The sequence below is a fragment of the Chiloscyllium punctatum genome, chromosome 17, assembly GCF_047496795.1.
Source record: "Chiloscyllium punctatum isolate Juve2018m chromosome 17, sChiPun1.3, whole genome shotgun sequence".
Taxonomy (NCBI): Eukaryota; Metazoa; Chordata; class Chondrichthyes; order Orectolobiformes; family Hemiscylliidae; genus Chiloscyllium; species Chiloscyllium punctatum.
Genome location: NC_092755.1, coordinates 68,422,358 through 68,494,446, shown reverse-complemented (window position 1 = coordinate 68,494,446; position 72,089 = coordinate 68,422,358). Strand labels below are relative to the sequence as shown.

At 42.0% G+C, this 72,089-nt stretch overlaps 1 protein-coding gene across 1 annotated transcript; it reads left to right on the top strand.

The window, feature by feature from the left end:
• The first annotated feature begins 30,197 nt into the window (after positions 1-30,197).
• Positions 30,198-69,854, top strand: nipsnap1 (nipsnap homolog 1 (C. elegans)). The gene is made up of 10 exons (XM_072587367.1): positions 30,198-30,444; positions 42,908-43,041; positions 43,139-43,184; positions 46,093-46,187; positions 51,266-51,336; positions 53,518-53,658; positions 54,658-54,689; positions 65,151-65,245; positions 65,990-66,073; positions 68,768-69,854. The coding sequence occupies exons 1-10, from the start codon at positions 30,365-30,367 to the stop codon at positions 68,830-68,832; spliced, it is 843 nt and encodes a 280-aa protein (XP_072443468.1). The 5' UTR covers positions 30,198-30,364; the 3' UTR covers positions 68,833-69,854.
• Positions 69,855-72,089: the final 2,235 nt, after the last annotated feature.

Genomic DNA, 72,089 nt, shown 5'->3' with positions numbered 1-72,089 from the left:
GTATTCACAAACATTAACAGTGCAGTCTTCAATACACAGCAACAATGCAGTCATCACACACAGTAACAGTGCAGTATTCACAAACATTAACAGTGCAGTCCTCACACACAGCAACAGTGCAGTCATCACATACAGCAAAACTGCAGTCTTCACACACTGAAATAGTGCAGTATTCACACACTGCAACAGTGCAGTCTTCACTCACAGCAACAGTGCAGTCTTCACACACAGCAACAGTTCAGTCTTCACTCACAGCAACAGTGCAGTCTTCACTGACAGCAACACTGCAGTCTTCACACACAGCAACAGTGCTGTATTCACACACTGCAACAGTTCAGTCTTCACACACTGCAACACTGAGGTCTTCACTACACAGCAGCAATGCAGCCTTCACACACAGCAACAGTGCAGTCTTCACACACAACAACACTGCAGTCTTCCCACACAGCTACTGTGCAGTCTTCAATACTCAGTAACTTTGCAGTCTTCAATGCACAGCAACAGTGCAGCCATCACACACTGTGAGTGTAGCCTTCACACACAGCAACAGTGCAGTCTTCACACATAGCAACAGTGCAGTCTTCATATACACCAACCATGCAGTCTTCACACACAGCCTCAGTGCATTCTTAAATACACAGCAACAGTGCAGCTGTCACACACAGCAACAGTGTAGCCTTCACAAACAGCAACACTGCAGTCTTCACACACAGCGACACTGCAGTCTTCACATACAGCAGCAGTGCTGTTCTCATACACAGCAACAGTGCAGCCTTCACACACAGCAACTGTGCAGTCGTCACAAACAGCAACACTGAGGTCTTCACACACAGCAACACTGCATTCTTCACACACTGCAACAGTGCTGTTTTCACGCACTGCAACAGTCCAGTCTTCACTCACAGCAACACTGCAGTCTTCACACACAGCAGCAGTGCTGTTCTCACACACAGCAATACTTCAGTCTTCATACATAGCAACACTGCAGCCTTCACAAACTGTAACACTACAGTCTTCATACACAGCAACAGTGCAGTCCTAACACACAGCAACAGTTCAGACTTCACACGCAGCAACACTGTAGTCTTCACACGCAGCAACAATGTAATCTTAATACACTGCAATAGTGCAGTCTTCACTCGCAGCAAAACTGCATTCTTCACAGAGGGCAACTGTGCAATCTTCACACACTGCAACACTGCCGTCTTCACACACAGAAGTCTTCACACACAGCAACAGTTCAGTCATCATACACAGCAGCAGTGCAGTGTTCACACACAACACTGCAGTCTTCACATACAGCAACACTGCAGTCTTCATACACTGCAACAGTGCTGTATTCACACACTGCAACAGTGCTGTATTCACACACTGCAACAGTTCAGTCTTCATAAACAGCAGCAGTGCAGCCTTCACACACAGCAACACTGCCATCTTCACACACAGCAACACTGCAGTCTTCACACAGAGCAACAGTGCAATCTTCACACACTGCAACAGTGCAGTCTTCACACACAGTAATAATGCAGCCTTCACACACAGCAACATTGCAGTCTTCACACACAGCAGCACTGCAGTGTTCACACACAGCAACACTGCAGTCTTCACATACAGCATCACTGCTGTCTTCATACACTGCAACAGTGCTGTATTCACACACTGCAACAGTGCAGTCTTCACACACAGCAACACTGCAGTCTTCACACACAGCAACAGTTCAGTCTTCGTACGCAGCAACAGCTCAGTTTTCATACACAGCAGCAGTGCAGCCTTCACACACAGCAACACTGCTGTCTTCACACACAGCGACACTGCAGTCTTCACACACTGCAACAGTGCTGTTCTCACACACTGCAACACTGAGGTCTTCATACACAGCAGCAGTGCAGCCTTCACACACAGCAGCAGTGCATCCTCACACACAGCAACAGTGCAGTCCTCACACACAGCAACAGTGAAGTCTTCACACACAACACTGCAGACTTCCCACACAGCTACTGTGCAGTCTTCAATACTCAGCAACTGTGCAGTATTCAATGCACAGCAAGAGTGCAGCCATCACACACTGTAAGTGTAGCCTTCACACACAGCAACAGTGCAGTCTTCACACATAGCAACAGTACAGTCTTCATGTACAGCAACACTACAGTCTTCACACACAGAAATAATGCAGTCTTCACATACAGCAACACTGCAGCCTTCACACACTGCAACAGTGCAATCCTCACACACAGCAACAGTGCAGGTTCACACACAGCAACAGTGCAGTCCTCACACACAGCAACAGTACAGTCTTCACATACAGCAACACTGCAGCCTTCACACACTGCAACAGTGCAATCCTCACACACAGCAACAGTGCAGGTTCACACACAGCAACAGTGCAGTCCTCACACACAGCAACAGTACAGTCTTCACACACAGCAACAGTGCAGTCCTCACACACAGCAACAGTGCTGTCTTCACACACATCAGCAGTGCTGTTCTCACACACAGAAACAGTTCAGTCTTCATACACATCAGCAGTTCAGCCTTCACACACAGCAACACTGCAGTCTTCACACACAGCAAAACTGCAGTCTTCACACACAGCAACACTGCCGACATCACACACAGCAACAGTGCAATCTTAACACAGTGCAACAGTGCAGTATTCACACACAACAACAGAGCAGTATTCACACACAGCATCTGCGCAGCCTTCATACACTGCAACACTGCAGTCTTCACACACAGCGATACTGTAGTCTTCATACACAGCAGCAGGGCTGTTCTCACACACAGCTACAGTTCAGTCATCATACACAGCAGCATTGCAGCCTTCACACAGCAGCAGTGCTGTTCTCACACACAGCAACAGTTCAGTCATCATACACAGCAACTGTGCAGCCTTCACACACAGCAACACTGCAGTCTTCACACACAGCAACACTGCTGTATTCACACACTGCAACAGTGCAGTCTTCACACACAGCAACACTGCAGTCTTCACACACAGCGACACTGCAGTCTTCACACACAACAGAAGTGCTGTTCTCACACACTGCAACACTGAGATCTTCATACACAGCAGACGTGCAGCCTTCACACACAGCAGCAATGCATCCTCATACACAGCAACAGTGAAGTCCTCACACGCAGCAACAGTGCAGTCTTCACACACAGTAACACTGTAGTTTTCACACACAGTAACACTGCAGCCTTCACACACAGCAACACTGCAGTCTTCACACACAGCAACACTGCTGTATTCACACACTGCAACAGTGCAGTCTTCATACAAAGCAACACTGCAGTCTTCACACACAGCGATACTGCAGTCTTCACACACAGCAGCAGTGCAGTCCTCACACACAGCAGCAGTGCAGTCCTCACACACAGCAACACTGCAGTCTTCACACACAGCGATACTGCAGTCTTCACACACAGCGATACTGCAGTCCTCACACACAGCAACACTGCAGTCTTCACACACAGCAGCAGTGCTGTTTTCACACACAGAAACAGTTCAGTCTTCATACAAAGCAGCAGTGCAGCCTTCACACACAGCAGCAGTGCATCCTCACACACAGCAACACTGCAGTCCTCATACACAGCGACACTGCAGTCTTCACACACAGACACTGCAACACTGAGGTCTTCATACACAGCAGTAGTGCAGCCAACACACACAGCAGCAGTGCAGTCCTCACACACAGCAACACTGCAGTCTTCACACAAAGCAACAGTGCAGCCTTCACACGCAGCAACAGTGCAGTCCTCACACACAGCTACTGTGCAGTCTTCAATACACAGCAACAGTGCAGCCATCACACACAGCAACAGTGCACCCTTCACACATAGCAACAGTGCAGTGTTCACATACAGCAACACTACAGTCTTCACACACAGCAACAGTGCAGTCTTCACACGCATCAGCAGTGCTGTTCTCACACACAGCAACAGTTCAGTCTTCATACACATCAGCAGTGCAGCCTTCACACACAGCAACAGTGCACCCTTCACACATAGCAACAGTGCAGTGTTCACATACAGCAACACTGCCGTCTTTACACTCTGCAACAATGCAGTCTTCACACACAGCAACACTGCAGTCTTCACACACTGCAACAGTGCTGTATTCACACACTGTAACAGTGCAGTCTTCACTCACAGCAACACTGCAATAGACAATAGACAATAGACAATAGGTGCTGGAGTAGGCCATTCTGCCCTTCGAGCCTGCACCACCATTCAATATGATCATGGCTGATCATCCTTAATCAATATCCTGTTCCTGCCTTATCTCCATAACCCTTGATTCCACTATCCTTGAGAGCTCTATCCAACTCTTTCTTAAATGAATCCAGAGACTGGGCCTCCACTGCCCTCTGGGGCAGAGCATTCCACACAGCCACCACTTTCTGGGTGAAGAAGTTTCTCATCATCTCTGTCCTAAATGGTCTACCCCGTATTTTTAAGCTGTGTCCTCTGGTTCGGCACTCCCCCATCAGCGGAAACATATTTCCTGCCTCCAGAGTGTCCAATCCTTTAATAATCTTATATGTGTCAATCTGATCCCCTCTCAGTCTTCTAAACTTAAGGGTATACAAGCCCAGTCGCTCCAGTCTTTCAGTGTAAGGTAATCCCGCCATTCCAGGAATTGACCTCGTGAACCTACGTTGCACTCCCTCAATAGCCAGAATGTCTTTCCTCAAATTTGGAGACCAGAACTGCACACAATTCTCCAGGTGTGGTCTCACCAGGACCCTGTACAGTTGCAGAAGAACCTCTTTGCTTCTATACTCAATCCCTCTTGTTATGAAGGCCAGCATGCTATTAGCATACTTCACTACCTGCTGTATCTGCATGCTTACCTTCATTGACTGGTGTACAAGAAAACCCAGATCTCTTTGTACTGCCCCTTTATGTAAATTGATTCCGTTTAGGTAGTAATCTGCCTTCCTGTTCTTGCCACATTTATCCACATTAAACTGCATCTGCCATGCATCTGACCACTCACCTAACCTGTCCTGGTCACCCTGTAATCTCCTAACATCCTCCTCACATTTCACCCTGCCACCCAGCTTAGTATCATCAGCAGATTTGCTAATGTTATTACTAATACCATCTTCTATATCATTAACATATATTGTAAAAAGCTGCGGTCCCAATACTGATCCCTGCGGTACACCACTGGTCACTGTCTGCCATTCCGAAATGGAGCTGTTTATCACTACGCTTTGTTTCCTGTCAGCCAACCAACTTTCAATCCAAGTTAGTACTTTGCCCCCAATACCATGCCCCCTAATTTTGCTCACTAACCTCCTATGTGGGACTTTACTAAAAGCTTTCTGAAAGTCCAGGTACACTACATCTACTGGATCTCCCTCGTCCATCTTCAGAGTTACATCCTCAAAAAATTCCAGAAGATTAGCCAAGCATGATTTCCCCTTCATAGATCCATGCTGACTCTGACCTATCCTGTTACTACTATCCAGATGTGTCATAATTTCATCCTTTATAATAGACTCCAGCATCTTTCCCACCACTGAGGTCAGACCAGCTGGTCTATAATTTCCTGCTTTCTCTCTCCCACCTTTCTTAAAAAGTGGTACAACATTAGCCACCCTCCAATCCGCAGGAACTGATCCCGAATCTATCGAACTCTGGAAAATAATCACCAACGCATCCACGATTTCTCGAGCCACCTCCTTCAGTACCCTGGGATGTAGACCATCAGGCCCCGGGGATGCATCAACCTTCAGACCTAACAGTCTCTCCTACACCAATTCCTGGCAAATATAAATTCCCTTAAGTTCAGGTCCTTCAGCCACTGTTACCTCAGGGAGATTGCTTGTGTCTTCACCAGTGAACACAGATCTGAAGTACCAATTCAATTCTTCTGCCATTTCTTTGTTCCCCGTAATATATTCCCCTGTTTCTGTCTTCAAGGCCCCAATTTTAGTCTTAACCATTTTTTTGCCTTTCACATACCTAAAAAAGCTTTTACTATCCTCCTTTATATTTTTGGCCAGTTTACCTTCGTACCTCATTTTTTCTCGACATATTTCCTTCTTAGTAATCCTCTATTGTTTTTTAAAAGCTTCCCAGTCCTCCATTTTCCCACTTACCTTTGCTATGTTATACTTTTTCTCTTTTAACTTTATATGTTTCTTAACTTCCCTTGTCAGCCACAGCCACCCATGCCTCCTCCTCTTTCTTCCTTTTTGGAATGAACTGATCTGCAACTTCTGCAACATACACAAAAATATCCGCCACTGTTCCTCCACTGTCATCCCTGTTAAGGTACTGCACCATTGAACTTTGGCCAGCTCCTCCCTCATAGCTCCATAATTCCCTTTATTAAATAGAATTATTGTCACTTCCGATTGTACCATCTCCCTCTCAAATTGCAGATTAAAGCTTATTGTATTATGGTCACTACTTCCCAATGGCTCCTTCACTTCGAGGTCCCTGATCAATTCTGGTTCGTTGCACAATACCAGATCCAGAATTGCCTTCTCCCTGGTAGGCTCCAGCACTAGCTGTTCTAAGAATCCATCTCGGAGGCACTCCACAAAGTCTCTTTCTTGAGGTCCAATACCATCCTGATTCTCCCAGTCTACCTGCATGTTGAAACCCCCCTAACAACTGTAGTAACATCTTTGCGACAGACCAATTTCAGCTCCTGATTCAACTTACATCGACATCCAGACTACTGTTTGGGGGCCTATAGATAACTCCCAAGAGGGTCTTTTTACCCTTAGTATTTCTCAGCTCTATCCATACTGACACTACATCTCCTGATTCTAAGTCCCCCTGCGCAAGGGACTGAATATCATCCCTTTCCAACATGGCCACCCCACCCCCTCTGCCCGTCAGTCTGTCCTTACGATAGCACGTGTAGCCTTGAATATTCATTTCCCAGGTCCTGTCCACTTGAAGCCACGTCTCAGTTATCCCTACAGTATCGTATCTGCCAATTTCCAAAAGAGCCTCAAGATCATCCATCTTATTTCTAATGCTTCGTGCATTCATGTATAGTGTTTTTAATGTGTTAATGCCCTCACCCTTCCCATCAACTCCTATTTCAGTGTAGTCTTCACAGACAACAACACTACAGTCTTCCCACACAGCAGCAGTGCTGTTCTCACACACAGCAACAGTTCAGACTTCATACACAGCAGCATTGCAGCCTTCACACACAGCAACACTGCAGTCTTCAGACACAGCAACACTGTAGTCTTCACACATAGAAACAGTGCAGTCTTCACACATAGAAACAGTGCAGCCTTCACTCACAGCAACACCCACACACAGCAACAGTGCAATATTCACACACAGCAACACTGCAGTCTTCAGACACAGCAACACTGTAGTCTTCACACATAGAAACAGTGCAGTCTTCACACATAGAAACAGTGCAGCCTTCACTCACAGCAACACCCACACACAGCAACAGTGCAATATTCACACACAGCAACACTGCAGTCGTCACACACAGCAACAGTGCAATATTCACATACAGCAACACTGCAGTCTTCACACACAGGAACAGTGCAATCTTCACACACAGTAACTGTGTAGTCTTCACACACTGCAACAGTGCAGCCTTCACACACAGCAATAGTGCAGTCTTCACCCACAGCAACAGTGCAGTCTTCACACACCGCAACACTGCAGTCTTCACACACAGCAACAGTGCAGTCTTCACACACCGCAACAGTGCAGTCTTCACACACCGCAACAGTGCAGTCTTCACACACAGCAACAGTGTAGTCTTCACACACAGCAACAGTGCAGCCTTCACACACAGCAACAGTGCAGTCTTCACGCAGTGTAATGGTGCAGTCTTCAATACACAGCAACAGTGCAGCCTTCACACAAAGCAACAGTGCAGCCTCCACACACAGCAACAGTGCAGTCCTCAGTACACAGGAACGGTGCCGTCTTCACTTTACTGTCATCACACACAGGAACGGTGAAGCCTTCAAAACATGGGAGCAGTGTAGTCTTCAATAACAGGAACCATGAAGTCTTCATTACACAAGAACTGTGAAATCTTCAAACTCAGATACCATGAGGGTAGCACTTGACGTGGTGAAATGTCGTGCTGGTACTGGGAATCCCATATGTCCTGGCCATGGTGAATACTTCCACCATTGCTGAGTGCACAACAATGGAACTGGAGCACCATAGATGTGCAATGCATACATAATCAGGTGAGAGTTGTGTGTGAAAACTATTTAGAGCTCACAGAGACATGAGTTCCCCAAAATGCTCCAAAATTGATCTTTTGCCAATTTTTAAGTAAAATTCAGCCAACATGGATTTCATTACCTGCAGAATGGGGCACAGAATGGGCATGGCAAATAATGAGTATCTCAGATGAACAGAAATTGCTGGAAAAGCAGAGGCTGGGCTCTAATAAAATGTTTTGCTTTTTCATCTTCACAGCCGGTACCAACCACCTCTGTCATTCCAACATGTTATGTTTTTGCATTGATATCTGTTGTTCCTCTAGAACATACTTTAATTCAATTCCTTCGGTCTGATGTTTCCCAGCTAATTTCAGGTTACTTAAAAGTGGATTCCAGAAGCAGCCTTCAAAAATTAAGGCTGTAATGGATAAGAAATACAGATATAGACAATAGACAATAGACAATAGATGCAGGAATAGGCCATTCTGCCCTTCGAGCCTGCACCGCCATTCAATATGATCATGGCTGATCATTCCTAATCAGTATCCTGTTCCAGCCTTATCTCCATACCCCTTGACTCCACTATCTTTAAGAGCTCTATCCAATTCTTTCTTAAAAGAATCCAGAGACTGGGCCTCCACTGCCCTCTGGGGCAGAGCATTCCACACAGCCACCACTCTCTGGGTGAAGTAGTTTCTCCTCATCTCTGTCCTAAATGGTCTACCCCGTATTTTTAAGTTGTGTCCTCTGGTTCGGCACTCCCCCATCAACGGAAATATGTTCCCTCCTGCCAGAGTGTCCAGTCCTTTCATAAGCCTATACGTTTCAATCAGATCCCCTCTCAGTCTTCTAAACTCGAGGGTATACAAGCCCAGTCGCTTCAGTCTTTCCGTGTAAGGCAATCCTGCCATTCCAGGAATTGACCTCGTGAACCTACGCTGCACTCCCTCAATAGCCAGAATGTCTTTCCTCAAATTTGGAGACCAGAACTGTACACAGTACTCCAGGTGTGGTCTCACCAGGGCCCTGTACAGCTGCAGAAGCACCTCTTTGCTTCTATACTCAATCCCTCTTGTTATGAAGGCCAGCATGCTATTAGCCATCTTCACGACCTGCTGTACCTGCATGCTTGCCTTCATTGACTGGTGGACAAGAACACCCAGATCTCTCTGAACAGCCCCTTTATCTAAATTGATTCCATTTAGGTAGTAATCTGCCTTCCTGTTCTTGCCACCAAAGTGGATAACCAGACATTTATCCACATTAAACTGCATCTGCCATGCATCTGTCCACTCACCTAACTTGTCCAGGTCACCCTGTAATCCCCTAACATCCTCATCACATTTCACCCTACCACCTAGCTTTGTGTCATCAGCAAATTTGCTAATGTTATTGCTGATACCATCTTCTATATCATTTACATATATTGTAAAAAGCGGCGGTCCCAGCACGGATCCCTGCGGTACCCCACTGGTCACTGCCTGCCATTTCGAAATGGAGCCGTTAATCACTACCCTTTGTTTCCTATTAGCCAACCAATTCTCTATCCAATCTAGTACTTTGCCCCCAATCCCGTGCGCCCTAATTTTACTCACTAACCTCTTGTGTGGGACTTTATCAAAAGCTTTCTGAAAGTCCAGGTACACTACATCCACTGGATCTCCCTCGTCCATCTTCCGAGTTACATCCTCAAAAAATTCAAGAAGATTAGTCAAGCATGATTTCCCCTTCATAAATCCATGCTGACTCTGTCCTATCCTGTTACTATTATCCAGATGTGCCGTAATTTCATCCTTTATAATAGACTCCAGCATCTTTCCCACCACTGAGGTCAGACTAACTGGTCTATAATTTCCTGCTTTCTCCCGCCCACCCTTCTTAAAAAGTGGCACAACATTAGCCACCCTCCAATCCTCAGGAACCAACCCCGATTCTATTGAACTCTGGAAAATAATCACCAGCGCATCCACGATTTCCCGAGCCACCTCCTTCAGTACCCTGGGATGCAGGCCATCAGGTCCCGGAGACTTATCAACCTTCAGACCTAACAGTCTCTCCAACACCAAATCCTGGCAAATAGAAATTCCCTTAAGTTCAGGTCCTTCAGCCACTGTTACCTCAGGGAGATTGCTTGTGTCTTCCCCAGTGAACACAGATCTGAAGTATCCATTTAATTCCTCTGCCATTTCTTCGTTCCCAGTAATATATTCCCCTGTTTCTGTCTTCAAGGGCCCAATTTTTGTCCTAACCATTTTTTTGCCTTGGACATACCTAAAAAAGCTTTTACTATCCTCCTTTATATTCTTGGCCAGTTTACCTTCGTACCTCATTTTTTCTCTGCGTATTTCCTTCTTACTAATCCTCTGTTGTTCTTTAAAAGCTTCCCAGTCCTCCGTTTTCCCGCTTATCTTCGCTAAGTTATACTTTTTCTCTTTTAACCTTATATGTTTCTTTACTTCCCTTGTCAGCCACGGCCGCCCATGTCTCCTCCTGGGATCTTTCTTCCTTTTAGGAATGAACTGATCCTGCATCTTCTGCATTATACACAGAAATATCCGCCATTGTTCCTCCACGGTCTTCCCTGTTAAGGTATTAAACCATTGAACTTTGGCCAGTTGCTCCCTCATAGCTCCATATTTCCCTTTATTCAACTGAAATATTGTCACTTCAGATTGTACCCACTCCCTCTCAAATTGCAGATTGAAGCTTATTGTATTATGGTCACTACTTCCCAATGGCTCCTTCACTTCGAGGTCACTGACCAAAGATGAGCTGCAGAAAGAAACACAAATGACCAGAGAACCGGTAGTGACCATTATCCTGAGAAAGATCGGAAGACAGAAATTTCCTCGGAATAACAAGCTAACTTTTGAGATGCAGAAGGAATGTGGAAAGTAACATGACTCTTCACTCCCCAGGCTGGTTCTTTGAGAGCTCAGTGATTACAGGAAACATCTGTTCATATCCTACACTGATTTATTTTTTTGTGCTTCAATAGTACCCAGCGATAAACTGCCTCCAAACTGGAAACTGTTCCAGAAGTGGTTTAGGTCAAGTCAAGATGAAAAGGCTAAATAATTCAAGATGAAAGGGGGTGGGGCCTGCTTTTGCTGCAGAGGTAGTGTCCCTACCTGTGGACCAGGAGGCCTGGGTTCAATTCCCACCTGTTCTGGAGGTGTGTAATAACATCTCAGAGCAGGGTGATTAGAAAAATAGACTAAAGAAAAATGAAGGAGGAATTATAATGTCATGTTTCCACATATCCTAAGCATCATGTGGGAAATTATTTCTACCATCTATGCAGAGGGTTAGCAGCAGTAGGCATAATTTCACAGCTACAGCTTAATAATCAAGGCTATTATAATGATATTTACTTTATTGTCAATGCAAAGATTGCTAACCATCACTATTACAATGATCCTTAACCTTTCAAACAGCACAGCTTGGTTTGAATTTTTTTTATTTATTCACTTGTGGGATGTGGGTCTTGCTAGCTGCCCAGTATTTATTGCCTGTTCCTAGTGGTCCTTGAGAAGGTGTGATGAGCTGCCATCTTGAGCCGCTGCAGTCCATCTGCTGTGGCTTGACCCACAATGCCATTAGGGAGGGAATTCCAGGATTTTGACCCAGTGACACTGATAGAAAGGTGATATATCTCCAAGTCAGGATGGTGAGTGGCTTGGAGGGGGAAGTCATGGGTGGTGGTGTGCCCATATACCTGCTGCCCTTGTCCTTCGAAGTAAGCCCCAGGTCAGTGCAGTGTCTGGAGGAATGTGCCGGATATGCCACAAGACAAAGGGAGGGACTGAGTTTAATGGAAGTGGTTGGAAGAGCAGTTGGTGATGGTGCAGGAGAGGTGGTGCGATGTGCTCAGTGATTGACTGGGAAGTGCAGACATACAGTGAGCTTCTGGTTTCTCACTGGTATGATCATTGAATGCTCTGAATGTTCTATTACCTGCCTGCAATATAAACACTCAATCAAAATCAGCAGCAAAGAAATGTACAAAACCATAAAGACCACTTGGAGCCACCTGAGCAGCACTGGAGTTCAGAGCAGAATACCATCTTATCTCAATATAGATCTGTCCATTCCTTCTTGAAATGCCAGATACCGTAAGCCTCGGTCTATTCCACACATTCACTGTCCTCTGCATAAAATAATCGTATGGGATTTCTGTGCTCACCTTCCCTCTTTTGATCTTCAGCCCATGTCTCCTCATCATTTTCCAGGTCATGGTGCAATTTTTAAATACCTTACAGATATCTGAGGATTGTATCTGTTGACATTCCCTGGCCTAACGAACTCTTTCACTCTCAAGATAAACACAAACATGTTCTGAAGAAGGGTCACTGGACCCAAAAAACGTTAACTCTGATTTCTCTCCACAGCCAGACCTGTTGAGTCTTTCTAGCAAATTCTCTTTTTGTTTCATCTTCTCTCACACTGAGGCACAGTTTCCTGCTTTGTGCCAGGTACTTCTTTTGCCCAGCAATTCTTAATTTCCAAAGCTTAAATCCCTCCAATAATTAAATACTTCAGGGCACTGAGCTTCTGTGGAAGCAATGGGTTAGTTACATACAATCTTGGCAGAACTACACAGCATCGATGGTTTTACCTAAGTATTAAACAATAATTAGCCAAATAAGGAGAAATTTATTTAATGATTTTTATTGTCATGTGCATTTTATAATGAGAAAAGCAGTAAAATACAGTGAAAAGCTTTTCCAATGTTGGCACCGTCCATTACCATTTTGAATTGTTTTAAGAATAAGAAAGATACAGCTTAAAGAGAGTCCATCAGTCCTGAGCCAGCTCATCATCAATGATGCATAGGCCAACCACCCTCCTCTATCGCATCAACGTTGAAGTTGCCACTGTTCAGGCGCCATCTTTCGTTGCTAGGCCGATTCTTATATGACAGAATGTTTTGAAATATGAAATAATTACTTATAAAATGACAGTATCCCAAATATATTTAAGTTTTAGTGAGTGACAGGGCAGCTCTCATGCAGTACATTTTATATGAATTTGCAACACATGTCGCAGCATCAGTGAGCTATTGCGATGAAAATAGTATGATTTGGACAAAGCAAGTAATGTAAAGTTTACAAGATGATGCCTGCACCAGGGGTGTATGTCATAATTGTTATATAGTTTTAACAAACTGTTCCTTAAAACTTCAACTTAAGGTGTCTACTTTATAATGCTTTGAATGACTGCCATCTTGTGGTCGTTGCTGATGGTTTATCAAGGATAATGCCAACCTCTCCAAATTTGTACCAAAATTGTTTTAATTGAACAGCAGAAGAGAATTTAAACTGAAACTGTTCAAACAAGCAATTTTCTATTTATATGAAAATCCATAAAAACTAATTTACAGGTTGATAAGATAAGAAAAAAGCAAATCAAGCACACGGTTTTAATTATTGGTAGATAAAATTGAAAAGTAAAGCAATTATACAAACTTGGAGTAGAGATTTCTGGTTGCTGTATGATTAAAAAGGATTTAGATATGTTGGAGTGGGCACAAAGAAGATAGATAAGAATCATACCTGAAATCAAAGTCTACACTTGTTGGGTAGATACGAACGGGCTGGGAAAGAGAAGGCAGAGGGATGACCGGGAAGAGGTTTTTAAAAGCCCAAAAGGTTGTGACAGAGTGGTCAGAAAGAGTGTTTCCATTCTGACAAAGAGGAAATCTAGAGATCTTCAAAGCAATACAGTCACCAGGAAATCAAAAATGAACTTCAGAAGCAAACAGATAGAGAAAGCTGGAGAAATGAAGCAGATGTGGCAACACCTGTGGAGTTAGAACCAGAGTTATGTTTTGAGTCTGGCGTGACTTCTTCAGAACTGAAAGGTGTTGGAAAACAGGTTCTTTGTCACACTTTTGATAGAGGCAAAGGAGAAGCAAGAGGACAGATGATGACCTAGAGGCCCAGTACAGAAGACAAAGAATGGAGAAAAAAAGAGATACGAGAAGAGGGTAATTTAAGGCGTAAACGTGAAACAGTTTTACAAAGTGCAAAGAAACAAAACACAAACACAATACTGCTGAAAATATAGAACAGACATAAAGCAGCCAGTCTGTAAAGTTTCTGAATTCAATGTTGAGACCTTGAGACCATAAAATGACTTTGCAGAAAATGAGATATTCCTCCTTCAGCTTGCGTTGTACTTTGTTGGAAGATTGCAGCAAGTCCAGGATAAAAATGTGAGTACGCGAGCAAGGTGTGGTGTATTGAAATGGCAAGGAACTGAGAGGTCAGGCTCATTCGTACAGACAAAACAGAAGTGTTCCGCAAAGTAACTACCCAGTCACTCAAAAATTCAGGAGACTCATTTTGACCCAGAAAGTGGTGAGACTGTGAACCTTGCTACCAAGGAGGATTAATGGACTGATGCATTTAAGGGGAGGCTAGATAAACATTGGCAATAGAAGGGAATAGTGGGTTACATTGATACAATTTTCTTCAGATGGGAGGGAGGAGTTTGATAAAAGTAAAATATAGAGGAACCTCAATTATCCAAATATTAAGTATCCGAATATCGGATTATATGAAGGAGATTTCGAGGTCCTGATAGAAACATTACATCAAAGAGTTGTTTCAACCCTGATCATGCCTTTTGTTTATAATGATTAAAAACGATCTCGGCTCACCAACAGGCTGTCAAGGACAGTCCTGAACATCGATGAGTGCCCAGGCACCGTCTCCAAATGATTGACCTCCCGCCCTCTCTCCCTCTCCCCACACTTTCCCTGGAGCTCTACATAGGGGTGTACCCTAAACCCCCCTTCCCCAGATATTCTCCTGTACAGGGCAGAGGTCAAAAGGTTGCAGTAAAAGCTTGTGTGTGTATGTATTTGGAGACTTACCCCACAACGATAGCAGCAGTCTTACTGTTGGTGTCTACTCCGGCTGCTCCGGAGGGGGTGGGGGGGCTGATGGGGGCTTGAGCGGAGTTGTGGGGTGGGGGGAACATGTGGGTTGGGCCGGGGGTGGGGGAGTGGACGGGGGTCGGATGGTGGGTGGGGCCAGGGAGCAGTGTTGGAGGCGAGCGGGCAGGGTCAGTGTTAGGGGCAGTTGGGGGGCAGTGTTGGGGGCAGGCAGGGGTGGTGTTGGGGGGGGTGGTATTGGGGGGCGGTGTTAGACGGGGTTTTGTGAGGGCGGGCAGGGGACAGTGTTGGGCAGGGCTTTGGGAGGGCGGCATTGGACATGTTTTGGGGGGGGGTGTTGGTGGTCGGTGATGGACGGGGTTTTGGGATGGCGGGTGGTGGGCGGTGTTGGACGTGTTTTGGGGGCGGGTGGTGGGCGGTGTTCGACAGGTTTTGTGGGCAGGCAGGGGGCAGTGTTGGCTGGACGGCGTTGGACAGGGTTTTGGTAGGGCGGGGGCAGTGTTGGAGGGGTTTTGTGGGCAGGTGGTGGAGGGGGTTGGGGGTGGGTGGGGGGCGGGCAGGGGGCCAATTGGACGGGATATTGGAAGGGCAGGCGAGGGCGGTGTTGGAGGGGGTTGGGGTTGGACGGGTTTGGGAGGCTGAGTGGGGACTCGCATGTGGTGTGCTACTGCCTACTCTCCTAAACAGGGAGCTGACTTAATAGAAAACTCCCAAGTCCCAGAGGAAAGGCATTGAATCGATTAACCGAATAATCAATTATCCAAATCAAATAATGCCCGCCTATCTAGTTCAGATAATTCCTCTGTACCAGCATGCACTGGATGGAACCAAATGGCTGGTTTCTGTTCTATATATTTTCTGTAATTTCTTCTACAAATAAATTGAAATGCATTTTTTTTTTCTTTCAGAGAATCATTGGTCTGTGGAAAACTCTTGCCCAGAGAACAGGATGGCAGGGTCATTGAATACTTTGAAAGCTAAGTTTGTTAGATTTTTGATTGATGACAGAGTCAATGTCTAGGAACACCTATTCTGACAAGTCCTGACAAACAGTCACTGCATCAGAGGTCAGATCAGTTTTCCTTCATGTAAATCCAAGGAAAGCAATGGGACCAGATGGAATACCATGCCGAGCACAAACAGCATGCGCAGATCAACTGGCAGAGGTCTTCTCGGACACCTTCAAACTGTCCCTGCAGCAGGTCACTGTCCCTGAGAGGGTCAACATCATCCCTGTGCCTATGAAAGCTCATGCAGCGTGTCTCAATGACTACCGCCCAGTGACCCTAACTTCAGTGGTCATGAAGTGCTTTGAAAGGCTGGTCATGACATTAGGAGAAAGTGAGGACTGCAGATGCTGGAGATCAGAGTTGAAAATGTGTTGCTGGAAAAGCGCAGCAGGTCAGGCAGCATCCAAGGAGCAGGAGAATCGACGTTTCGGGCATGAGCCTTTCATGGCATTAATCATGACATTAATCAACTCCAGCCTCCCCACTACTCTTGGCCCACTCCAATTTGCCTATCAAAGCAACTGATCCACGTCAGATGCCATATCACTTGCCCATTATTCCTTCCTAAAACAATTTTGACACCAAGAACAGCTATGTAAGAATCCTACTCATTGACTACAGTTCAGCCTTCGACACTATTATCCCTTCGAGATTGATTACTGAACTTAGTGATCTCGGACTAAGCCCCATTCTCTGCAACTGGATCCTCAGATTCCTAACCCACAGGCCACAATCAGTGAAGATTGGGGACAATATTTCATCCTCACTAACACACAACACTGGAACCCCCCCCTCCCCACCCCACCCCATCCCCCCCCCCTCCCCACCCCACCCACCCCCCCCACCCCCCCCAGGGGTGCATATTCAGCCCCCCCACTGCCATTTACAAGTTCGCTGATGACACCACCATAGTCAGTCGAATCTCAGATGGCAATGAAACAGACTACAGACGGGAGGTGGAAGACCTGGAAAAATGGTGCACTGAGAACAACCCAGCTCTTAATGCCAGCATTATTGACTTTTGGTGGGATGTTACTCATGCCCCCCTAAATATTAACAGCATAGAGGTGGAATAAGTGGAAAGTGTCAAGCTCCTGGGAGTGGTCATCCACAACAAGCTTTCTTGGACTCTTCATGTGGATGTACTGGTTAAAAAGGCCCACCCAATGCCTCTTCTTCCTCAGGCATGACTTTTATAGGTGCACCATCGAGAGCATTCTGTTTGAATGTATCACTACTTGATATGGCAACTGTACCATTCAAGATTGGAGACAGCTACAGAGAGTGGTGAACTCGACCCAGACAATCACAAAGGGCAACCTCCCATCTATAGAATCCATCTACCAGGCTCGCTGTCAAGGAAAGGCTGCCAGCATTCTCAAAGATCTATCCCACCCTGGCCATGTTTTTCTACAACCTCTACCATCATGGAGAAGGTACAGAAGCCTAGCTGGTTTCGAAACAGTTTCTACCCAATGTGGTTAGAACACTGAATAGACTACAATCTCTTAACATTCGCCTGTACCTGTGTTTTTGTTTTTGCCGCTATTTACCTATTATTTACTAATCTATGCTGCTTAACTCTGTGGTCTGCCTGTATTGCTCGCAAAATGAAGCTTTTCACTGTGTCTTGGTACACATGGCAATAAATTCAATTCAATTCAATATTCAGGAAAGTGAAGTTGATGCCACAATCAGAGTAGCCATGATCTTATCAAACAGTGAAGCACACTCAAGAGCAAAATGGCCTATTTGTGACCCTCATTCCTACGTTCCTGTGCATGTTCATAATTGATTCCTATGCTCAACAATTACTGTACAGCACAATACGATTACTGAACATCACATAAACAACAGCAAGCACTGAATCGTAGAATAGTACAACCAGACAAAGAGACTGTTTTTATAAATTAAACATAAACATTCTTGGTTGTACCAAAATCACATTTCAGTATTACTTAGTAAATAAGTGTTAAATGCCCTGAACAGATGAATTGAGATCATTTTTCAATCCTCCAATGATTTAAAAGAGAAAAGTCATTCAAATGGACTGAATGCTACCAAAGAGAATGAATTAAGAATTGGATCACTGATCTACCACTGACTTTGAAAGCAGACCAGTTAACTACACCATTGATTAGTCCATTCTATTACTGCTAGAACTGGAGATTCATAGAATTGCTGTCAGACACTTTGACACAAAGTAAAAACTGAAAGAACTGAGGATGTTGGAAGTCAGAAACAAAAAGAGAAGTTGCTGGAAAATCTCAGCATGTCTGGCAGCATCTGTGAAGAGAAAATCATAGTTAACATTTCTGGTTCAGTGACCCTTCCTCAGTTCTGAGGAAACGTTAACTTTGATTTCGCTTCACAGATGCTACCAGACCTGCTGAGCTTTTCCAGCAACTTCTCTTTTTGATTTGACAGGAAATCCTGCCCCATAATATTGCTCCCTTAATTTCACACTCTGTAGTACAAATTTCCGACAAACGATCCAACTAGACACAGATATATTTAGTATGATCAATAAAAATAAGAAGTTCAAATAATGAGCATATTTTGTAGAAATTCAAACCAATTTCAGAGCATTTATGCCAAATCAACAGCAACTGTTGGTTACAGTAGTTTCAAATCACAGGTAGGGCTCAGTGTTTTTAAAATGTCCATGCACTTAGTCTGAAAACTAATTAGGATGACTTTATCTATCTGGTTTACAACATTTATTCAAATCCATTCTCACCATAAAGTTGTAACTATTGTTATTTCCTTTTTGCTTCTCTTGTTTGTTGAAATCATTAAATCTCTGTTGAGTGTAATTCCCTTGGGTAGTGTGAAATGTGTACTATATTCATTGGTGGGATGTGGGCATCGCAGGTTAACCAGTATTTATTGTCCATCCCTAGTTGCCCTTGACAGCTGCCCTCTTGAACCACTTGAAGTGTAATTCCAATTGGTAGTGTGATGTTTGCATTGAAGTTTAGTTCCAACGGCTGGTGTGAAGTGTGTTTTGAAGTGTAGTTCCATTGGGTTGTGTGAAGTGGGTAGTGGAGTATAGTTCCAATAGTGATTATTAACTAAGATGATTCCCCTCTATGGAGGGATAATCTTATGAACAAATGCTAAACAGAATGGGACTCCAATCATTGGAGTTTACAAAAATGATCTCAATGAGACAAATAGAATCATGAGGGGATTGACAGGGTAAATGCTGAAAGGATGTTTCCCTTCATGGAGACTCTAGGACCAGAGGGCACAGTCTCGGAATAAAGGGGCATCAATTTAAGACTGAGTTGTGAAAGAATTTCTTATTTCAGAGAGTTGTGACTCTTTGGAACACCTTGCCAGAGAGAGCTGTTGGGGTAGATTGCTTGTGTATGTTTAGTGCTGCGATAGATTGATTGTTAGTCAGCAGGAGAATCATGGTTTATGGGAAAAACACGGGAAAGTGGACATGAGGAGTGCCTGATAAGCCAGGAACAGAAGCAAACTCGAGGGGCCGAACTGCCTTCTTCTGTTCCTATTTCTTATGGTCTATGCACCTTGTCCAGGAGAGCATTTTTTACTTGTGAGACAAGATAGTCTGTTGCTGGTTCTTTATCAGTAGGGATATCGCAGGGAATTCAAATCTGTCTTCTCTGCTGTCCATGTCCTCTCGATATTCAGGAACCTGTCCTAGAGGTTCCTATTCATAATCCAGGGATGCTAGACTGCCTTAGCCCTCTTGCCACTACTTTGGCTAGGATGAGCTAATAAGTCAATTCCGGCCTCAGGCCAATTGCAGAGTTTGCACATTCTCCCCACGTCTGTGTGTAATTTCCTCCAGGTGCTCCAGTTTCCACACAGAATCCAAAGATGTGCAGGTTAGGTGAATTGGTCATGGTAAATTGCCCTGTAGTGTCCAGAGATGTGCAGGCTAAGTGAATTAGTCATGGGAAATGCAGTTACATGAATTGGGTGGGATGCTCTTTAGAGAACTGGGTGTGGACTCAATGGGTCGAATGGTGGATTCTATGATTCTACTGAAATGAGTTTGCATCTGAAGTTGAATGTAGGGCATCCTTACTGCTTCATACGGCCCAACCACTCATTTAGCTTCTGGGGGATTTCCAGAGGTAAATTTGTGTTCCTGAATGATATTATCCCAGTTCTCAGGAATATTGCTGCTTCTTGAAATGTTACTGTTACTTTCTATATGTTCATCAAGTGCAGTAAGCTTGTGTGCCCTCCGTGAGTTAAAAATATGAAGTTAAACAAATTAAATAAGTGAAAAAGAAATTCATTCAAGGATTTAGACCCAGCTTCTGTTAATCCAGTGCATTCATTAAGTTGGAAAGGAAAATAATTTACATCAGCTCTCTGCTTTAAGTGCTGATTATTCACGGGAACATTTATATTACTAAATTAAAACACATAAAACTATTTGAAACTGAGCATTAAATAAGTATGTTACTCTGCTAATTCATCAATAATTTTGATAGTCAACATTACTCCTTACTTCATAGAAAATACATTGATATGGATGCAAGAAAAAATCCCATTTTAATGCAGCACCAAAGTACAGCAAAAAAAAGGGCAAAGTCAGCATAGTTTAATCAAGGGGAGGTCAAATCTGCTAGAATTCTTTGAGGATGTAATGAGCAGATTAGATGAAGGAGAGCCAATGGATGTTATCTATCTCGTCTTCAATAAGGCCTTTAACAAAGTGCTGCACAGGAGGCTACTAAATAAGATAAGGACCCTGATGTTAGAGGCAAGCTGCTAGCTTGGATAGAAGCTTGGCTGTCTGGCAGAAACCAGAGAGTGGGGATAAAAGGGTCCTTCTCAGGATGGCAGCTGGTGACAAGTGGTGTTCCACAACGCTCAGTGTTGGGACCACAAATTTTCACTTTTACATTAATGATCTAGATGAAGGAACTGAGGGCATTCTGGCTAAGTTTATAGACAATACAAAGTTAAGTAGAGGGTCGGGTATCATTGACGAGGCAGGGAAGCTGAAGAAAGATTTGGACAGATTAGGAGAGTGGGCAAAGAAGTGGCAGATGGAATACAGCATGGGAAATTGTGAGGTCATGCACTTTGGTAGAAGGAATAGAGGCATGGACTATTTTCTAAATGAGAAGAAAATTCAGTAGTCTGAAGTGCAAAAAGACTTGGGCGTTCTAGTCCAGGATTCTCTCAAGGTTGAATCAGTAGTTAGAAAGGCAAACAGAACAATGGCATTTATTTTGAGAGGACTTGAATATAAAAGCAGGGATGTACTTCTGAGGCTTTTTAGGCCTCATTTGGAGTATTGTGTGCAGTTTTGGGCCTCATATCTCAGGAAAGATGTACTGGCCCTGGATTGTGTTCAGAGGAGGTTCATGAGAATGATCCCAGGAAAGAAAAGCTTAACATATGAGGAATATTTGAGGACTCTGGGTCTATACTCAGTGGAGTTTAGAAGGATGAGGGGGAATCTAATAGAAACGTAAAGAATACTGAATGGCCCGGACAAAGTGGAGGTTGGGAAGATGTTTCCATTGGTAGGAGGGACGAGGACCCGGGGAAACAGCCTTATAGTAAAGGGAAGACCTTTTAGAATGGAGAGAGGAAGAAACTTCTTCAGCTAGAGAGTGGTGAATCTATGGAAGACTGTGGAGGCCAGGTCACTGAGTATATTTAAGACTGAGATAGATAGGTTCATGAGTGTCATGGGGATCAAGGGTTACGGGGAGAAAATAGGAGATTGGGGTTGAGAAACAACTGTCATCAGATTTAAGAAAAGTTAGAAATCTAACATCGTAAGAAAGTGAAATACGGAAGGTAAAACGAACAAAAGAAAAGAACTTCAATGCAAAGCAAAACAGGAGATATTAAGTAACAGGTTTTCTTCTTGCCAATCTCCCACCTCTATTAATCACCATTCCTCACACCATCTCTGCTGTATACCTCCATGACTGTATGATTCTATGATAACAAAAGAGTTGGTGATGCAGGGCAAAAGGAGTGGCAATGGAATGTAAAGGAAATAAAGATGTGTTCAGAGCAGATGTGATTTGAAACATGATGAAACATCGCTATCTGAAAGCGAGAGAAACAAAGAAACAACTGCATTACAAAAGATGAAGTATTATTTATTTATAAAATATTATTTATTTGTTAAATGTGTGCTAAGCTTCATTGGAGGTTGAGGACAAAGAAGTCAGCATAAGAGCAAGGCGGAAAATTACAATAACAAGCTAGGGATCATGTCTGCAGACTGAATGGAGGTGTTCTGCAAAATGATCACCTAATCTACAATTATCTCCCCTCTGTCAGCCAGACCACATTAATATAGTATAGTATATTAATATAGTACACTAAACCCATCATCCTTAACCAGACTAGCAGAATGTGACTCCAGGCTCAGGTTTTCCACCAACTTTTTTTTCTGGTACATTGACATGGTTGCCATTTTCTGCTTTCATCCTGAACTGAAAAAATGAAACATGGTCCATTTTAATCACTTCCATTCCTTGGCTTCAATGTCTCGATTGTAAGGATCAGCATTCAGCAGATATTGACTGTACACCCCACTCTCCAAGTTTCTCCCTCTCCAATGCATGTACTGATGATGCAATCTCCGACAACAATGCTTCTGATACATCTTGCAAGAATAATTTTTGGGGTTCTACAGTCAGCTGAACAATCATAAGTGAAATTCCTTTCAATTGATTAACAGCCTGATGATCTGAAGCAGGGGTCAATTTTATTTTCCAGAAGAAAATTTCCTAGACACTACAGTATTTAAGTTGACACAGACAACAAACACAGATTAGCAACAAAGGGCTGAATTTTTCCAGAAATCAACTAAGTGTCAATAACGATGAGTTTCTCTCTGTACACTCTCGAGGGTACAGAATGTACTTATTGCAATATCATTGCTACTTAAAATAAATTCCACAAACTAAATGCATAACACAAGTCCCAGCAAACCAGCCAATGATTCCCAGGGAACCTTACAATGCGTTTATTTTTATTTGTCTGATTCACCTTGTTTTGAAACAACTATTCTGCTCACTACTGCTGCAAAATCAGCCACCAGAACTTCACAAACTCCTGGAGGTAAGTATTAATTAACAGGAACATTGGTTTAAAGCCTTGAGGTGCTGATTTTCTGGATCCTGATTACATGCAAATTTGTAGTGATTTTCCCACATCAGCCTGTTCAGAGATGTTACTACATATCTCTGGAGCAGGCAGGAATTCAACCAGGGCCTCTTAGTTCAGGAGTAGAGGCACTACCACTATTCCACGAGAGCCCTCAATTTTGCAGTGACTTCAACAAGATCTTGTCAAAGGGAATGTAAGCCCAAATTTCCTGCAAAACTCAACTGCCTAACAGCAGAGGATAAAAATGTAGTAAATCAAGTATAAATTTGGCATAATTGCAAACAAGCTGCTGTCCTCCGTCGTAGAATCTCACTCTAAGCCTCTGCTGCCCCAGTTCCATTATTTAACAGAACAGCTCATAAAACCAATTCAGAAGTCATGCCAGCTATTTAATCCCTCAAAATACATGGAACGTGGTTCAGGGATCTAAATAATATCGGGTGTGTAAAGTCTCAGAGCAATTAGGTTAAATACCTATAGGTATCAGTAAGACCTCAAATTTGTCCTGGTTCTTTCTTCAAGAAGCTAACATATAGACATTTCCAGATATTAAAATATGCCAATGGATGAAATGCATTTCCTTGTAGTGAAATAATCCCCAATTTTATAACAGCGCAAAGCAGGACAAAATCAGGTCAATCCAAACCATAGAATTGAAATTATAACACACCAATACCTACTTTTGCTCTTCTATTGGCAATGAAACAAATCTGATAAAAAGCAGCAACACTTTCTCAAACTAAGGCATACTGCAAACTGGTAGCGCTTTTTTTCTGTTGCACTAAAAAAATTGCAATGTCTGAGAGTCTCTCATAAATGTTGCAAACCTGTGTTGCAGACCCTATCCTGTCAGGCATAAGACTTTACTGGATTAGTGGTGCTGGAAGAGCACAGCAGTTCAGGCAGTATCCAACGGGCATAAGACTTTGTCTTTCCTCTTCCCCTTACCATTCACAAATGCTAGGAATGAGGCAAGGCCCAGAAATTATTCTTTAGTTCTGTCAAATCCTAAAATGTTCCTTCATGATTTGGCCAAATCACACATTTTTCTCCACATTAATGCCAGAGCTCCTCCCCAAAGTTGCTGAATTCCACCAGAGCTACTGTAATGCTTTTGCCCAATGCTACAAAAGCCCATGCTACAAACATCCCTGAGGCCAACTAAAGCCAAGGACTATTGTGATTCAACCAAAGTGCAATACATCTTTCACTGTAACTAAATTCTATTCTCCACATCCAGTATTATTAAATACCAAGAAGCAAAATTTCATCTCAAACTTTTTTTCAGCACAATTTGTCATAAGCACTACAAAGCCTCACAGCTAGCACAACTACAGTTTCTGCACTAGTTTTAAAAACATTGTTCTGTAGGCAGTCCTTGCACAGAAATCTGCCAACAATCTCAGGGTGAGTTTTCAAAAGTTCCGTAACAGGATGTAGACATTGCCATTGTCAATGCCTATATCAGTGGCACCCAAACCCTTTCCCATCATAACTTCTCAAAGTTTACTGACAGCGCACCCCTGTGAGAGCAGGTAAAGGAGGGGGGCGGAGACCTGGAGAGCAACAGGGGACAAAGCTGCTGCGCCCACAGGGGTTTTAATATAAAAATCTTCCCATTTAAGGTCATTCGGCTGCACATACTGTTAAAAAAATCTGTGACATTTAACAAGGTCTGACAGCTTTTAGCAGTTGATTGAAGTTTCATGACAGCCATTTGCTTTGAAAATTGTGACTGCATTGTGAAGTTTTGCGGGTCGGGGGGGGGTCACACCCCACAGTGTGGAAAGCCCTTTCCTAAATGTACCTTAACATGAGGTAGTGGGCCACTCCCTTGAACAGCTGCTCTCCAGGCAGGGAAAAGACTCCCTTAGTGTTGTTAAGAACATCTAGGAATTTGACAGTGACAATGACAATATATTTCCAAGTCAGTACAGGGTGTTATTTGGACATGAATTAAGCGGTGGCACTCGCTGACTGTAAACCCTCTAACCAGAGAAAACATTAAGGCTCCCTGCTCTCAAAGATCCACCAGTATTAATGTATTGCAAGTTATCTTGAGGATATAGTCATGCTGTATGGGGAAAAGAACTACTTGGTTCCTCCCCACCACTGAAAGATTGATCAAAAATCCCCCTGTTCTGAAATACTGGACCAAGTCCTGGACTTTTTAAATTAATTTATACAAGGAAAAAAGACAGCTGGGCTATGCTGTGGAAAAATATACAGTCACAGAGATAGCTGCCTAAAAAACGTTGTTCAGTTTGAAAGTCCAATTCACACCTTGACTCTAAAAGAACAGTGAATCAGGCCTAACACTATCCCAACCTTACTGAATGGAGCCTTAGCAGATTCCAAACATTCAACTTCAGTTAATACTTATGCATAGAGATACCAGACATTCCACTTAATCAAAACACATTCACACCTACTCGAAAATATCAGGAAGCCAATTGATCTCAAAAGGGAACATCAGTAGCACAATGGCAAGTACAGATTTGGCGCAAAGACAGCAGGCCCTCAATTATTATAGTCTGACCTGAATGAGCTACTCCTGTAGCTATCCCCAGGAGAAGTATCCCAATAGCTACTGCCCCAACAGCGATCCCCACAGCCATCTCCAGAAGAGGGTTCCTGATGGCCATTCTGAACGCACCGACACAGGCCTGTTCCTTACCTGGGGAACTAATGGCAACCAGCCATGACCACCAGACCTGAGAACCAACAACCTCTGAAAACTACTGACTCGACCAACACCACAAGGCACATCCTAAAGTAAAAACTAGCTCACAAAAGCCACCAAAAAGCAAGAAGAACCAAGTACTCACCTGATAAATCTAAAACATGTCCACACGCATCAGCGGACTCAACCCAAACTGAAGGCATATACTGTCTGAAGTCTTCAGGGAGGTACCTGGTACGGCAAACAGGAACAGCCAGCTGTACTTCAAAATCGCAAATTCTCCCCAGTGGTCAGTTTAGTTCCCAAGACCCCACAGTTTGCAATCTAGCTAGCAGGAAGGGGGAGGTAGGTTGTTACAGTTCAGGGAACACCAAGAGTAGGAAGTCGAATAATAGTTTCTGTGCTAAAACCCTTTTGTTTAGTTCAAAGAGTGTTTAACCTATATTCAATTCAATTGATGCAGAATTGATAAAACAATGGACTTTGGAAAGGAAACCACACAACATAATTAATTCTTTAAGGGTTTTCTGATTACACCAGAACAAGATCCACAGGAAAGGAATCTTTATGACATTCTGAAGACAAAGAATGTGATCATATCCTTATTTGGAGTTGTAATCACTAGCAAGTGAAAGACAACATGAAAATATACTAATTTCTCTCTGAACAATGGTTGCACTTTATGTTGAATTATTTAGTTAGAAAATCATTAGATCTTTGTATTCTGAACAATTTTACCTTGTGTGCTGAGGATTGTCTCATTGAGCTTCCAATCAAAGTTAGCATTTTGAATGAAATACCACCTACTGCCTCCAGTTACATTAAATGTCACTTACTCATGATATTTTTATTGCCTGTTCAATTATATTTTTATTTTCTGATCAACCTGTCCAGAGCACATTATTACACAGTTCTGGTGTCAGGCGGGAATTGAATCTAGATCTCTTCATTCAGCTGCAGGACACTACCACTGCACCACAAGAACTCACCTGAGCAGTTCCTGTCAAAGTGTTAGCTGTCTATTAATGGTATTTATTCCGATTCATGTGGTGGGCAGACTGAAACTGAGGATGCTCGTTTGTGTATGTGTATCACTATAAATAAAAGATTACTGAAATGTGTAAAGCTCAGCTCCATTTCTAGTCTTCTCTGTTTTTGTTTCTGGAATAGAAAATGACATCAGAGGACAGTTATCCAAAATGGAATGTTGAAAGCTAAAAGAAACATTTCAGACAGAAAATTAAAAACCTAATAACCAAAGCCTTCATGGCCATTGCAACAGAAAGCATGAGTAGATTGTTACCATCTGATATTCCTAAAGAGTAGTCAGTGATTAACTGAATAAACCAATAGAAATGTGGGCATGGGTTAGACCATATCAAAGACAAAGCAAGGCACGACATTGGTGTTGCTTTCAACAATAAGTAAAATCACACATAAAGCACTTTGTGTGATAGATGCCCAATAGTTATTATGTGATGTTAGTTTAGTCCATTTATTGGAGTTCCTGGATGAAGGTCTCAAGAAATTAGATCTGTTAGCTGCATGAAGTGTTGTCAGGATCTCATAGATCTCAGAAAGCTAATGATCATTCCCTGGAAGAATACATCGTACCATTTAACAGATTTCAAAATGCAATCTGGGGTTCCCTGAATTGACACTGGCATTTGAGTCAATGGATTGTCTCAATGTGTCTCATGGTTAGGCAATTGGTTCAGTGTGATGTTTAATTTTCCAAGAGGAGACTGTTGGATCAGATATCTGCTGCCTTTAAAATAAAAAGTCATTAGGAATGTAATTTCCTTCAGCCTGTATGAAACAGATGAAAAATTATGTGGTGGCATAAAGAATAGAAGAATTAATGTTTGCCAGATTTTGTAAAGGAAGATGTACAATTGAATGACTAAAGATAGCAGAGTGAGAATGAAAGAACCTTTAGCAAATCTAGTTATTTCCATGGAGTTGGATCAATTTTTTTAGCAGACATATTTCATGACACCTCAAAAGAGTGATGAACCTTGTGATCAATATAGTCTGGAGTCAGAAACCTATTGACATTTAGGTTCAAAAGATCTTGACAACTTCAAATGTCATAATTAGATATCATCTGCTAAATTAAGCAGGTTTTAATGCAGTAATTGATCTTTGGAATCTTAGTGGTATGTGACCATTAGTTTCAGGGCTGTGACTTGAAAGTGAAATTCTGGGATTTATATATTAATCAATGGAAACTGCATCCCTTTCTAAATGATTAAAGACTTAACAGCAATCTAGCATTGTCAAATATGTTGCATCAGTTGCATGACACTTTTTTCTTTTATTATAAATTAGGTAGCCCCACTAGCTACCTGACAAAGGAGCAGTGCTCCGAAAGCTTTAACTTTCAAATAAACCTGTTGGACTATAACCTGGTGCTGTGTGATTTTTAACTATGTCCACCCCAGTCCAACACTGGCACCTCCACATCCTGGTTGTGATTTATTTGTCCGGAATTATGCAATTAATCATGTTGTATGACAACTTTCTCCAACTTCTACATTAAACTACTGAGAATTAGGTATCATCATGTCATCTGCACCCTGTGCTTTGATTTTTACATTGATTCAAAATGCAGTCATTTGTTGAACTCTGGGAGCAGGAAATGAACATTGATAATCCATTCTGGCAACTTCAATAGCTATTGACCACTGGAAAGATTGTTAGTTTAGTTGTGCAATGCAATAATAGTATGAATGTTTGATTGAGTTTCAAACCCCACTAATGTATTTAGCTCAGCATTGCTTCCATAGTTCCGAAGAGGACGGTGAGCTTTGCTTGATGGTTTTATGTGTAGTTAAAAACATTAAAGTATTTTAAAGAGCTTTTTAAATGGCTTTGTTTATTTCACAGATTTTGGAGCAGTTAAAAGGCAGGGTTTTCTGAGATCTTTGAATGACTGTGCAATTGATTGATGGTGTATGAAGTTTTAGGGGGAGTAATTCTTTTTAAGTGAAATTTGAATTGATGATTAATTGAATGCTCATGATATAACTAAATAAGCAAAGATGACCTATCATTATTCAATTGGTCAAGAGTTCGTTCCACGGTGAATACTGGGTGAGGGGGTGAGGGGGTGAGGGGATAAATTAGCAAGGCTGGTTTGATGGGCTTGAGAGATATGGGAGAGAATGGGATCATGGAGGGCACATAGGAATTTTGATGGAGCTTAGAGGGAACATGAGTGATGAAGGGTGCCATACATTCAATTATAGAATTAACCTCTATTTCAATGAATGAATGTGGGCCTTCTCATCTCTCACCTTTGGCATCTGGCTATCTCTGTTCCCAGCTCAGACACGTTTGCAGAGGTGGTGGCTCTGACTCTGGTTTGTTCATTGCCACCTTCCCATGAAAATCGCATTGGCATGCACTGTCAAGCAAGAGGTGAGATCAGAACAAAATATCCTAAATTAGAAATTTTTTAAAATTGCCATTTTTTGCATTGATCCTGATAAATTAAAGACGTAGAGCTTTAACTGCATGTATCATTTTTCAACAATAATGTAAGACTTCACTATTGAATTGCCATGGCTCTACCATACAGGTACAATAACTCTGTACTAATTATTGCACATAATTGCAAATACTCCAAAGATTCTCATTTACAAAACCAATGGTTAATATTACAACAAGAGGATATCAATGTTTGGATATTCATGTTTAACTATGTTGCCCATTACCCAAATCTGGTGTACCAATCACACAAAAGTAATGGTAAGCCATATTATCTTTGCCAATGGTCCTTTGGAAATACAAAGTTTGAACATTGCTGTAAAAAAGGTGCATTTTGTGAGGCTTTTCATCTTGACAGTTTGGAAGAATGCCAGTTAATGGGGAAAGACTTACACTACACACAAAGGCAATGCCAGTTAGTTGATAAGTGGACTTTATTTGGTAGAACCTTTGCCCTTGATCTGGTATTCATGCAAACTATCCTGAGGACCTAGACAAAATGCTTTAAGAAAGTTCGTTTGACCGTTTTCAGTGTAAAAAACCAACCCAAAGAAGAACGAGATACTTAATTTTATCCCCAAAAATGTGTGCAAAATAAATATTTCAAATACACTTTATTCACAATGTAATTTTTAAAACATAATTGTCTGATGAAAATGTTATTGACACAGATTCATTGCAGGTAGACCTCATGCACACTACATTGGAGGTGCTGTACTATTTGGACATTATTTCCAAAACACCGAAAGATAGACATTAAACACAATGAGACAGGAACAGGGCCAGCGCATTTTCCATTTCCTGCCTATGTGCACTGATGTGGCGCTCACGTTCCCTCGCTGAACGACATTCGCCGAGAGGACTTTGGCAGACCTTGGAAGAAAAACACACAAAACGCCGACCTTTCTAGCCACAGAGAGAGAGAGAGAGGGGGGTGGGAAAGAGGGGGAAAAAAAACAAGAAGATGGCGGCGATGTGGCCTGTTCGGATGTGGAGATCGCCGACACTGTTAACGCGAAGTTCGGTGGCATTGACTTTGAGCAGGTAATGCGGGGGCTTTGTCGCCAGCGCCTCTGTCCCTGAGCTCACTCTGTTAACTGCGAGCTCCTGCGGTACAGCTGCCAGTGCTGAAGGGAATGGCCTTTCTCTGTGAGGGATGTTTATCGGCGTGTTTAATACATCTCATTCAAAGGCAACACAACCATTCTCCTTCAAAATGCTGTCAAATTGTAAACATTTGAATCCTGTGATGATTTACACAGATGCCATAGTTCTAACAAGGTTCTTACTTCGTCAGTTATATTTACTCAACATTTTGTTCTTAGCCAAACAACTTCAATGTGCATTGGAGTATTTGAATTATAATCCACCTCCCCCCCGCCAAATAAATGTTACCAAATTTATTTCTGAATTTTAATTTAATTCTGAACCAGATTTTGACTAAATTCACACCTGCATTTTGTTTTTAAATTGTGGTGAACAGACCATGAAAACATTGCCCCCTTTCCAGCATGATGTTCAAAAAAATTGTCATGCTTTTCTGTTTAAGTAGCTTGATCATTGTTATTGTCTCTCACTGAGGGAACATTCGGACTATATCTGTGGTATTTGTGGAGGAGGTTTGTTTCACCCCACCATCAGTTAGAGTGTAAATGCAACCTGAATCCACCCACATGGCTCAAACTAACACTGGAACAATATAGAGTGAGAATCCATCGAGAAGGCAGGTGAACTAGTTTGGGAGTCAGCTTATGCCATGACCCAGTTTTGTTTTGATTAGGTAGGAATCTGTTTTCAAATGCACACTGATGTTACAGGCCAGAGAAAATGGGAAATGGATAGACCATTAAAGTGTATGGTATTGGATGAATATCAAAGATCAGGGACCTCAGCTCAGGTTTGAGATCATGGCCTGACACCTAAGTCTAGATAAGCAGTGCAAGGTTTCTGAAAAATTCAGAAACTGACTGAACATTAGTTTTGAACAACAGTTCAATGCAAAGCCAATTTTAAATGTTCTGAAGAAAATCCATTAAACTCTGTTATATTTTGGGCTTCTTCAGATGCTTTAACTGAAAGAAGATTTTGTGTGAAGAGTAATCCAGATTACATAGTCATTTATTTTTGAGGAAAACATACAGTTCAATCATATCCATTTGAAGCATAATTATGAGGTGAGGTGAGAGAAGGGCTTGATATGACTGGCAAAACTGAACTCTAGAAATTGAGAGAAACTCACTGGTGGTTAGAGTCATATGTTCAACTAAGAAAGATGGTTGTGATTTTGAAGCCCAGTCATCTCAGTGCCAGGACACTTCTGCAGGTGTTACTCAGGATAATGTCGTAGGCTCAGCCATCTTCAGCTGCTTCTTCAATGGCCTTCCCTTCATTATATGATTAATGCTAATGACTGCAAAACATTCAGCACCCTACCTCATCCTGAAGCAGTCCGTATGCAGCAAGATATGGACAGTGTTCTGGTTTGAGCTAATAAGTGACAAGTGACATTGGTGTCACATAAGTGGCAATGACAATCTCAAGGCTGACACAATCTAACTATGTCTCCTTGATATTCAGTGGCATTCTTTCTATCAAGATCCTGGGGTTACAATTGACAAGATACCAAACTGGCCAATTGTATAAAAACTAGTGACTATGAGAACAGGTCAGAGGCTGGGACTTCTGAAATGAGCACCTAGTCTCCTGATTCACCAGCGACATTCCATCATTTATAAGACACAAGTCAGTGTGATGGAATACTGCCTACATGCGTGGATGTATATCGTGCAGCAAATAGTCAACTTGATCACCAGTCCATCATCATTGGTTGTCCTTTGATTCAAAAATAATGTTGACTCAGAGTTGCAAGTTTCTGCCTTGGGCTTCATGTGATTAATAGGACAATTCCTCACCTACAGATTTTTGGTCTGTTATGAAGTTGAAGGCATGTACTATATCTTTGAGAGAGTAAATGCTGTTCTGAACTGAGAATTTACAAGCATCTGTGTAAATGACTAAATGGCAGTCCCAGAGTGCACTGGAAAATTGAAAATATGTAACGTTTGGCTGTGAAATGGATACCTGAGTTTTGTTTGCTGTTTTGACAACAATTCAAATTTAATCAATTAGTTTAAATTATGCCCCAGGATACTAAAACCCAATCAAGTCTGAATTTATTGTTTTGCCCATGAGACAATCCAATGTAGGGAGTATAAAAATGCAGGCATTTTGAAAATTGGAGAGAGAACAACTGCCATCAGGAGAGAGTCCCAAGAAATTAGCAAACACTCTCTATCAAAAGTACCTTTTCATATGCAACATATTCGCAGTAAAAAGAAAGAATATGACCCAGGGAGATCCTCAGCCAGAAGAAGAAAGACACTGAAGACGACAGCAGCTATGCCTTAGACTTCTGTTAACTTGTGAAGATCTTTTATTGTCAGACAGTCATTATCGTTTTTGTGGAAGGTTGAGTTGACACAGAACTGCAGTTGAATCTCTTCGATATAGCGAGAGCTGGCTACATAGTTATCAGAAATGTTCAATATATTCCAGAATCTTTCCTTCAACGTATATGGGAGGTGGAATATTTGACTAACCAGGTTGAATATATGAGTATTTTGGCAAAGTTTAAGAACAGGTCAAATTTCTTGTTTGCAGAATAGAAGAGATCATTCGTAACCTGCAAACCTGTTGCAGAATGAACAGTGACACCGCAGTCATCAGCAAACTGCAAGTCACTACTGTCTGTGGTGGTCAGTTCAATTTTGGCACAGAGGCAACAGAGGTAAAATAATTTTCTATTTAGGATGTATTTAATACTCACATCAGAGGGCAGTTTATCTTTGAGGTGAATGACATTGTCAGGTAGATTGTAAATAATATGGAGGCTCTTACATAGCCTTGCTTGATGCCAGTTGGATTTTGAAGCCATTTGTTTCAGTTCTCCCACTCAAGACAGTTTCAGTCACGTCATTGCTAAAACAGTGCAGGAATTGGACACCAAATCTTTGGAGCACAAACCATACAGCCTTATGATTTGCTGTTTTAAATGCTTCAGTAGGGTCAATGATTCCAGTAAAGTGTTCTTGATGTTCTCTCGACTTTTTCTTCTGGATTAGTCTGGACACAAACACTGCTTCAAAAGTTTGTACAAATAGTCTAAAGCCACATTGTGTCTCTTGGAGGATTTCTTCAGCTACAGGAAGTAGGCGATTCAGGAGAATGTGCCAGAATTCCTCCAGCTATGGACAACAGGGAAGTACCTCAAAAGTGTCCATGCTGTGATTTATCCCACTTCTTGAAGGTAGTTCCAATCATCATATTCCAGAAGACAGGGGAGTTCTTTGTCATCTCAAATCTGCAGGATGAGTGCATCAAGATTGGCATCACATCGCCAATCTAGATATTCACTTCCTGCACAACAGGATGTGCTTTCGCACTGTATCAAAGGTCCTTTGGCACCTTCCCAACCTCCAGCTTCTACCACCTAGAAATACAAGGGCTGTAAATGCATGGGAAGACCATGATCTGTACATTCACCTCCAAATACTCACTTGATAATGTCAGTGAGTGTCCTCATCATATTAAGAAGTTGGCTCATTAGCACAATCACCTTTTCAATTAGGGATTGGCATCAAATACTCCCATGAAAGAATATTCAAATGTTAAGAGGATGATTAATCTTGGTTGCAGCAATGACTTAAGTACCAGACTAAATTGATAAACATGTAGATGATTTACAGCAGCAAACTATGCTTGACAGCTTTGTGTTTAAGAAATTCCGTTCATGTAAGAGTTAAGTAATCATATTCTTAGTTTAGCTTTTTTTCAGTGGCAGTTCTTTGAAGACATTTCAGATAAATGATATTTCCTTCTGATTACCGTCTTGAAATTATTTGATGTTACTGTCTACAGTGTTCTTTCAATCAGCATAAAAAAGAGTACTAGTTGGTTTATCGAAAATGTGTAATCTTTATACCCCTCAAGCGCTTTAATATACAGACTGGATAACTTTCAAAAATGAGCACATTGGATTCATGTCAGGGATCAAAATGTAGAAAGGCTGGAACAGGAAAGAAACCCATCCTGAAGCTGACTACTTCCAATATTAATGAAAATGAGACAAGAGTTGGACAACCAATTTGTGTAATAGAGCTGCATGGTCATTTAACAATTTAAATGAAATAGTATGTTCATTTAAATAGCCATTCTGCTGTTAACTATAGGTTTCCGGTTTTGGTAACATCCTCAGCTTAAAGGAGGTTTGCGGAGACGTGGTTGCGGTGTGACCTAAACTAACTGAAAATCAAGGGTATTTGGTATCTCGGAAGAATGGGGAGAAATACAAAGGACGCAAGGTAGCTCTGTTACTAAAGGATGAGATTGCATAATCATGAAAAGTCATCTTTACACAAATGAGCAGGAATACAATGCATATGGGTGAAAATAGGATATAAGAAATAGCAAGAGGAAGAAGTCAGCGTAGGAGTAGGTTATGGATTCTCTAACAACACTGTAAGACACGAGTATATTTGAAGAAATAATGGGTGTTGTAAGAAAGGAAGTACAATAATTGTGAGCAATCCTTTTCTTCAATGTGACATCCTCTTCATTTTGAGAAATATCAGGAGGAGAAGCAGGAGAAGTATCTTTATAGTGATTGGACAATTAAAATTGGCAAAGATAGCCTGGAGCATAAGTTCAAAGACTGTATTTGGGCTAGCATCGTAGAACAATCCATTCTGGAACCCACCAGTGAACATCTATTTTAGTCCTGATATTGTGTAATAAGAGATGAATTAGTGATCGCATAGCAAGGGGCCCTGTAGGTAAGAGTGATAATAATACAACAGACTTTCACATTCAGTTTGATGGTGAGAAATCAGAGTCTAAAACTAGTGGCTTAAACTGAAATAAAAGCAATTAGATGGGGAAGACAACCAAGCTGGTTAAAGTGGAACGGGTTAAATGGCAAGACAGTGAAGAAGCAGTGGCAAGCATTTAAGGAGACATTCCACAACTCTCAACAAAAAATATATTCCATTGAGAACAAAAGATTCTACAAGAAGGATGATCTATATGTGGCGAACTAAGGAAGATAAAAAAAGGAATCAAATTATTGAAAATATGTTAAATTGTGTAAAGATTAGTGGCGCACCAGGTATTGGAAAATTTTAGAAACTGTCAAAGGATGAGTAAAAGAAAGGAGAAATTAGAATGCGAAAATCTTTGCAAACCTTTTTGAAATGAGCAACCAAAGTTTTTACAAGTATTTAAAAAGATAAAAGTAGCTAATGTAAACTTTAATTCCCTACACAACAAGACTACAAAATTAGTAATACAATACAAACAGAGACTTTGTATACTTGTCTCTATGTTACAAGGCACAAAAGTCATCTAAGAATTGTCTAAAATCTGTGGAGCAAGAGGGATGGAGGAACTTAGAGTAATCACTAAAGCTAAGTATAGGGAGGTGGACTGACAAGTCCCCTGGATCTGCTGGCCTGCATCCTAGGGTCTTTAAAAGAAGTGGCTGTAGAGATAGTGAATACATCAGTTGTTACCTTCCGAAATTCTCAGAATTCTGGAAAGGTCCCAGTGAATTGGAAAACCACAAGTGTAACATCACCATTTAAGCAAGGAAGCTAGAGAGCATAGGCCAGTTAATCCAAACGCCTTGGGACCCTCCAACTACATGGGATCATTGTAAATTTCACCAGTTTTTTTTTCATTTCCTCTCCCCCAACCTTATCCCAGATCCAACCTTCCAATTCAGCACCACCCTCTTGAACTGTCCCACCTGTCCATCTTCTTTCCCACCTATCCCGTCCACCCTCCTTTCTAACCGATCACCATCACCCCTCACCTCCATCTACCTATCGCATTCCCAGCCACCTTCCTCCCAGCCCCCTCCCATTTTTCTCTGAGCCCTCTCAGGCCACCTCCTCATTCCTGATGAAGAGCTTATGCTTGAAACGTCGATTCTCCTGCTCCTCAGATGCTGCCTGACCGGCTGTGCTTTTCCAGCACCACGCTTTTCGACTGCAGAATGCTGTGTTCAGGAGGATGAGAGTGCGTTTGTACATGAATAACAGCAATTTAGCCTGCAGGCACAGCAATTAATTAAGAAGGAGAATAGAGTGTTAGCTTTTATTGCAAGGGGCTATTAGTGTAAATGTTGTGAATTCTTGCATTTACTATACAGGCTCTTGGTGAGATCACACCTGAAATCCTGCATGCAGTTCTGATGTGATTTATGAAGATAGGTACCTGCATTGGAAGCAGTTCAGAGAATGTTCACAGGGCAGCCAAAGCTATTGGTGCAAGCAGGAAAATGGTGTTAAATTTGATCAGTTGTTGAGTTGGAAAGACCACTCTTGAATCTATAGGGGTAGAGTAAGCAAAGATTTTATTCCAGCATAGACAAGGGAACAAGTCTCAGTTGCTGAAGAGCTTCAGCAATTATACAATGTTTGCAGCACATATTTTTAATATTCTTCTTCCTCTGTTCCATCATTTCATATTTTAATGACTCATTGCCCAGCTTGCGTCATGTGCCAGCTTTGTTTAATATTCTGTTTTGCATCTAACAAAAACATTAAGCCACTACTACCCCCTACACACCCATGATCTGATTGAATAGCTGGTTGGTTTCTGACAAGAGCCTCAGATGAAGCTACACTGATTGAATGATTCTGAGGCCTATTGACATAACATAATTGTTTCTATACTTTGCGTAACTTCAAACACGTTTCTGGTAGTAATCAATTATTAGCTTTTTTTTCTGATATTCACCAAATAAAGCTGCATGAAAAGAAGGCAGTTTCTGAACATGCATTTGCTGTAAGTAGTTTTGAGGGAGATATCTTAAAATCACATGCTTTTAAACCTTGTAAATGTAGCCCAGAGACAGGGACCATTAATTTTTGCCAAAAAGATAGCACACTGTTACTAAAATAACCCTTTATAATGTTTGGGTAGAGCAAATGCTTTTATCTTAATAACCCAACATTAAATTAACTCTCCAGAAGAACAGAGCACTGAATGTATTTCAGAGCACACATGTTATTTGTTCTTGGATACTGTCAGATTGAAATCAGTCCACAGGATAATGAATCCTCTAACTGTGCGTAGCATTTGGTAGAGATTAATGTGAGATTGCTAATTTAAGGTATGAATTCAACAGGAGGTAAGCCTAAGTTCCACAAAAAAAAATTATGTAGTTTGCATTTACTGAAATAGATTTTTATAAAATCTCAATTGAGGTAAATGTGTGGAAGCTTTGTGTTGCATTGTGAACTATTCCAACATATTTGCAACTTAATTAAATAGTTGTGTTTTGTATAGAGAATAAATACAACGAGAATGCCTTTGGATCACTGAGGGCAAATATGTCAAACCAAGGATACTAATCAACCTTTGATCCGTTTACCTGCACTATCTTATTCAAACCGGACAACTAACCTCCTTGCGACCTATTTGTTCTCATCTTTCCAAGTATTTGCTCAGATCACAATCCTGGTATTGTAGACATTTCTGAAAAGAATGAAACAGACTTCAGTGCATCTTTAATATTGTCCAGGAAAATGTGGCAAATTTTTAAGAGGACACAATTTTTTCTTGTTTCATGCAACCAAATTAATGTCGCACAAGCAATTGAATAAATACTATGTGAACATTGCTGCACTGATCCTCCTATCCTATACCTGGCCCCCACATGTGAAAGTGGGCAAGGTGGGGAGGCGATTGAATCTGTCTGATCTTATACTTGCTGTCTGTATGCATGATTGTGGTGCTGGAATAGCACAGCAGGTCAGGCAGCATCTGAATAGCAGGAAAATCGACATTTCGGACATAAGGGTTTATACTCAAAATGTTGACTCTCCTGCTCCTCGGATACTGCCTGACCTGCTTGCTTTTCCAGCACCACACTCTCGACGCTGATCTCCAGCATCTGCAGTCCTCACTTTCTCCTGTCTGTATGCATGGAATTTTTCGGGGCCCTGAACAACACATGCAGTGGTGAACCAATTAGGATCACATGAAACATTGAGCTTCCTGATATTGTGAAAACAAGTTCGACTTTCATCCAAGATTTTAATGGCTGGAAGAGAATCTCTTAGGTGATTGGTGGGAGCCCTATGTGTCTGCATTCACATCTCATGATTACATATTCTAAGTGAATCCAAAGCCAATGGACCAGATTGAAGTTCTGCTGTGACACCACAACCAGTCCCAAATGGTGGTGGAATTAAACAACTCACTTTAACCTCCCCATCCTCATTCATGGAGGAGCCCAGCACATCAGTGTCAAAGATAAGGCTGACGCAGTGCCAAGTGGATTATCCATTTTTGCCACCTCCAGTGGTCCCCAGCATCACTAGTTTTCAGACGATTTGATTCACTCCATGTGATATCAAGAAATGGCTGGAGGCACTCAATACTGCAAAGGTAATGGTGATAGAATTGATGACATGTGCTCACGAACTTGCTGCACAGCTATTTCAGGACAGCTACAACACAGGAATCCATCTGACAATGTGAAAAATTATCACAGGTATGCCCTGTACAGAAAAAGCAAGACCAGTCCACCCCAGCCAATCACCATCCCATCAGACTTTACTCCATCATCAGCAAAGTGTTAGAAGGTGTCAGCAACAGTGCTATCAAACAGCGCCTTGGAGTCATCCTTGGCACATAGGAAGATGGTCATGGTTGTTGAAGGTCAGTCACCTCAGCTCCAAGGTGTCTCTACAGGAGTTCTTCAGGGGTAGTGTCCTGAGGCCAGCCATCTTCAGCTGCTTCTTCAATGACCTTACAACCATCATAAGTGCAAAAGTGTGGATATTTGGCAATGATTGTGCAATGTTTGTGACTCCTCAGATACAGAAGCAGTCCAAGTTCAAATGCAAGAAGATCTTGATGATGTCCAAACCTGTGCTGACAAGTGGCAAGCAACCTTCATTGCACACACACATGCCAGGCAATAATCATCTCCAATAAAAGACAATCTAACCACCATTCCTTGACATTCAAAGGCATTAGCATCACAGAATCCCCCATTATCAACATCCTTGGAGTTAACATTGACCAGAAACTCAACTGGAATTGCCACATAAATACAATAACTACAAGAGCAGGTCAGAGGCTAGGAATACTGCGGCAAGTAACTCACCTCCTGACTCCCCAAAGCCAATCCATCACCTATAAGGCACAAGCCAGGAGTGTGATGGAATACTTTCTACTTGCCTGGATGGGTGCAGCTCCAACAATACTCAAGAAGCTCAACACCACCCAGGACAAAGCAGCTTAATTGGCACCACCTCCACAAACAACCACTCCTTCCACCACCAACGCTCAGTAACAACTGTGTGTACAATCTACAAGATGGACTGCAGAAATTCAGCAAAAATACTTGAATGGCACCTTTTACATGCCCAATCACTTCTATCTAGAAGGACAAGGACAGCAGATACGTGGGAGCTCCACCACCTTCAAGTTCCCCTCCAAGCCACTCACCATCCTGACTTGGAAATATATCACTGTTCCTTTATTGTCGCTGGGTCAGAATCCTGGAAATCCCTCCCTAATGGTATACCTACAGCACATGGACTGCAGCGGTTCAAGAAGGCAGCCTACCACCACCTTCTCAGGATGACTACAGCCTAGCCAGCAATGCTCACGTCCTACAAATGAATAAAAACAGAATCTGCTCAGTAATACCCGGATTGAGTTCCACCAGAACCACTGAGCTGCTGACATCATTACAAGGCATGGACAGTAGAGCTTAACTCCAGAGATGAGAGTGACTGCTGTTGATATTTGAATGAGTGTGGCAGCAGGAGTTCTCGTAAAACTAGAATCGGGCAAATCTTTCTGCTGGTTGGGAGTCCATACCAGATACAAAGGAAGATCAGAGTGGTTGTTTGAGGCTAGTCATCTCAGCTGCAGGATATCTCTGCAGAATGGGTAATGTCCTGGGCCCAACCATCTTCAGCTGTGTCATCAATGACCCTCCCTCCCTTGTAAGGTCAGAAGTGTGGATGTTTGCTAATGATTGCACAATCTTCAGCAAAATGCATATATCCTCAGCAGTTCAGCAAGGCATGGATAATATCCAAGTTTGGGTTGACAAGTGGCAAGGAACATTCATGCCACACTCGTATCAGGCAATGACTTTCTCCAATAAGAAAGAATCTAACCGCCATCCCTTGACATTCAATGGCATTGCCATCACTGAATCCTCCAGTATCAACATCTGGGGCTTGCCCTTGACCAGAAACTGAACTGAACAACCATTCGTATACTGTGGCTACAAGAGCAGGTCAGAGGCTAAGAATTCTGCAGCAAATAACTCCCTCCTGACTCCCTAAAGCCTGTCCGACATCTACAAGGCACAAGTCAGACGTGTGATGGAATATTCCCCACTTGTCCAGATGAATGCAGCTCCAACAACACTTGAAGCTTGGCACCACCCAAGACAAAGCATATTAGCTTAATTAGCACCATGTCGACAAATAAAATCACTCCCTCCACTACTGATATTCAGTCGCAGTAGCGTGTACCATCTACAAAATGCACTGCAGAAATTCACCAAAACTCCCCAGACAGTACCTTCCAAACCCACAGTCACAAAGTAGACAGATTTATGGGAACATCACCACCAGCAAGTTTCCCTCCAAGCCCCTCACCATCCTGACTTGGAAATATATTGCCAGTCTTTCAGAGTCACAGGGTTAAAAACCCAGAGCCCCCTACAGTATTCTGGGTGTTCCTACACCTAATGGATATCAGCGGTTCAAGAAAGCAGCTCACTACCACCTTCTCAAGAGCAACTAGGGAAGGGCAATTAATGCTGCCCTGGCCATCAAAGCCCACATCCTCTGAATGAATAAAACAAATTCTGCTGCACTTCAGTCCCACGCTCCTGATCTTCGGGCACCCGGTACGGAGGAGGGAGGGCAGGTCCGAGGACCTCCTCGTGGGTCTGCTCCTGGGCCTGGCCAAACTGGCCATCAACAGGTCCAGGCAGCGGGCCGTGGAGGGGGTCGTTAGGGCCGACTGCCTGCCCCTCTTCCGGGGTTACGTTAGAGCCCGGGTGTCCTTGGAGAAGGAGCACGCAGTGTCCACCGACACCCTGGAGTCGTTCAGGGAGAGGTGGGCGCCGCAGGGAGTGGAGTGCATCATTTCCCCCTCCAACTCTATTTTGATTTAGTCCCTACCCTCCCCTTCACTGTTTTGCTCACACAGCATTGCCCTGTGGTTTGAAGGGCAGTGCTCGTCACTGGCCACCCGGGTGTTTTTCCTATCTTCCTGGTGGTGGAAATTGAATAAAGATTTGTGCACTTTGTGTCTTTCACTGTGTCTCACACCTGCACACACACACTATGGGTGCAGGGGATAAAAATAAGCACTACCGCACTTAGGTGGTAGTGTGGGGGTTAAAGGAAAAAAAAACAAAACAAAAAAACAACAAAAAAAAGAAAGAAAAAAAAAAATAAAACAAATTCTTACCTTATATGCGGTTTGCTATTTTCCCAAATAGTGGAGAGAAACTAGACAGTGACAATTCCCACCATAAAAGCCTGAGTTGGTACTAGGTGGCTGCTGCTCACTAGTGCCATCTCCAGGTGACCACTTTGGTCAGTATACCCCAACACCTCAGGGCACACTCCATGGATTGCAACCACCCACACCCTCTGTCCATGGAGGTTACCATTGGCAAAAGATTAGCTCCACCTCATAATCACAGCACATTTGGGACTCAATTATATTGTAGTTCAACCTTTCAGTATTGTGCTTTGGAGCTCCTGGGCATTCTACATTACATTGCTACTGCCCTGCTGCTCTGTGTTCAGGCACAGGTACCTGCGCACCCCCCACCCCCAATCCCTGACATGCACCATAACAGGGTGTACCTCAGGGCTGCTGGCTTGCTTTCTTTGTGATCACTCTGCACTCATTTGGATGCTCACAGTCTCAGTCACAACATGTATTGAGGTGTCACAAGTGAGTAAGTTAAAAGTGCAGAGGGCAGAAAGGGTTAGTAGGGGACAGAACCTGGAGACAGAGGGAAGGAGCTGAGTGCAGTAGTTAGATTGGTAGACCATGAGACTTGATGGGAAGTGGAAGCAATGGCAGAGTTTGAGTAGCAGAGAGAAGGTGTTTATGTTACCCTTGCGGAGCACAGGTCATTAACCTACTTGAGGCATTGTGGCATGTTCCTTCAGACCATGGACACCACATTGGCTAACTCACACCAAGTTGTAAAGCAGTTGAAATGATGTGTAGCTGGGGTTTAAAGATAATGCCAATTTTTGGGAAAATTCAGACCTCTCGTTCTACAGCTGAAGTCTAGAAATGATTCTGTCACCCTGTAATGTTTGGAGCAGCATGTTTTTTGTCTGAAGTATTTTCCACTTCAGTGCAAGGCAGAAGTAACCATTAAATTCCTCTTCTCTGTTTCCATATAAACACACATGAACCTCTGTCTGTTTTCTTTCAGAGCAAATAGCAAAGGAGAGGAACAGGACAAAGGATGGTTTAGATCGTTATTTGTCCACAAAGTTAATCAGAGAAAAGATGCTCACTCCAATCTTCTTTCCAAAAAGGAGACCAGCAGCTTGTATAAAATGCAGTGTAGGTGCAAACCACTCAGACTAAACTTTATCACTGTATTAAAAATCAACTGATTGTTCAACTCAAGCTGAATGTTTTTTTTTAATTTTTGTCTTAGTTCATAACGTGAAGCCAGAATGTCTGGACGTGTACAACAACTTATCGTAAGTTCTTTACATCTTAACGTGATTGTATTTATACAGTGGTCACTGTCTCTAAAGCAAGTACGATGCAACATTTTGTGTGTTACCGAGATGAATTCTTCCGTACCACCACATTCCCCAGGGTTGCTGATTTTCTTATTGGAATTTTTAAATGTAAAGTCCATTTTTTTCGGCCAGAAATACTTGCAGCATTTCTGGATTATATAAAATACCTCAAAAATAGTTAAATGAAAGATGCTTTATGGAGCTTGTTATAATCAGATTATAAACTGCTATTAACCAGCTCCAATTGTTCATATGTAAATTCATTTACCTTATTCTACTCGCAGAATCACAAATCCAGTTCTTTGTCATGTAGAGAAGTTGGATTTATTAACGTAATAGATTGTCAAATTACTCAAATCTGATTTATAGTCGGAGAGTCATGCAGCACAGAGACAGACGCTTTGATCCAACTCATCCATGCTGACTGGATCTCCCAATCTGACTTTGGCCCATATCTCTCTAAACTTTTCCTATTCATATCCTTGTCCAGATTTAAATGTTGTAATTGTACCTGCATTGACTACTTCCTCTGGCAGCACACACCATCTTTTGCATGAAAAAGTTACCCCTTAGATCCCTTTTAAATCTTTCCCCTCTCACTTTCAACCAAGGCCTTCTAGTTTTGAATTCCCCCGTCCAGGAAATAGACCTTGGCTGTTCATCCTATCCATGCCCATCATGATTTTATAAACCCGTGTTAGGTCACCCCTCAGCGTCCGATGCTCCAGGGAAAATTTTTCCAGCCTATTCGGCTTTTCCCTATAGCTCAAACCCTCGAGTTCCGGCAACATCCTATAAATGGGGAAAAACTTATAAACAAAATTACAACAGTTATCCAACTATAAGGACCCAATAAAGACACAGCACTTAATAGAAATAGGAAGTGCATCTTTTTATTTCAATTTCTGTAATACTATTCATTTTAATATTCATAAAGTAGAAAAATAAATAAGGTCTTTGATCAGCTAGATATAGTTTACTAGGTAAAATCAAGGACTGCAGATGCTGGAAACCAGAGTCCAGATTACAGTGGTGCTGGAAAAGCACAGCAGGTCAGGCAGCATCCGAGGAGCAGGAAAATCGATGTTTCGGGCGAAAGGTTTTCCTGCTCCTCAGATGCTGCCTGACCTGCTGTGCTTTTCCAGCACCACTCTAATCTAGATATAGTTTACTTTCAACTTGTCACATATATGCATATGGTCAGTTCTACATGTTGTTTTAAGTGTAGTATCTTGTATTTTAGACTCCCATTATAGGAATATTTACATGTAACTACTAATTGTGTTCCAATTATGAAAATATAAAAAATATTTTATACCCCACTAACATTATCTCCACCATACCTCTTCTCCCATTAACATGTGTTCGGTTATCCCTTGTGTGCTCCCACTCCAAATACGCTAATAGTTGATCTTCAAGTGTGAATCATGACGACAAAGTAATATTTCATGCACATCTCTAGTTGTCTTTCTTGAACCAGTGAAGTCTTTGTTCTGATGTTAATTCTACAACCATAGGCAGTAGAGACCTCTGAGGACTTGACCCAATCAAGATGGAGCAAAGATCTAGCATAACGTGTGGTCAGTTTTCTTTTGCCCCCTGTACTTTTTGAACAGCTGTTTTATAGTCGCTTTTCTAGTCGCTTTTGAAACTGCTCTAGGGGTCTTCACAAATCACTCACACGTTGTGAAACTTGGGGAACATGTTGTGGCAGGTAAAAAGTAAACATGGTAAAAGCAGTTGGAACTTTACCACACTTTTGGAAGATAGCCCACAAATGATTAATTTTCAGAACTTGTTTTGCTGGAAATTACACAATCATTGGGTCACTAGGCTATTGTCCCAGCAGTTCCCAGTAACCTTTGCCTTTCCTCCATGTGCTTGGGATGTGGGCATTTTGTCTAATCTTTTTTACTGGACTCATTTCAGCAGGTTCATACGGCGATAGGTTATTGTGGCTTCTTTGGAGCAACTAGCAGAGAAAAGAGTATTGAGGTTCTGTAGAAACCCACTGTGCATTCAGCATGATCAATTTCAAAACAGTCAAGGATATTTTTTATGCTTTGTCAACATGATTCAGTAAAGAAAGGCATTATAATCCGGATGGAGGCTTGTCTGTTTGAATTTGTATAAGTTACTTTGATGTCAGCTTCTTGTGTTTTCAGGATATGCTTGTTTGTGTCAAAGAAAATTTACCATCTGCCTTACCACACTTCAGTAACGTAATCCATTATTTCACTCAAAAAAATGTAGCATGATTTCTTCACAGTAATGTGCTCCGAACTTTGTGCTATGGAGCATCTAAAGCTTAACACCCTAGAAAATTATTTATGAATAAATCTTTGCACTACAAGCTTGCTAGCATTCACAATGTTTCATTTTCTGTTCAAATATTAGTGGCAATATTTGGTGCTATTCCTGTTTTAGTGCCTTCCAAACATTTTTCCCCATTGTGACATTTTGACATTTGAAAATTGTCACAACCTCTCGGTGAGGACTGTGGGAGTTGGAGCCTGTTTCAACGGTGATCCAGTTGCTCTAACTTGTTCCAGGCTCCACTGTAGCCGTTGTAACCCGAATAGATAGCCTGCAATCCCACTTGGGGTCCTGACCTCCACTTTGGGAAGCCCTGCTCTACTTCTACAGTCACAAACTAATTGATGGTTAAACTGGAGCCCTACCCATATTGAAACAAGAGTATGGGGCTGCATGCTGTTTGGAACTGACCTCTTCATTTTCATAAAATATTAAAGTGGTAGGTTGTCACTATTGATATTTAGTTCCACTTAAGGATCCATTTGATGTGTCTAGATCTAGATTGTTTGTCTTTTGATGAAAAAAAAATCTTTGTTAATGACCACAGGGAACAAATATTGCAAAAACTCCACAATGATCCTGACTACCCATGTGAGATCGTAGGGAGTTGGAATACCTTGTATGGTGAACAAGATCAAGCAGGTAAGTCTGTCATTTAGCCTTGAATCAAATTGTTCCCTGTTTAATATTTCTTCATTTTTCTCTCTGACCTTTTAATAGCTCCAACTATTGTCTTTCTTCGATTGTCATCATTCTTGGCCTCACTATGGTAGATCCACTCAAGCCGAACCCTGCCTTTGTGAATTCGCTGCCAGTCCAATTTCCATTTCAGCTGACATTAAAGATGTGTTGGTGCGGAATCAATGTTTCCACTTGGCTCGAAGCAACAACCTTCCTTCTCTGTCACAGCATTATTTTACATTTCTTTACCTTGTTGAAACTTTTGCTCATTGTTCCCCGAAACTTTCCTCTTTTCCTGCTTTCTTTTTACCTTTAGACTAAATGGGCCTTTTAAAACTCTAGAAGCCTCTGAACTGCCACCCTCGAATGGGCCATTAATGTGCATGTGCTTTTAGTGAGTCCCTTCTGAACAGCACCGTTGGGTACGGACACCACATGGCAACTCACCGCCACCTTCTTGAGTTTCATAGGGAAGGGCAATAAATGTTAGTGATGTACATATCCTGTGAAAGGATAAATGACGTATCATCAGATAATAAACTACCAGTTGCCAACTCTAATTGAAATTGCACTGGCATGAAAAACGTCTGAAGATTGCATTGTATGAATTAGAAACTTAAAATGCTGGAAGTACTCTGCAGGTCAGACAGAGTGAAGTAGTGTTAACCCAAGGCTCAAAGAACTGAAACATTGAGCTGAAATTTCCCTGTCCCTGTCAGCAAGTAATGGGGGCAGAAAAATAAAGAGGAGTCACAATCAGACATCCGGAATGTTGCCATTGGGAAAAGGGTTGGCTGCTTGCTCCGAGACGGCAAGCCAGCCTGCAAGGTTAAGACTGCAGTTAGGGGAGGTTTTTGCGATGTCACCACCATTCTGCCAACTGGGAGGCCCGCGGTTCCAATGCACCAGGCCCAAGGTTAATCTGAGCTAGAGGCTATATGCTGTGAAGAGAGCACTGCATTAAAAAATACAGCAATCCAGCAGATGGGATCCCCCCCCCATCCTAAATCACCTCTTGCTATCTACCCTGGCATAGGAATTAATCATGTGTAGGCTAACAACAGCCTCTCACTTGAGGCAACCTTGCAGCCCCTGAGGTGCCCAGGTAGTGCCGTCGTCTCACAGCTCAGGATTCCTGCTCAGGAGCCTCCTATGTTTCCAACACCTGTGTGCTAAACTTCTTTCTGTTGATGCTATTTACCTTTCTGCATGGATCAACTGACCAACTGAGTATTTCCAGCATTTTCTGATCTTGTTTTTACATCAATATTTTTTGCCTTTAACATTGTATTTTTATACCTGTCAGGCATTTTTTGTCAATTCTGAACTGCCTTTGAGAAAATGCTGATGAGCAGCTTGAAATGCTGCAGTCCCATGGTGCTGTTAGGGAGGGAGCTCAAGATCATGGATGCTTAAGGAACAGCGATCTATTTCCAAGTCAGGGTGGTGAGTGGCTTGCAGGCAGTGGTGTTGCCAAGCCTCTTTATGGTGGTAATCTTTGGTTTGGAAGGCACGTTTGAAGAAGCTTTGGTGAGTAGTTGCAGTGCATCTTGTGGATGTGGACAGTTGGTGAAGAGAGAGAAGTTTAAGGTGGTGGATGTGGTACTGATCAAGTGGGCTGCTTTGTCCCAGATGGTGTCAAGCTTCTTGGGTGCTTTTTGAGCTGCACTCATCCAGGCAAGTGGCGAGCCTTCCATTACATGTCTGATTTTTATGTCTTGTATATAATGGTCAGACTTTGAAGAGTCAGAAGTTGAGTTACTCATTGTAGAATTCCCAGGCTTTGAGCTTCTCTTGTAGCCACAGTATTGATTATGGAGAAAATGAGGACTGCAGATGCCGGACAGTCAGTTGGAAAATGTGGTGTGGGTCAGGCAGCATCCAAGGAGCAGGAGAGTCAACGTTTTGGGCATAAGCCCTTCATCAGGAATGTGGGGCGGGAGGAAGGGGGCTGAGAGATAAATAGGAGGATGGAGGGAAAGTCCCTGCACATCCAAACACTTCATCTACTGTGTCCGTTGCTCTGGATGTGGTCTCCTGTACGTTGAGGAACAGGATGCCAACTGGGCGGCATGGTGGCTCAGTTGCCTCACAGCACTAGGGACCCGGGTTCAATTTTAGAGACTGTCTGTCTGTGTGGTCCATTTTCCCTGTGTCTGTGTGGGTTTCCTCCAGGTGCTCCAGTGTCCTCCCACAATCCAAAGATGTGCTGGTTAGGTGAATTAGGCAAGATAAATTGTTCATAGTGTTCAGGAATGTGTAGGTTAGGTGCATTAGTCAGGGGTACATATAGGGTAGGGGAATGGGTCTGGGTGGGTTACTCTTCAGAGGGTCAGTGTGGACTTGTTGAGCCAAAGGGCCTGTATCCACACTGGAGGGATTCTATGATTCTTCCATGAACTCGCGGAGTGTTTCAGGGAACATCTCTGGGACACACGCACCAAACAACCCCGCCGTCCTGTGGCCAACCACTTCAACTCCCCCTCCCACTTCACCAAGGACATGTAAGTCCTGGGCCGCCTAGCCGCCCCACGCCTGAAGGAAGAACGCCTCATCTTCCACCTTGGGACCCTCCAACTACACAGCATCAACATCGACTTCACCAGTTTCCTCATCTCCCCTCCCCCACCTCATCCCAGATCCAACTCGACACTGCCCTCTTGACCTGTCCTACCTGTCCATCTTCCTTCCCACCTATCCACTCTACCCTCTCCACTGACCTATCACAATCAACCCCCACCTCCACCTACCTATTGCCTGCCCAGCTACCTTTCTCCCAGCCCCATCCCCATCCTCACCCTCCTATTTATCTCCACTCCACATACCTGGTGAAGGGCTTATGCCCAAAACATTGACTGTCCTATTACTCACATGCTGCCTGACCTACTGTGCTTTTCCAGCACCGCACTTTGCGAAAATATTGATATGGCTTGTCCAGTTAAATTTTCCGTTAATGGTGACTCCCAGGCTGTAGATGGTGAGGAATTAACTGCTGCTAATACTGTTGAACATGAAGAGGAGATATTTATATTATCCTTTGTTGGTGAAGATTATTATCTGGCACTCTGTGGATGTGAACATGATTTGCCACTGTCAGCCCAAGTTTAGGTGTTATCTATGTCTGGCTTTGTGCCAATGCAGCATGCTTCATTATCTCAAGAGATGTAATTGGTATTGAACATTACTCAATCATTGGCAAGTAACCCTCACTTATGACATTATGATGGAGAGAAAGTCATTGATAAAATGGCTGAAAATAGTTGAATCTATAGCATTGTTGTGAGGAGCTCCTGCAATAATGGATACTGTCTCTTGCACTCATTGAGCCAGGGTTGGTCTGCTGATGGAAATGCGAAGTTATGAGGTTACAATTTCTATTTGAGTTCAGTTCTAAGACCATAAGACATAAGAGCAGAAATTAGGCCATTTAGCCCATCATATGTGCCCCGCCATTCAATCATGGCTAATAGGTTTCTCAACCCCATTCTCTCATCCTGATCCCATGATACTCAAGAACCTATCTATCTCAGTCTTAAACATACACAATGACCTGGCCTCCACAGCCTTCTGTAGCAACGTGACATACTGTTGGTTATGACCTGTAGTATCTAAAACATGCCCAATTTTGAACAGCCAGCTCTGTTTTGAATATGTTCCATTGAGCATAAAAGTCACACAGCACAATGGATTGTGTCCTCCGTGTGAAGTCTCTGAGGTCTGTGCTTACTAGGCTATACCTGGAATGAACAGGTTAGCCTTTCCTCATAAAGCAGACAGGCTGGGCTTGTATCCTCTGGAGTTTAGAAGTGTCGGAGGTTACTTAATTGAAATATATAAAACCCTGAGGGGACTTGATGAGTGAAGGTCAAAAGGATTTTTCCCGTTTTGGGAGAATCATTTAAAACAGCTGATGCAAAAAATTCTCTCAGAAGGTATAAGTCTTTGGAATTTCCTTCCTGAAAATATTAAATATTTTTAAGGCAGATATGGATTGATTCTTGATTGCCAAGAGGTGAACGATTATATGGAATAAATAGGAATGTAGAGTTGAGGCTAACATCAGACCAACCATGATCTTTGGAATAGTGGAGCAAGACCTGGAGGCCTACTCTTGTTCCTTATACATATGTGGACTGACTACTACCTCCAGTGCTGACATGGGGTGTGCAGCTGCAAAAGGAAGGTTCCTGAGGACAAAGTTGAGTAGATTTTCCCCTTGTATTGTTGTCTCTCCAACTGCCATTGGGTCTGTCTGTAAATATGGCCTTCAGGGCACGGTCAGCAGTTGTGCTACTGAGTCCCAATTGATGATGGATGTGAAGTCCCCACACAGAACACATTCACTGCCCTTGCCACCCTCATAACTTCTTTGAAGTGGCGTTCAACATAGGTGAGTACTGATTCATCAGCTGAGGAAGGAAATAGCTGAGAATTCACAGGCGGTTTCAACACCAGAGCTTTACCTAATATCATAAGAGACCATCAGGTGGAGTAGTCAGTGTAGAAGACTCCCAAGGTCATTCCCTCCAGGCTATATAACAGCTTGCTACCATCTCTAATGGATCTAACCTGCTGATGAGCTAAGATGGACAGGGTATTTATTAGGAGAGCCAGGATTCTGGGACATTAGTTTCAGGTAAGATGTGGTGAGTATGACTGTGTCAGGCTGTTCCTTCACTGGGCTGTCATAAAAGGCATGGTGAACCAGGTTTTTATGACAGTCTAGCCATTTCATGATCCCCATTATGAATATAAATTGATTTATTCCAACTGTATTTAATTAATAGAATTTAAATTCCCTAGCTGCTACGATGGGATTTGAACTCAGTTCTCCACATGGGTAGTCCAGACCTCTGGATTACTAACACAGTGACATGAGCAGTCTGCTACTCTACCTCAGCAAAATTCATTGTTGTGAAGGAAGTCCTCAAAATGCCTGTGGCATATAATTTATTACTGAGTATTACCAATTTTTTTCTTTCATACTGTAACACCTTTTTTTGTGTACACGGCAAATTTGTCATTTTTATTTTGCACAGTGCATTTGTGGCGGTTTTCTGGTGGTTATCCTGCTTTGACAGATGCTATGGAGAAGCTATTACAGAATAAGGTAATAGATGAAAGCCAATCCCTAAGTCATCCAGCCTCAGACAGTTAAATTTAGTTTCATTTTACACAGCCAACATTAGTCTGTACACGCGCTTATATTTTTCTACTCAGTGGTGTATAATTGAGCATCTGGGTATTTGGAAGAAGATTAGGTTCAGACAAATATACTTATGCTAATGTGACCTGCGTTTTGTGTATCTTCTATGACTGTAAGATATAAGGTTATATAATGTAAAGGTTAGAAATGACTGCCGTTTTTAAACAAATTTCAGACAACCAGACATCACTGCTGCTGAGGACAGCTTTATCCTCCTGAACCTCACTGCATCAATTGATACAAGTGAGAACTCCATTGCCCTCCTTCATTTCATCTTCATGATTGTTCTCAGCTTGCTTCCCAGTGCCCTGCTCTAATGCAGAAGGCACATTTGCTTCTGGTCTTCTCCTCAGGCATGTCCAATGTTTCGCTTTTGGCCACAACTCTTCCTATACATGCTGACCATTTGTGATGACATCCATTACGTATACGATCAGTCACCATTTGTATATTGACATTCAACTCTATTTCTGTATTACTATCCTTAATTCCATCAGTGTTCTGTCCAACTGCTTGTAGCATATTCAGTCATGAATGAACTTTCCATTGCTAACTACCAAAACATTGGAGGGCACTTAAGGTCTTTGGTTTCATTGCTCTCTTTGACTGCTCACTCGGGCTTCATTATTGATGGCTGTTTCATTCTTACCTGAACCTCAACCTCCACATTTCAACCACCAAGATTTGTTGATTGCTATCTCCTCTTCACCAACCACCACACTTACTCCTCCCCTGAACCCCCTCATCCAGCCACTACCCTCTCCTCAGCTGTTATTCATCACTAAAATTCCCATCTGTAAAATCATCTGTATTAGACTGAGCCATTCCAATACTACCCCAGGAAATCTTGATCTCCTTATGTGCACTTGTCCTTCACAACTTCCATTTGATTACCCCAACACTCAAATCCATTCCCTCGTTCAGGTTTTTTGTCCATGGCCTTATCCTTCCATTCCTCTGGAATCCTGCTTAAGTGCCAGCACAGGCCTGATGATTATCTGAAACATTATTCTGGATTCATCTCACCCCTTACTTCACCAGCCCTCCTCAAACCCTGACGGCTGTCGTGCAGTGATTTATTGCAGGGTGTAGCATTAATTGTTTTAAGGCTGGTCTTCCACAGGTTTTTCACAAGGAAGTCCTGCCTTAGAGCATTGCTCACCCCATTTGGATTGGTCGACAGCTCTGTAGTCACACCAGCGCCAACTGGGAGCAGTGGCCACTACCGGGAGTGCAAACATTCCACTTTTGAAGCGTCCAGAGAGCCTGGAATTGGACATCCTGCCTGTCACGGGCCTCCCTTGCCTCCTCCCCCTCCCATTGTGACTAAAATATCCTATCAGTGGTGAGATGAGGCCTTTAAATAGCAGCAAATGCGCTACTAGTGGCCTCAATGGGTCTAAAAGCAGATGGGCCACCCAGCACCTTCCCCACACCCCAAGAAATGTCAAATAGGTTGGTTAGGTGGTAGAAGTCACCTGCCTACATTTACAAACCTGCCAGTGCACTGGTGTATAATTTATTCCATTGTTCCTCTCCAGCCACTCTGGCCTTAACACCACGATACTTTTCCTAAAACTCCGCTGTCTTGTTGCCTCCTTCAAAACTCCGCAGATACCCTGTCCTCCGATCAGCTTGCCTAATTTGGCTACTATCCCTGCCCACCATTATCCCAGAGGGCTGCTCTCACATTAGAGAGAGAGAAATGGCTGGCAGTGGTTTAACCTGAGGGTCACCACATCTCTAGTTAGTAGTGAGGTTGACCATGTGGGATCTGCATGGTAACCTTAGCCGATGCCAGAATTGAACCCATGCTGTAGGTATCACTGTGCATCGCAAACCAGCCATCCAGCCACTAGCACCACCTGATGTCTCATTTCACTTCACTGGTCTGCTTTGGGATGTTTTGTTAAGTTGGAAATGTTACTTAAATAAATACAAGTTGCTGTTATGTAAGACTACTGTTTTATTTTTATCATTGTATTGGTAGTTTTGAGATTGTCTCTCACATAATTCCCATTTAATCCCACTGATTATTAGTGTCCAGTTTTATGACTTTGGATGATTGTTTTCCATATATTTCAGGAATATTTGGAATATCGAAAGGAGAGGAGCAAGATGTTGTTGTCTCGTAAAAACCAGTTGCTCTTGGAATTCAGTTTTTGGAATGAACCATTACCAAGACCGGGACCTAATATTTATGAACTCAGGACATATTACTTAAAGGTAGATCACTCTAAGAGAGAATGTACTGCTCCATATCTGGATTTAAAGCAAACGGAATGGATAGCTGTTCCAGAGAACTATTACAGAGAACTGTCTTATTCTGTGCCTGGGAATTTCCTGAATGTCCTGTCACCAACCAGTTATAATAAACTACCCGAAAATGAAACAATATCCTTCGACTGAAATTTTACTTCATAGAACACATTGTGGTGCAATTTATGTGACATTTCCACAAATACAGTTGTATTTTGTTAGAGATGCACCACTAAACTGTAAATTTGAGATGGGATTTCAGTCGGGTTTTGGAGCTGAGTTGGCTGTTTCCCTTTAAAGCAATATTTGCTTTTTCCATCCCAATCTGTATCTAATAACACACACATCTGGATGTTAGTCTCCGCCTGCCTCACTACGACACTGACTTGGAGCAAATCATACCTTTTTTTTGTCCCATTTTTTGATTGAGAAGCAGTAACTCTGCACTCAGTCTCTCCCACTGGAATAAATCAGCACGTGGGGAACTTGGAAACACTTTCTCCTGATCACTCTCTCATGTCACAGGTTTTAAAAGGCGAATCAGAAATGCTGCAGCATTTTAACAAGAAATCTTAGTGATAGGGTTTAGGAGGGTGAAGGGGAAGTTTTTTTTAACAACGAACCATTACTTCATTTTGAAACTGCGAAAAGGAGAACGTATGATACTTGCCCAACAACCTTGTGTATTTTGAGCTTTGATACACTTGTATGTACAAAGCAAACCATCAAAGAAATAGTGTATTTATTAGGAGTTTGACAAGCTGAATGTATGTGCTATTTCTTAGCTGTAAGTTTCAGTGATACTTTTCTAATTTATGAGTTTGGAGCAAATAGATTTTACTTTTATTACTAGAACTCAGTACATTAGTTGTATAAAATGATTAAAGTGATTTACTTTATTCTAGCAACAACCAGTTGTTCAGTGAATCTAATGTAAACTATGATTTATTTTTCCCCTTTTTTTAGCCAGGGACCATGATTGAATGGGGTAACAACTGGTAAGTGACTGTTTGCTCTATTAAACTTGAATGAATTATAAGTGTTATTTGACATTATTGGAATATGGGAGGTATGCATGAAATTTGACAAATCTAATTGCAACACCAGCAACTTGTTCCAAACTGATGCAAAAGTGAGTCATAGGCCTGAACAATCAGTTTGGTATCATTGAAAATTGGAACATTTTTCAATTCATCAAAATGATTTGTAAACAGGTGAACATAGAATAGAATATAGAACATTACAATGTAGTACAGGCCCTTCGGCCCTCAATGTTGTGCCGACCTATGGGACCAATTATGGAAGCCCATCTAACCTACACTATTCCATTCTTGTCCAATGACCATTTAAATGCCCTTAAAGTTGGCGAGTCTACTGGTGCAGGCAGTGTGTTCCGTGCCCCTACTTCTCTGAGTAAAGAAACTACCTTTGACATCTGTCCTATATCTATCACCCCTCAATTTAAAGCTATATCCCTTTGTGCTAGCCATCATCTTCCAAGGAAAAAGGCTCTTACTGTCCACCCTATCTTAAGTCTCAATAAAGGAGCCTTCTTCGCTATAACAAAAACAGCCTCAACTTCCTTAGCCTTTCCTCGTAAGACCTTGCCCTCCCACCCCCCCACCTTACCCCCCCACCTTGCCCCCTGCCGTACCAGGCAACATCCTGTAAATCGCCTCTGAACCCTTTCTAAAGCTTCCACATCCTTCCTATAATGCAGTGACCAGAACTGTACGCAATACGCAATACTGCAAATGTGGCCACACCAGAGTTTTTAACAACTGGAGCATGACCTCATGGTTCAGAAACTCAATCCCTATACCAATAAAAGCTAACACCCTGTGGTCATTGAAGATTGTGAAAATTAATTCTTGAAACGATAGTGTTACTGCAAAGGTCAACATTTCTTACCTGTCCTTTACTACGCTTAAGAAAGTGATTGTGACACACCTTCTGGGACAGCTGTCCTCACTAGAGGTACAGCTATGCTGATGTTAAATAAGATGTTTCAGGATTTTGATCGAGCAACAGTGAAGAAATGACAACAGGATTCCAATTCAGGATATTGTGTGACTTGGAGGGGATTTGGTAATATTCCCATGCATCCACTGTCCTTCCCACTCTAGGTGGTAGAGGTTATAGATTTGGAAGAAGCAGTCAAAGCTGCCTTGGTGGGTTCTACCTTGCATCTTGAATACGATTCACACTCCTCTATGGTTTAGCACTGGTAGGATGGTGTGAATGATAAAGTTGGAGTACAAAACAAAATGCTGGACACCCAATTCTAAATATGGGAGCCAGGTTATCCTGGATAGTGTTGAGCTTCTTGAGTTCTGTCTGAACCGCACTCTTCTACACAAGTTGGAAATATTTGAGAACACAGCAAACTTAGGCTTTTGTAGATGGTAGTGTCAGGGAGTGAGTTACTTGCTGCAAAATTCCCACCCTTTGGCCTGTTTGGGCCACAGTATTTATAGAGCTGGTCCAGTTAAGTTCCTAGTCAATCATAACTTTCAGAATATTCATGATCAGTGGATTCCACGATAGCAATGCTGTTGAATACCATTAGTGGGTGGTTAAATTCTCTCTTGTTTTGTGGTGATCATTGCCTGCCACTTGTGTGACACAAATGTTAGGTGTCACTAATCAGCCCAAGTCTGAATATGGTTCAACTCTGTCTGCATGTGGGCATGGTTTATGAATTAATCACAAAAAGGACATTGCAGTCTAGAGCTAACATCTCCATTCATGATGGAGAGAAGATCACCAATGAAGCACCCAACGGCTGTTGAGGGGCCAAAGGTGCTATTGTGAGGAACTCCTGGAACTGGGAAGATTAGCCTCCAGCAACCACAAGTTCAACGTATTTATGCAGTCAATGGAAAGCAGACCCCAAGAACATTCCCCAATATTAGACTCTTTACCACACTTGGCCAAATACCGTATTGATGTCAAGGACTTGCAGCCTACGTGTAAAATTCAATCTTTTCGTCAATGTCTTCATCAACGCAATGATGTGATCTGGAGCAAGTGACCCTGGTGAAACCCAATCAGAATATCGATGAGTTATTGCAACTTGGTAACATTTCTGACAACACCAAGCATCATTTTGCTGATGATTGAGAGGAGACTGGATGGGATGGTATTTCCTCTGCTTTTTATGGACAGGGCATGTGTGGACAATTTTCCACATTGTCAGACGGTGCCAATGTTGTAACTGCGCTGGAATAGCTTGTTTAGGGGTGTGTCCAGTTTTGAAATACAAGTCTTCAACGAGAACTTTTTCAAACTTACAGCTTTTGCTGTATCCAGTGCCCTCAGTCGTTTCTTGATATCACATGGAGTGACTTGAATTGATTGTAAGCTAGTATTAATGAATATCCGTTGAGCATTTCTGGATGAAGATGATTGCAAACAAATATTCCAACACAGTTTCAATTGTAAATGAATATGCAAACGCAATCATCTTATCTTTTGAACTCATGCTGTTGGCAATGCCAGCATTGAGGTTAGGAATATTTGAGGAACCTCTTCCTCCAATTAGTTGTTTGATTCTTCACAACCAGTCTCCTCTGGATGAGCATGGACTGCTGAGCTTTGGTCTGATTGGGATCACTTTATACAGAGCTATTGCTACTCTTGCAGTCCTGTGTTGTAGTTTCAACAAAGTGTTGCCCTCATTATAAAATATGCCTGGTGCTGTTATTGCCATGCTCCTCTATGCTCCTCGTCACATCAAGGCTCATCCTCTGGCTTAAGAGTAGTCATAAAAGAGGACTATGCCAGGTTATACAGTGATAGGTTGTGTGGAATACAGTTCTTCTGATGGTCTGTAGTACCTTTTAAGTTTATTTCACTTAGTGTGGTGGTACTGTTACAGAGGGGGTTGGTTAACTCAGTTGGCTGGATGGCTGGTTTGTGATGTTGAGTCATGCCAACAACATGCATCCAATTCCTACACTGGCTGAAGTTACCATGAAAGACTCTCCTTCTCAATCTCACTCCCTGCTCAAGGCTTGGTGACTCTTAGGTTAAACCATCACCAGCCATCTTTCTCGAATGAGAGAGCAGCCGTATGGTTGTTAGGACTATGGAGGCTTTACTGTTATACAATGCAGTGTGGGGTATGCTCAGTGTAAGGATTTCTACAAGGATTATTTTCAGTAATTTCACAGATGGTTGCTTTTGGATCGGATAGATTGGTGGAGGTGATGTTAAGCAGGACTTTCTCTCATTTTGGTTCTGTCATTACATTTCATTGGCCTGTCCTGCGTCCTTGCTCATAGAGTCATAGAGTATAGCATGGACAATGGAATTGAGAAGGGTTAAGGGTCTGTCACTGAAACTTACAAAATACTGAGAGGCTTGGATAGCGTGGACACAGAGAAGATGTTTCTGCTGGTAAGAGAGACTAGGACTCAAGGACACACTGTCAGAGTGAAGGGATAACCTTCTAGAATTGAGATGACGAGGAATTTCTCCAGAGGATGGTGAGTGTGTGGAACTCTGCCACAGGGCTGTGGAGGCCAAGTAATTGAATGTATTTAAGACAGAGATAGATCGGTTCTTGATTAGTAACGGGAACAAATGTTACAGGGAGAAGGCAGGTAAATGGTGTTGAGAAACATATCAGCCATGATCAAATGGCAGTGCAGATTCATTAGGCTGAGTGGCCTATTCTTTTCCTATTTCTCTGATCTCGTATGTCTTCAGCAAAAGACAGTAGTGTTGCTACTGAGCTACTCTTAATTATTAACATTGAAGTTTACCAACCAGAGGACATTTTGGGCCCAAATGGTGTTCAAAATGGATGAGCTATGATTCACCAGCTGAATAAAGGGTTTCCTTGCCCATGAGAATTCATAGGATTTAGGGTATAGTCCAACAGGTTTATTTGGAAGCACTAGCTTTCGGAACGCTACTCCTTCATCAGTACTTCCAAATAAACCTGTTGGACTATAACCTGACGTTGTGTGAGTTTTAACTTTGTATATACTGGATTAGTGGTGCTGGAAGAGCACAGCAGTTCAGGCAGCATCCAACGAGCAGCGAAATCGACGAAGGCTTTTGCCCGAAACGTCGATTTCGCTGCTCGTTGGATGCTGCCTGAACTGCTGTGCTCTTCCAGCACCACTAATCCAGTATTTGCTTTCCAGCATCTGCAGTTATTGATTTTACCTCATTGATTTTAACTTTGTATACCCCAGTCCAACACCGGCATCTCCAATTTAGGATTTAGGTTTCAATGTTGAAGCTACACAGGGTAATTCCTTCCTTGGTGGTAGACCACTGTGCTAACATCAGTGCAACAGACGTTGCCATGGCGAGTGTGAGAGGAATTAGGCTTCTGGCTGAAATGTAATTCTGAAAGTATGACTGTGTTAGGTTATTCGTTGACTAATTTGCGGGACAGCCCACCTAACTTTGCCCCATTTCCCCAGCTGTTATTGAGGTGGATATTGTAGGACTGACTTGGTGGAGGGGAATATTCCTTTGATGTGATCAATGCTTGCATCAAGATCAGCTGTCCCATTCATCTATTGTTTTAAATTAAATTGTTTGAAAGTATTATGACACACTTGCAGGGCAGGTGGGGCTTGAACCCAGACCTGCTGACCCAAAGGTAGGGACACTACCACTGCTTCCCAAGAGCCCCATACAGCTTTACTCTTACTAGACTTTCTGTGATTGTTTCAGATAATAGACTGATATGCTCCGCTATTTCAGAGGCCAGCTAAGGTTTATCTGCATTACTCTAGATATGGAGTCATGTGTAGAACAGACTAGATGGGGATGACAATCTTTCTTCCCTGAAGGACATGAGGGAATCACATGATATTTTCTGACAGTCCAGCAGACTCGTGGTCACTGGGCTGAATCTTGTGAAGGTGACTCGGGTCTCGGCTGCCAACAGAATAGCTCGCAGGAGCTCCATGCTGCATTTTTGTCACTCAGACAAGTCACAGTTACTGGCCTTTCCCAGTATGAAGGGTAGGGGTGTATGTATCTCTGCCATGAATTCCATTAAACTGTAGCACGGGCAAGGAGCTGGTGGATGCTGCTGGTACAGCACCAACCCAAATCCGAGGATCACCATTGGATCCCAGGCCAGAGGTGAGTGGTGATGGGAGGCATGGGGAGGTTGGCAGCAAGGGTGGGTGTCTCTCAGTAAAACCCTTCCTCATACCAGGCCCTTCAATCAGGTATAAATCCTGACTGGCGAGATCCCCTGCTCACCACTAGTTTATTAACAGCGATAGCAAGATGAAGCCCATAATTAGGCCTTAAAGACACTTCAAGGTCTCAGGTGGCTAGTGGGCCTGGAAGGCCACCTATGGGTATTCCTGCCCCAGGACTTAATTGGGATGGAAGTGGGAAGGTAGCAGAATCTTTGTGGGTGGCACAGTGGTTAGCACTGCTGACTCACAGCGCCAGAGACCCGGGTTCAATTCCCGCCTCGGGTGACTGTGTGGAGTTTGCACATTCTCCCCGTGTCTGCGTGGGTTTTCTCCGGGTGCTCCGGTTTCCTTCCACAGTCCAAAGATGTGCAGGTCAGGTGAATTAGCCATGCTAAATTGCTGTAGTGTTAGGTAAGGGGTAAATGTAAATGTAGGGGTATGGTGGGTTGCGCTTCGGCGGGTCGGTGTGGACTTGTTGGGCCGAAGGGCCTGTTTCCACACTGTAATGTAATGTAATCTAATCCCTACCTTCCTGCCATCAAAACTATCACAGGGCACAAAATTCCACTCAGAATTACTGACATTAGCATTTATTTCAGATTTAACGTTTTAAGTTACAACCTCCAGATGCCATCTTAGAATTGGAATTTAAGTTTCCTACCATTGTCCATTCCCCACATTTCTCTGCCAGCAACATAACCATTATTCCTGGGTTTGTCTGTGGGTAATCTCCCCAGTGTATCAATCATTTCAGCATGTCTGTCAAATTTAAAGCTACTTTCAGTCAGTGTTACTCAGTTTCTTACAGTTGTTTGAAGTTACACTGGTGCACTACAGTTCTTAAATCAGTTTTTGAAACATTGAAAGAGGTAAGTCTTGAAGGGAAAGGAAATTCTGTACATTTCCACTTCAGTTTTAAAATGATGAAATCTCTGATCTTAATTGTATGAATGCCATTTTTATTATCCCACTATAACCTATTGAAAAATGTATAAATTCATTAAACAGATCCTAATTGTATATCTCCACACGACATAAGAACGGAAATAGACCCATTCAGCTCACCAGGTCTGCAGTGCCGTTTAAGTGAGTCCATGGCTGATCTGATTAACTGTTCACTTTCCTGTCTTTTCCCATAACCCTTGACTCCTCTACTGATTAAAAATCTGTTTATCTCTGCCTCGAATATATTTAACAATCCATCCCAGACAGCCCTCAGTAGTAAAGAATTCCGCTGATTCACTGTCCCCGAGAGAAGAAACTCATCCCCATCTTGATCTTACATGTGTGACCCCATTCCCTGAGATTTTGCCCTGTGTCCCACACTCTCTTTCAGGGGAAACCTTTCTGCATCGATCCTGTCAAGGCCTCTAAGTATCGTGTATGTTTCATTTCTCGTTCTTTCAAATTCCAATGAGTACAGCCCCAAACTGCTCAACCCCTCCTCCATAAGACAGTCCCTCCTGCAAAAAGAATGCATTGCTTCATGCATTTTAATCCTATAACACTATGGATTATGAACATACATAATATATATGAGTATGTATATATACGTAATTTTTGTGAATAGACTCAGCACATATTGTATGGCTGTAAGAAAAAAATTGAACCACGCCATGTAAGTTAATTTTCAGTGCACTTGAGGAGTAAGCAAGCCTTGGAACACGAAATGCCTCTTTACGCAATATTTCATGCAACGTGTAGAGACTGGAAATCTTTGTTACTCAAATACTCTTTCGTATCTCTAATAAAGACCAATCATTTCCTTTTTCTGGAATTAGAGGACTTCCAATGGTCGTATTAAATTCATAGATTCATTATGAATCAATTACACTGAACCTCTGACCCTCAGCCACACCAAGTAAATAGATAAATTTCTTTTTATTGTTTACTCATTACTGTTTCAGTTAGTGGGTACAATGCAAAGAGCCTTTTGCATTATATCCTCACAGAGTTTGATTTGAAACATTGGGGTTGAAGTTCCAGAAGGAATTCCATCAGTTTCTTGCCAGAATTCCAGCAGGATCCAGGTGTGTTTCTGAAGAAACGTGTCATGTGTTTGCTGCTGGGAGTATAGACGGATAATCCCCAGATATTCTTCCTGTATCTGTGTGGGTTTCCTCCGGGTGCTCTGGTTTCTTCCCACAGCCCTGAGATGTGCAGGTTAAGTGGAATGGCCATGCTAAATTGCCCAGAGTGCCCAGGGATGCGTAGATTGGGTGGATTAGTCATAGGAAATACAGGATTACAGGGATAGGGTGGTCTGGCTGGGACCACTGAATGACCTGCTCCCACACTGTAGGGATTCTGTGTTGCCCGAACTTTTCTCATTGCCAAAAGTGGAACAAATGATCTGTCAAATCGAAAACCTATTTCAGAATGCTATTTTTCAACTAGTGGAGGACACTTGCTGATTGCCAAAGTCACATCGGCTGATTTATTGAACAAATCAGAACATCAACTGAGTCAGTGGCTTTCTTTGAGCTGGCTTGTGAGTCTGTTTAAAATTCCAAGTCATACTAGAAAGCAACGCACGTACTGTCTGCAGTCCCATTTGTCAATTTCCCTGACTGAGTTCAAGAGTCGAAGGGAAAGGGAGCAAAGCAGCTGTAGCTGAATGAAACACAACCAGCTGCTGCCTGGATTGTGGAGCTCAGACAGGTCTTCCTATTTGCACGGTGCTGCAGAGATTGAGCTAGGCCAAAGTACAGTCCTGAAGTGAAAGGTCACTTTGGGAGTGTCCCTATTTTAAGTTCTCTGTGAAGCTTAAATTCCTGTTCGTGTTTATGAATGAGTCAGCTGCCAAAACGATGGAAACAAAAGCCACAAAAATTCTAAACCTGTCTGGCCTGCCTGTAACCGCATTACTCCATAGCTATTGGAACAATCGTATCAGGCAAGGCCTTGGTAACAACCAATGAGGTCGTGCAAACAATTGTATAAATAGTCACGTGACAAAAGCTGGCTAATGAGATTGTGTAACTGTTACTGTTTGTACAGTCATGTGATCAGTATTGCCTAATGAGATTTATTGAAAAAGACATAAGTTAATTATTTTGGTTTGATAATATTCAAAGTTCTCAGTTGTTGAGGCAGTTTTGTAGTTCATTGCTTAATGAGTGGGTGAACATTTATCCAAGTGTCTCACATACTGTGAATTATTTGGAGTACTCATTTAAAATTGCACGTTGACTCACTTGTTATGATGTTCAGGCTCATGTGAAACTGAAGATCTCTCTCCGAGAATAGCAGAAAACTTTTTTCCCTAAGCCCCTCCATTACTTTCAAAATCTGTCTTGAAACCTCCTTCTGAAATGGCATTTCTGTGCCTTCAAATCTTCCTTTGAATCCCTCCAACCCAATTGTGGAACATTTGGCAATATACTTGTACTAATTCTGAAGCAGGGTCACTGGATTTGAAATGTTAACTCTGTTTCTCTCTCCGTGGGTGCTGCCAGGGATGCTGAGTTTACTTCAGCAATTTCTGTTTTTGTTCTGGATTTCCAGCATCTGCAATTCTTTGATTTGTACTTGTATTAATTGCCTGGATGAGTGCCACAATCAGGAAGCTGAACACTGTCCATTCAAAGCAGCCTGCTAGAACCTATTCACCCTTCACCATGCGTCATGACAGCTCTGGTACAAAGGTTGTTTTGACCTTTACAACCAAGAGGGACAAGGGCAACAGACAAATGGAAACAGCTCCACCTACAGGTTCCCCTCCAAGTCACAATGTCCTGGATATGGAGTTTATTGCCTTACCTTCATTGTCATGGGATCAGAATCCTGAAGCCTCCTTGCTAACCGCTCTGGGAATACTAGAACCGCATGGACTGCAGCAGTTCAAGAAGGCTGTTCTTGACCACATCCTCAAGAGCCACTAGGGATGTTCACCAACAACCGGGAATGAATATTAACTAAATTAAGTTTAAAATGCTCAATCACGTATAATTTGTTTCCCCTCTTTGTTTTGCTTCCCCACTTCCTCCCTTAATCAAAGCCAGGGCCTCCACAAGCCAGTCTTCAACAACTTAAAAATGAAGCAGGAGAAAGATGATTCAGTGTATCAGTCCCTGTTCTCTTAACAACATCAGCCTCATATTTCAGCATCCACTTTGAATCTCACTCATGATTTAGTATCTCATGTAACATGAGTCCAGAAATAAGATTTTATTGTGGTATTTCTTCTTTCCATTTAAATTTATGTTCACCGACCTTCCTTCCCCAGCTTAGTTTGAAATGCTCATTTCTTACCCAGTACATCACCCTAGAATCCCACTGGAAGTAGCCTCCAATCACAAAACCACCAATTGGCCATAATCCTCTGTTTCCTGACACTGGCCAGTTTTGGATTTAATATGCCACTTTCCCTTGGATCTCATAAACCTATAATTCTCGGCTGCCATGTGCGACATTGTTAAAATCCATGCTGATGGGTTTGGTTTGAACTCTCATGTTTCATCCTAGCCCATCCTTTGCGCATTTGACATATTGTTTGTCTCTGCACTCTTTTCAATATTTATATATGATTTTTGCAACAAGATGGCCAGTTCTAAATACTGCTGCAAATGTGGTTTTACTAGTGCATGTCTTTCATTGGCACAATCTCTGGAAACGTTGTTCTCTACTGCCTGGCCGTATATTTAGTTGTTCATTAATTGTCACTTTGTCCAAACACTGACATTATTCATTTGCAATTCCTTTCGAAATCATAATTTATTTTTGCACTAGAGCAGGAAGAGATTGTAGATGGGAAATGATATGCAGCACATTATGAATAAAGTATAATTGGAAATAACTAATAAGAAACACATCATCCCCTTTCCTTCTCAATATGATATGCCAACAATCACTTCGTAGAAACATAGAAAATAAGATTAGGAGTAGCTATTCAGCCCTTCGAGTCTGCTTAGCCGTTTAAAAGATTATGGCTGATTGCCCAACTCATTGCCCGATTCCCATTTTGTCCCCTTGCCCTTTGATCCCTTTCGCCACAAGAGCTATATCTAACATCATCTTGAAAACACTCAGTGTCGTGGCCTCAACAGCTTTCTGTGACAGAGAATTTGACAAGTTCACCACTCTCTTAGTGAAATAAATTTCTCTTCCTCTCAATCCTAAATGCTTTACCCTGTATCATTAGACTGTGACCCCTGGCTCTAGATTCCCTACCATCAGGAAATCCTTCCTGCATTTACTTTGTCTCATACATGACCAGGACGATAGATACTGCAACTTTAGTTGTTTTTGAAACTATTTAAATTTTCTGACTGTCCTCAGGGCGCGAGCAATTCGATTCCGTCAAGAAAACAATGAAGCTGTCGGTGGATTCTTCTCACTGGTTGGTGACCTGTATGTGGTGCATCACCTTTGGGGTAAGTTGAATAAAATGACATTTCTCAAAATCTTTGTGAATTTGGGGTAGGTTTTAAATTTGCCACCCCAGCACATAATTTGGAGTTGTGGATCAGTTGAAAAGACATCAAACTGTTTTAACACTGGAGCAATAAATTGAAAACTGTATCCATCCTTGTGGTAAACAGTTTCATAATGGATTGTTATTGCTCTGATTGAATCAGATATTTAATTTCTCAAACTCCTTTCAACAAATGAATATGACCCTAGTTAGTGCAATTATTGATTTTAACTGTTTGGATTGTAGAGAATTATCTTTGTCACACAAGCTGACTTAAATTATTAAAGTATTATATGATTTATTGACATGATAGAATTCACAGGGCTTTATTTGTTCATTGCTAAACCTTGGAAAGTTGGAATAAATTCATAGAATAGCTTCCTTCTGTGGTATATGATTTATCATATTGTGTCTTTCCTTCTCGGGAATACATCCAATTTTCTTTGGAAAGTTAATAATAAACCTACATCCAACAGCATTTTAGTTGATGCATTTCATGTGTTATGAATTTGCCTTATTAAAACAAAACGTATTCTTATTTCCCTCTGGTTCTTTTGGCAATAAACTTAAATGTGCATCTTCTGGTTACCAACAGTTGGTGAAAATAAGTTCTCCTTCCTGAGCCAACCAAAACCAATCAGAATTGACAATGAATAAAAATGCTTAATTTTATTTTTCCTTTTATGCCCCCAATCAACTCTAGCTTACAAAGACCTTGCATCCAGACAGGAAACACGGGATGCAGCCTGGCAAAAGTCTGGATGGGATGAGTGTGTCTATTATACAGGTAACCTACAGACTATTGACTAAGCACTGAGAACCTCCACAATAAACACACAAACGATCGCAAGTCTCAATAAAGTGGCAGCAGATCTTTTAATAAGATGAAGATGAAACAGCGGAGATCAAAGAAGTCCATTGAGATATCATATTTTAAAAGTCAAAAGCCTGCTTTCAATTAAGCACCTTATATTTAAAATCTGTTCCCGCAGCGTACACTTACTGTTAAATACATGTCTATAACTCTGACAGCCAGAATCAGAAACACATTTACTATATATTCTATGTTTCTAGCTATGCTGCTGTATATTGTTGCCCTTTATAATCTGGTACAATACTTTCAAATAGAACAATCTGCTTTTTTCTTGTAAGATTGCCTGGGTGGAGGAGGGAGAATTGCAGCATTTCTGTGGAGTTTCTGTTCTAATGGTGCTTCATGCTAATTAAATAATACACTAAGCAATGATGGACAACAGTTCTGCTCTAATATAAATGTGCAGTAAAGTTACTCTTGGATAAAGGTCTCATCAGGATTCATCTAAACCATTGTCATGATTCATGTTTTTTGTCCTCAATTACATTTCATTCCAGCTACAAAACAACAACTAGAAAGAAAAGATTTTGAACTCAGTCACAAGATGTCCTGGCTAAGCCAACATTTATTACCCATCCCTAATTTCCCTTGAGGTGATGATGTCTTCTTTCGGATAGTGATATCTACAGTGTTACTAGAAAGGGAGTATTAGGATTGTGACTGTAAATGAGGCAGCATGGTGGCTCAGTGGTTCGCACTGCTGTCTCACAGCGCCAGGGACTCAGGTTCAATTCCACTGTTGGGAGAATTTGTGGAGTTTGCATGTTCTCCCAGTGTATGTGTGGATTTCCTCCCACAGTCCAAAGATGTGCAGGTTAGGGTGGATTAGCAATGCTAAGTTGCCCATAATGTCCAGGGATGTGCAGACCAGGTGGGTTAGCCATGGTAAATTCAAGATTAGAAGGATAGGGTGAGTAGGATACTGTTCAGTGGGTCAGGGTGGACTCGATGGAACAAATAACTTGCTTCCACACTGTAGGAATTTTGTGATTCTATGAACAACAAAGGAATAGAGGAATGGGGAATATACCATCACACACCTGTTTTGTACCTTGTAGATGATGGACAGACTTTGCAAAGTCAGGAAGTGAGTTACTTGCGTGCGGGATTCTGATGCCCCTGACAGTATTTATGTGCCTGGTCCAGCTCAGTTTCTAGTTAATGTTTGGTAAGAAACAGGATGTTGAAAGTAGGGGATCCAGCAATGATATTGCCATTGAGCGTCAAGGACACTACCCTGACCACCTCCAAGAATGGAGGTGATTGACTTCCATAACCATAACCATCATCCTTTGTTTTATGTATGATTCAAGACAACTGTCTTCATCCCGATTTCAGTTTTACTAATCCTTACACCCTATCCCATATGAAATCTTGCTAACATATACTAACTAGGAGAAAGTGAGGACTGCAGATGCTGGAGATCAGAGCTGAAAATGTGTTGCTGGAAAAGAGCAGCAGATCAGGCAGCATCCAACGAGCAGGAGAATCGACGTTTCGAGCATGAGCCCTTCTTCAGGAATGACATATACTAACTCTCAAGATCCTGTTCCACGAATCAAACAAGTTTTATCTTTCTGTTTAAAGCCTACCTTGACATGACTTCAGTATTTGACCCTTTGTCCAATAGTTCCAGCCTTGACCCTCTTCCTCTGACTCCATTCTCTTGTGCCTCTCCTCCTTCCATCGGTACACCTTCCTTTGCCTAGGCCTCATATTTTGGAATTCTCCCTACTTCCGTTTACTTGAAAGTCCTGGAAGAAAACAACATATCTGTAACAGCGAGTACAATTACAGCATTTGAAATGCATCTGGATGTGTATATGAACAGGACAGGTTTAGAGGGAGATTGGTCAAATGCTGATAAATGGGACTAGGTCAGATAGGGATGTCTGGTCAGCAATGATAAGTAGGACTCAAGGGTCTGTGTCCATGCTGAATGATTCTAGAAAGTATCTTGACAATATTCAAAGGCAGATGATTGATGCCAGGCCAAAGGAAGGAGTATTAGGAGTGATAACCTGCCAGTAGTTTCAGTTTTAATGAAGAGGGTCTTAAAGGAGGAGAATTTTAGGGCAAGAATTCCAGAGCTTGTGGCCTGGATGCCTGAAGTTAAATGGTGGTGTGAAGGGAAGATTGAGACTTCAGACTTGTTCTGTTGGAGGAGGACATAGACGAAGGGAATGGAGAGGGCATTGAGGAATTTGAATTGAGGGTGGAAACTTTAAATTTGAGGCATTGAGGCACCTGGAACCAAAGTAGGCCAAACAAAACTCATGACTTTCACCACGTTTTTGGTCACCATTCTTGGATTTTGCCTTTTGGTTCATTATTTAATCTTCTTCCTTACAACCCTATGAAGCACATTAGGATAATTTTCCAAGTTAGAAAACCGATATAAATGCAAATTATTGGTGTTATTAACTGATGTGTTTTGTGATGGCAAGCAAAGTGAACCTATTTATCCATGATTAAAGCCTTGATGTAAATTATACAAGAGTTTATCTCATTTAACATGGACCCATTACATTGAGTGACAAAGGATAAGTGATGTATTGACTTTGTGATGAAATGGTTAACTCCATCCTTGTGTCTCAATTTTTACAGTTCCCTTGATCCGCTACATGGAATCTAGGATTATGCTGCCACTTAAAATCTCCACTTTACAATGATGATCTCGTGGATTTCTTGGATCCTTATATTCCAATTGGACATAAATCCTGCGCAGATTAAAATTAATCATCAGTGTTTTTTCTCAAACGTTAGCCTTCAACTAAAATGTAACCATCCTCATGGAAATATTGGTGTTTACTAGATGTATAGTAGCAGGTTGCACTTTAACCACCATTTACAGAATCACAAAATAGTTTGTCATTTGAGAATATCCCAGTTCTGTTGTCAGTAATTATAATGCTGGATTAATTCCACTTTTTCCAACATTCTGACATGTCAATTTTCAGGTGCTTATATTGATACAAAGATAGACTACTGCTGAGTCAAAGCACAAATGATACTTTCTGTTAACATTTTACAGTATGTTGCCATTTATCACCTCCAATGGGACAATATTATTTTTTACATGCCTATAGATTCTATTAAAGCTTGACAACAGGGAAGAAAATGTATTGTTCACTTGAAAGCCACTGAATGGTATTAAAATAATTTAAAATGTCCAGTAACTCTCTTGGGGTATGATTTGGAATACATATTAGTGTGTGTTGTCAAGCATCTACCACAAATGACTTACACTTTCACTAATTCCTTGAAATGTTCCCTTTTTTAGTGGATGTTTTATATAAATCATACTTACCATTAGATAAAAAGACAACTAATGACTAATCAATATGAATTGTCATAAGAAAACTAGACCAATGAAAATTAAAGCCACAAATTGGCTGATGTTGAAAACAAGATTTGGTGCTGCAATATGTTGAGATTTATTTTTAAAGAAAATTACATTTGAATGGAAGCTGCTTATGTGACTGATGCTGTATTCTGCATATTTTATAATCCAGTTTAGGAGATGATTTACTGCATCAGATGTTCAATAGATCTTGAATTACTTCATAATCTGTTTACAGTTGAGGTCTTGACAGTGTGGTGTTGATTTTTTGTGATTGATGTTTGTGATGTATTTTTAAAGAAAGTGTACAAATTTTAATTCTAAAACTAATTAAAATATACATTTTTGAGATCTTTTGGAACCTTGAACTTCTTCCTGAATTATGGATAGGTTGCTTTTATTTGGAAGAAGTGGGAGACTATTTAAGATGTTCCCTTTCTTTTGAAATCTTCCAACACTTTTACAAGATGCAAAACATACATTATGTTGTAATGGTAGACAAAAGCTCAGTCTAAATGCTAGTTTCAGCTAATTTTTTAAACCACACTTCCTTCAGTAAACACAGAAGTGGGCACTTGTTCCAACTTCTAATGTTTGTGCTTCACTTGCGTCTTTTCCTACCTTATTACATCTAATCTAATCAAAATGTACTTCTATTCCTTTCTCCCACCTAATGTCTACCCAGCGTTTAAATATACCCATGTTATTCGCTTCATCACTATGCAGCAGCAAGTTCCACATTCTTACTACTCTCAGGACAGAGATTTTTACACAGAATTTCTTACTGGGTTTATTAGGGGGACTGTTATATATTTAAGACCATTAGTTTAAGATTCAACCCTGATCCCACAAATAGAAATATTTTCTCCACATTTACCCAATCAAACCTCTGCAGAATTTTTGAGATCTCTAACAGGTCAATTTTTTATTTGATTCATTGTCACGTGTACCGAAGTACAATGAAAAGCTTTGTTTGCGAGTAGTAGGGGCAGATCATATTAAGCAAGGACATACCATCATAGAGTGCTTGGACAGAGTGAGTCATACTGGTTACAGCTGCACAGGAGGTGCGCAAAGCAAGATCAACATTAACAAGATCGTTATTTCACTAGAGAAAGGAGGCTTTGCCTGGTCAGTCTTTTATAAGTAGATGATTTATTTGTTTTTCTTCCTTTAAAATTAATTTGATTCTCATGAAGGTACAGAATATTGGCACTGGGGAACAGAAAACTCTCCATTTTAGATTCCCAACACCACCAGCAACTATTTCTGGGTCAGGCACAATGCAATTAGAGCAAGACTCACGTTTGTCGTCTATGTCATAGGCTGAACCTCAGAATAGCATCTTTCACTTGGATGGTATTTTTCCATTTTGCTGCATTGTTACATTTCTGCCACTTTCCACTTTCCTTTCTCAAACGTCTTAATTCTCCATATGCAAAGACTGGCAGCTCTTTCATTTTGCATCAAAACCAAGAGTGGAGGCGGGGGTTATTCTAATTATATTCATTCCTGTCCTGACTTGGTAGTAATAAGTGCACATTTTTAGCATGAGATTGGTGTCAGGATGTGTAATTATCTGTCATTGATCCAGAGGAGCTAAAACTGATTCTTATATCCTAAAAAGTTGCCCGGTTAAGATTAGCTGCTCAACACAGAACAAGTACCTGAAACTGGAACTTCTTGTTTTATCTTACATTGTGACATCTCCAATCTAACAGCTCAAAAACTAATATTGCCTAATTTTGTTGACATATGGAGATGTTTCTTCCATTCTGAAGATTCTGCAAACGGTCAAGATATTTCTAACCTGCTTCACTTTGTTTTTGTTTAAATTCATTGAGTTTCTTACCTTCTTTCTTGTTAACTATGTGAGCTCACTGCTGGCATAAACACATTAAAATAGCATTGAGCAAGCCACTAGGATGTTTAAGCAATGCTGTGAATGCCCCCTAGTCTTGAGTCCCCAACCCCACGGAAAATACACCCATCAACCATCTTGCCTATATTCCTCGTGATTTTAACAGCCTCTGTAAGGTCACCCCGCAACCTCCTGTGCTCCAGTTAAAAAGGTCCCAGACTATTCATCCTTTCTCTATAACTCAACCTACATTCCTGGGTGATAGAGTTCACTGGATTCCATTGGGGGTGGATCTGTAGATGGTTTTGCAGGATTGCCCCATGCAGTCCTGACCAAAGGCCTGGCTTTAGACTGCACCATGAGCAAGGGCAGAAGCAGTCTGACTGGGCCGGTAGGCAGGCAAAAACAAGCTCCCTGATAGAGTGACACTGCCGGGCAAATGAATATTGTCATCTCCAGAGAGAGAGAGGTCAGCAAGGACCTGCAACTCAGTGCCACTATCACTCCATTGGGACAATTTTGCAGAAATCCTACCAATCCAACAAATTGCTGTGCTGTCATGAGAGTCTGCAAGCTCCTTTGAATCCCTGTATCTGCCGCCATAATGGCAGCAGCTTTGTTTGTGGCAACAAGCTGTGTCTAGGAGAAAGTGAGTACTGCAGATGCTGGAGAGTGTGGTGCTGGAAAAGCACAGCAGGTCAGGCAGCATCTGAGGAGCAGGAGAA

Bases quoted from the DNA above. Each gene is read 5' to 3' on its own strand.
- nipsnap1 (XM_072587367.1), top strand. From the start codon at position 30,365: ATGGCGGCGATGTGGCCTGTTCGGATGTGGAGATCGCCGACACTGTTA. The intron at 30,445-42,907 runs GTAATGCGGGGG...GTTTTCTTTCAG, and splicing joins GTGGCATTGACTTTGAGCAG to AGCAAATAGCAAAGGAGAGG. The intron at 51,337-53,517 runs GTAATAGATGAA...CATATATTTCAG, and splicing joins AGAAGCTATTACAGAATAAG to GAATATTTGGAATATCGAAA.